The following is a 72,089-nucleotide window of genomic DNA, read 5'->3' as shown; positions in this document are numbered from 1 at the left end:
TTCCCCCCCTTCCACTTTCAAATCTCTTCCTAGCTCCTCTTTCAGTTAGTCCTGACGAAGGGTTTCGGCCCGAAACGTCAACTGTACCTCTTCCTAGAGATGCTGCCTGGCCTGCAGCGTTCACCAGAAACTTTGATGTGTGGTGGTCAATATTTAACTACACTCAAAGGAGATTCTGGTCACTTCTACTTTAATTCACCGAGCACAAATTTGTAAGCTCCATGTTGTAACACTGACTAGTAGCAGTTACACGATTATAAGAAATTCCCAATAGCACTGTCAAGTTCTATCATGGGTTGTTCTGTCATTCTGTACAAATTATCAAAAGAAATCATCGCTGCTCATCTAGAGATGGACCATGATAAAAAATGAAGAACTGCATCCTCTAGTGGAACTGTGACCCAATCTTAATAAAGAGGCAAAAGAACCATATAAAATAATGACACTGATAGTTGAGGATATGGCACAAGGAATATCAGTAAAATTTACCATAACCTGCATCAAGGGAAACCTACCACATTGGTGAAGAATATTACAAAACTCATTTTCCTATTCATTAGGATGTAAATACTCCAAAGAGTCTTAAAACAGCAAGAAAATGCAGCTAAAGCTCCTTGTGTCACGTACTGCAGCTACAATAACTCAACACAAGTACTTGGCAGTCAGCAGTTAAACTGGAATCACAGCTGGTTACATTGACTGTTACAAAACTTGAAGTGAAAGCAGCATTATGACACAATACTTAAAATTCACTCTAGGCATTGTCTTGCAAAGATTCTCTAACCCCTTCCAACTAGTATCAGCTTTTCGCTGCTCCTTCCCCTCCGATAGCCAGAATGACATACTTGAAAATCACAAGCTGCGGCAATATTATCCGGTGTCAGACCAAACCCAGCCCTGCATCAATAGGAATATTTCGAGATGAGAGCTTTGCTGCAGAACAAAGACAAGAGAAAAAGTACCCCCACACCCCTCAAGCAAAATCTTGGTACAGCCTTAGATGGCCACCTCATGGGGCTGGGCAAATTTTATCTGAATGCACATTAATAACTTGGAAAAAGTCAGCCATCAATGTTTAAACAAATTATAGAACTAGCTGCGAGATTAGTAAATTACTCTGGAACTACTCTAAAACTTGAAATCACAGTGACCTACATCCATAGCATCAATAAACAAACAGCCAAGCTGTTGCACAAACCAGCTGTCTGCTTGCCACTCAAGTATTGTTTCAAAGCCCTTAAATAAAAGGATTCGGTTTCACTTTTATGAGCACACAGGAAACCATGGATGATCAAAAGGAGATTTTTTTTCAAATAAATGCAGAGTAAAACAAAAGATCACAGGATTGCATGATTTATTGCAAGTCAACTGTAAAAGGCTTTCAAATTTTGGACCCATTTCTCAAATCTGCTAGCAACACATTTTAAAATGAGTAAAGGACAAACAAGATTTTGCTTATGAGAATAAACACAAAAAGATGGATACATCTTTACGTGGACTAAACCATCAGCTTGGCCTAAAATGCATCATGGAGTGCGATTAGATTTATTGAAACTGCAGAATAATTTAACGCTACTTGTGAAGATCCTGGCTTGTTTACAAGTTTGGACTATTCACTTGTGTGGTTTTCTTCACATTATGCCAAAAACAATTGACATTAATGGATGAATGCCAAGATAAGGAGATGCATTGTGGCCATTTCTATCCTAGTTGCAACTTAAGGGGAAATTTTAACTTTAAATGTCTGACCCATGTTCATCCAGTATTCTCCATTTTCAAACCCTTCAAAAATCAGAAAAGGATACAAACTAAGCAGCACTTTATGCCGCACTCCACCGCTGTATTATGTACAGGTATTTAAAAAAAAACTAGTCACAGTTGCAATATTACATATGGAAATGTCTACTGTGCGACACTTAAAATACCATTATTAGTGCAACACAAGCAGCTTGCTTTCTTTGAATAGGATGCCAGAAGTTGACAAAATAGAAACATCCAGAGGAACAGGAATCTCTACAAATTATGTCAAATAACCTGCACTATGACATTGACAGTGCAGGCTTTGATCCTATTCAGATTATCCGGATTTATCTTCAACGGCCCATTTATATCCCTCATGATCTGGATTTCACACAATGAATGGCTGATGATTCTCAGACAAAAACACAAATCCATACTCAGTTTGTTTAATTATCAGCATTCACGTCTGAGCAACGCATTATATTACCCTATTTGTAGAAATGAAAGACAAAGATTTACTCTACCTTCAATCTCTACCTAGCCAGTCAAAACAATTCATCACAAAAACAGGGCAGGCTTGCCCATTTTTTTTTTGTAATTAGATTTCCAAAAGATAGTGCTTGCAACCAGAAGAAAAATCTTAGTGCCTTCTCCCATGAAGAAAAAAAGTTCTACATTTTATTCCAAGAACCCTGGGCCTCAAACAAGGGCCTAAAATATTTACAACCACTCAGTTTCAGTTTTGAAAAACACTACCACAAGAAGAACTGTCTACAGAGGAATCTGGCTTCTGAGATTGCAAAGTTTAGAAAATGGTTTTGTTTTGTTTTGACTGAGAATATGAACTACTATACTCAATTACACATTTGCACTTAAAAGCTTTTAAAGCAAATCTACAATAGTCAATTCTGAAGGAAAATTTCTTCCAATGAATAATCTGGGGGGGGGGGGGGAAGACTTGCATGATTACTTGGTAACAGTTACTGACTACTTCTGCCCAAGTAGTTTTCCCAGCAGTCTAAACATTAATTTTTAAACAATGAGTCAGATAAATTAGTCAGTACCGATAATTCACATATTCAAAGAGCATATTCTTTAAAGACTTGCTTTACTTTGTCACATGTAACAAAAATGTGTTTTGTGGCAACCTCCAACACGGTCCGAGATGAGCTGGGGGCAGCCAGCAAGTGCACCATGCTGCCAGTGCCATAGTATGCCCACAACTCACTAATCCTAAACTCGTACATATTTGGAATGTGGGAGGAAGCCAGAGCACCCGGAGGAAAACCTAACCCATACGCCTTCAGGATGGGGGAGGAAACATGAGCATCCTGTGTATATCAACACGGTCACAGGGGGAGCATACAAACTCCTTACAGGCAGCTGTGGGAATTGAATCCCACTCTTACGGTTGGTGCTTTAAAGCATTATGGCAACATGAACGCCTGCAGTGTTTCAGCTGGAATGAGCAGGGACATGCACTCAGTGGCCACTTTATTAGGTACAGGTGTGGAATCTGGTGGAGTCTTCTGTTGCTATAGCGCATCCACTTCAAGGTTCAATGTGTCATGTGTTCAGAGATGTTCTTCTGTGCACCACAGTTGTAACACATGGTTATTGGAGTTACTGTCGTTTTCCAGTCAGCTTGAACCAGTCTAGCCATTCTCTGACCTCCTTCATTACGAGAGATTCTCACCCACATAAATGGCATGTGCTGGAATTTTTTTGTGTTTCTCACACCATTCTCTAAACTCTAGAGACTTGGCATAAAGATTCAAGGAGATCAGCAGTTTGGGATAGTCAAATCACACCGTATGACACCAATAACCATCCAACAGTCAAAGTCACTGAGATCACATTTTTTCCCCATTCTGATGGTTGGTCTTGACCATGTCCACATACTTTTATGCATTGAGTTGCTGCAACATGATTGATTCATTAATGAGCAGGTGCGCCTAAAAGTGGCCACTGAATGCAAGTTCAACCAAGAGAATGGTCTGAGCCATACTCGAGATAAATATTCTCTAACAAGTATACTTATTAGCCCTTAAACAAATCCATAACTGTTGTGTTTTGCAACTTCAAAACATTAAACTAATTCAAAGGAAGAAACAGGAGTCTAGAATGCTGGTCTAACTTTGTGTTTACTTTAAGCGAGGTGTACATGTATCACATGGTAGTGTGGTGTTGTGATTCGTGTATTTAAACATATAACCCATAATGAATTATTTGAATGAAGAATGCTCAAATCAACTATACACTCACAAAAATCACTCAAATACAACTGAAATTAATACATAACACTCCTCCTGGCTTAGCTACAAACTCCAACTCAATAGAGAATGCATCTAAACTATATACAGTACAGTATACTATGCTATACAACTACCATATACTGATATCTACAGCATAGCAAATTTAAATTGCCCCATTCAGGCCTAAAGATGTAATGGCTATGGAGGATTTCTCACTCGTGGGATAACATCTTCCCCGACAAGTAGGACTTCTCTGCTTAGCTGCTGTAGTGTTTTCTTTTAAACCCGCCATTGCTCACGCTGCATTTTTTTATTTCGAACATTTCACTGTATGATCCCTTCACGATTGCATCTTTGACCAATGCTCCCTTCAAACAAGTGCCTAAAGCCAGTGGCAAAGCCAGATGAAGGTTAGAGCAGTACCACTGCAGAATTTAAGAACTAACCAATCAACATGATCAGGTTTTCCATGCCAAGGTATAGAGCTTTTTAAGGTTTCTGGTGTTCTGTCAGATTATCAAACCACACACAATGAAAATTTTAGCATCATTTGCACAGATGAGTACTGGATATTGAAATCTTGCAAATACTAAATGATGATTGAACAGGAGGTAGTCTTCATAAGATGGGCTAAGGTCTGCTTCTCTATTAGAGAGACTAGCCTTACTCAGTCCACAGCCAGGGAATCCAAGAGGCTGATTCTCCTTCAGATAGATTTGATCAACAATATTAAAAATGCTAAACAAAAAAAATTGAAACCTTACACAAAATGGCATTAAATGATATAGTACAAAATATTCCTTGCCCTCCAGTATTGTGAATAATCAAAAGGCACAAGGGCACCTTGCATTTGTCCACACAGAATGTTCCTCTGCTCAAGTCCCAGAGCACATCTGACTCAACTTGTAGCACGTTAGGTTAAAAGCCAGAGGACCAGCTACTCTCTAATGCAGTGATGTAACTTCATGTTTGATTTCAGTTAATGAGTGCCAAAAATGCAAATGTCTGCCTTTTAAAAAAAGTGTGTTGCTAAGCTACAAAGTCAGGGAGAGAGTCAAAACTTCCAGCAACAATTTAGAATGCAATCACAGTAAATAATGAAACTACGAAAATAATCATGTCCAAATTGTGGAATCCAAATAAGAGGGCTGTATTGCTTGTTTGGCAAGAGCATTTTGAATGCATGCAAAAACAATTTTTCTTCTCCCCCCAGATCTCCAGATGTTACAGCTGTATACAAAGCACTGGAATCAGAACCAGATCAGTGGGAAGTTTTCCAGTTGCTCAGAAACAGCAATACAAAAATGCCATTTAGATCAGAGAAAAAAAAAATTCATCCCTTAAAGTAAAAATGCCAGCTGCAGAAAAGAATGGATTCTGGCAAATCCCTTCTTTCATTTAAGAACATGCATGGCAAACAATCACAGTGTTGGAATATTTTCTTCCGGCTGTTCAGAACATGCCCATGGACAGAAGGGTTTATGATTAAATTCTTTTACAACAAAAAAACATTTGCCTCTACAAATCTTGGTGGTATTTTAAAATAAGGCACAACCTGAAAAAAAGAAACTTATAAATTTATACAAATTCAAAGATTTGCAACTGAAAAATTATATCCTAATGAATTGGCCTTTCGCCTGTTCTTACTTCCCTTCCTGAATGGAATCCTCAATAACATGTTTAATATTTATTGAATTAATTCAACACATGATTTATGTTCACCTTTGCAGATGAAGAAAATGTCTCACACCATACAATTGGCAAAGAATGTCATAAAAACAGATCATATTACAGTCTTCACCACTCTTGTAGCAACTATAAAGGGATCTGCGAATACAGGTACGTAATTCATTGAAGTGGTTTCACAGGTAGATAAGGTCATAAAGAAAGTTTCTGGCACATTGCCCTGCAAATCAATGTATTGAGCACAGAAGATGGGATGTTATGTTAAGTTGTACAAGATGCTGGTGAGGCCCAATTTGGAGTATTGAGCGCAGTTTTGGTCACCTACCTACAGAAAAGATGTAAGTAAGGTTAAAAGAGTCCAGAGAAAATTTACAAAGGATATTGCTGGGTCTAGAGGACCTGAGCTGTAGGGAAAGATTGATCAAGTTAGGACTATCCTCTTCAGAAGGTAGAAGATTGAGGGGAGATTGATATAGGTAAACAAAATTAAGAGGAGTACAGATAGGGTAAATGCAAGCAGGCTTTTTCCACTGAGGTTGGGTGGGACTACAACCAGAGGTCATGGTTAAGGTTGAAAAGGTGAGAAGTCTAAGGGGAACATGAAGGGGAAACCTCTTCACTCAAAGGGTTGTGAGTGTGAAGTGAGCTGCCAGCACAATTGGTGCGTGCGAGCTTGATTTCAATGTTTAAGAGAAGTTTGGATAGGGTCATGGATAATAGGGATATGGAGAGCTCTGGTCCCTGTGCAGGTTGATGGGAGTAGGCAGTTTAAATGGTTTTAGCATGGACTAGATGGGCCGAAGGGGTGGGCAACAGCATAGCCTCAGCTGCAGTGTGGACTAGGTCTCAAGCTAAGGGCTTGCCTGCTGCTGCAGTCCAGGTGAGACGATGCTGGAGACTGTGTAGCATAGAGTCCGTGCTCTGTTGGAAGCTGAACTCTGTCAGTGCTGCCCTCCAATGTTTGACTGGTGGAATGACAGGCTGAATTGCTAGAAGCTACACCATCAATTTGCATGTCACTCAGGCATTTGGACTGTACGCGTTTCTCAGGCAACACTTTCCTCTCTCAATATTATGAATAATGTTATGTACCTTGGCCCCAGAGGAAAGCTGGCTCAATTGACTGAATCCATGTATGGTTTGAATGATAATTAAACCTGATTTGATTTTCTGTGCTGCACTTCACTATGACTCTACATTTCAGACGAAGATAAATTTGCTGGCAAGCTTCGTCTTTTTGGAGCCAGATACACCTCATTCCACAAATTCATTTTCCATATAACAGATGAGTTTCTTTCACAACATATTGAACTTTTTTTTTTAAAACTTGTACGCCTTTTCCCAAATAAAAATATCTCCACAATAAACTTCCATTCCTCCAAACTCAACTGGACACGTAACAGCAGATGTACCCAATCATAGAAACTGGATAACTCATGCCAGAGTGAGCTAGGGATGGGTAATCAAAAACAATGATTGTGATCTACTGTCACTGGAATTGAAAGATCACAACACAAGTGTCTGATATGATACCATCAATAGTACTTCATTACCATAGGACATAGGAGCAAAATTAAGCCATTTGGTTTATCAAGTCTGCTCTTCTATTTCATTGTAGCTGATCCACTTTTCCTGAGCCCCAGTCCCTTGCCTTCCCCAACATCTCTTCATGCCCTGAAGAATCAAGAATCTATCAACCTCTACCTTAAAAATACAGTGACTTGGCCTCCACAGCTGCCGGTGGCAATGAATTCCACAGAATTACCACTTTCTGGCCAAAGTAGTTCCTAATCATCTCCATTCTAAATGGACATCCTCTATTCTGAGGCTGTGTCCTCTGGTCTTAGACTTACACCATAGGAAGCAACCTCTCCAAATCTACTCCATCGAGGCCTTTCAACATTTAATAGATTTCAATGACATCATTCCCCTCCCCCCATTCTGAATTCCAATGACAGCAGGCTCAGAGCCTTCAAACAATCCTCAAATAAGCCTGTCAAACCCAGAATTACTCATGGACCTCCTTTGAAATCTCTCCAGTTTCAGCACATCCTTTCTTAGAAAAGGGGCTCAAAACTGGTCACAATACTCCAAGTGAGGCCTCACCAGCACCTTACAAAGTCTTAACATTTCATTATTGCTTTTACATTCTAGTCTTTGAAATGAATGCCAACATTGCATTTGCCTTCCTCACCAAACTCAACCTGCAAATTAACCTTTAGGGAATCCTGCACAAGGACTCCCAACTCCCATTGTGCCTCAGTGTTTTTGCATTTTCTCTCTATTTAGAAAGTGCTCTATGCTTTTTTTCTTCTACCAAATTGTATGAGGATACACTTCAACACTATACTCCATCTGCCACTTCTTTGCCCATTATCCTAAAACATCCAAGTCCTCCTGTAGCCTCTCTACTCCCTCAACATTTCCTGTCTCTCCATAAACTTTGCCACAAAGGCATCAATTCCTTACTAATCATTGACATACAATCTAAAGCAGCCCCAACACAGACCCCTGTGGAGCACCTCTAGTCACCAGCAGCCAACAAGAAAAGGCTCCTTTTATTCCCAATCTGCCTCCTGCCAATCAGCCAATGCTCTATCCATACTAGTATCTTTCCCGTAATACCATGGACTCTTAACTTGTTAAGCAGCCTCATGTGTGGCACCTTGTCAAAGACCTTCTGAAAATCCAAGTACACAACATCAACTGATTCTTCCTTGTCTATCCTACTTGTTATTTCAAATTCCAACAGATTTGCCAGACAAAATTTCCCCTTAAGGAAACCATACTGAGTTTAGCCTACACAAGACTACAAATGCTGGAATTCCTAGCAACACAAAATGCTGATGAAGGGTCTCAGAACAAAATGGCGACTATTTAAACTTTTCTCATAGATGCTGCCTGGCCTGCTGAGTTCCTGAGCATTTTGTGTGTTGCTTGACTTTGCCCCATTTTATCATGCACCTCCAAGTATGCCAAAACTACATCCTTAATAATCGACTCCAAATTCTTCCCAACCACTGAGATCATTCTAACTGGCTACAATTTCCTTTCTTCTGCCTCTCTCCCTTCTTGAAGAGTGGAGTGGCATTTGCAATTTTCTAGTCCTCTGGAACCATTCCAGAATCTAGGGATTCTTGAAAGATCATCACCAATGCCTCCACAATTTCTTCAGCTACCTCTTTCAGAACTTTGGTGTGTAGTCCATCTGGCCCAGTTGTCTCATCTCACTTTAGACCTTTCAGTTTCCAAAGAACCTTCTCCTTAGTAACTTCACACACTTCTGGGAAACTTTTAAAAACCAACAGAAGGAAACTGAAAAAAGACAGAAGGAAAAGAGGAAATATGAAGATAAGATAGCTACTAAAACAAAAAGATACCAATTTTTTTTCCAGATAATCAATGTAAATGAGGCAAGAGTACATATCAGATCACTGGAAAATGATGTTGGAGAGGGAGTCATGGTGTACAAGAAAATAGCGGATGAACTAAAAGTATGCTGGAAGCTTAAGAATATCAGGGGTCAGAAGTTAGTGCAGTTGTTGTTACAGGTCCACAATCCCTTATCCGAAATCCTTGGGGCCAGTTGCATTTTGAAATTCAGAATTTTTCGGATTTCAGAACCCCCCCCCACCCCCCGATACCAAAAAACACATATGCTCAAGTCCCTTATTTAACCTGTCTCAGTGCGGTGGACTTTAGGACCTGGCGGCACACTAAACCTGCTCACATCCTCTCGTATACTTTAAATCACTTATAATACCTAATACAATGTAAATGCTACGTAGATAATTGTTATACTGTATTGTTTAGGGAATAAGAAGAAAACTTCCAACAAAAATATACAGTTTCAAACGAACCAAATCAAACACATGGTAAATGACTTATTGGAATAAATGTAGAACGTCACTATCACTATAAAACTTCAGTAACTTGTCTTTCTGTTTATTTAAATCATATACAGTGGTAGTTCTGACACTATTTTCTTCAGTAAGATGCCGCAAAAACACACCACGATCAAGCTTCTGCAATAACTCCAATTTCTGTGTTATTGCTAGAGATGCTTCCTTCTCTTTTTCTCAGCGTTACCCATAGGGGTATGGGCAGCTCTTTTTGACATTTTCACAGTGAAATTAAACACAAAGTCAACAGTGAACACAAAATATCAGCGAACAGCAAATGCATGTGTAACCAGTACTAGCGCTGATCCACAACTGATGTCTGGCGGCCTCTGCTGTTTTGGATAAAGGAATGTGCACCTGTACAAGAGAAAGTGCTTGGGAAGCTGAAAGGTCTGAAGGTAGGCAAGTCCATCTGGTCCAGGAGACTACACCCCAGGACTACACCTCCATTCTTCAAGAGGGAGGGAAGCAGAAGGAAATTATAGAGGCCTGTCAGCCTGACCTCAGTTATTGGGAAGATATTGGAGCTAAGGATGAGGTCTCAGGGTTCTTGAAGGCAAATGATAAGATAGGCTGAAGTCAGCGTGGTTTCCTTGAGGGAAAATTTTGCCTGGCAATTCTGTTGGAAATTTTTTTTTCAGGAAATAACAAGCAGGATAGACAAAGGAGAATTTGTAATGTGCTCTTGGATTTTCAGAAGGTCTTTGTCAAGGTGCCACATATGAAGCTACTTCACAATACAAGAGCCCATGGCATTACAGGTAAGATACCAGCACATATAGAGGATTAGCAGGAGGAAGAAAAAGGGAAGATAGGGGACCTTTTTTGGTTGGCTGCCTATGATGTGGTGTTCTGCAGGGGACAACTTCCATTTACGTTGTATGCCAATGATTTGGTTGATGGAATTGATGGCTTTGTGACCAAGTTTGCAGATAATACGAAGATAGGTAGAGGGGCAGGTAGTGTTGAGGAAGCACCTTCAAAAATACTTGGACTAATAAGGAGAATGGGCAAAGTGGCAGATGGAACATAGTGTAGGGAAGTGTATGGTTATGCACTTTTTCCAGAAGGAAAAAGCGTAGACCATTTTCTGAATGGGGAGAAAATTCAAAAAAAAAATCTGAGTTGCAAAGGGACTCCGGAGTCCTCATGCAAGATTCCCTAAAGTTTAATGAGCTTATTGAGTAAGGTGTAAGGAAGGCAAATCGAGTGTTAGCATCCATTTCAGAGAACTAGAATATAAAAGCAAGGATGTAATGCTGAGGCTTCATAAGGCACTGGTTGGAACAGTTTTGCAACCCTTATCTAAGAAGGGATTTGCTGACTTTGCAGAGGATTCAACGGAGATTCACAAGAATGATTCTGGGAATAAAAGCATTATCACAACGAGCATTTGATGGCTCTGGACCTGTACTCACCGGAACTTAGAATAAAGGGTTAATTCATTGAAACCTATCGAATATTGAAAGGCCTAGATACAGCAAATGTGAAGAGGATGGGGGTGGGGGAAGAGGGTTCTAGGACCAGAGGACACAGCCTCGGAATAGAGGTATGACCATGTAGAATGGAGATTAGGAGGATTTTTCTTTTAAGCCAAAAGTTTGTGAATCCATGGAATTTGTTGCAACAAGCAGCTATGGAGGCCTGGTCACTGGCTGATTTAAGACAGAGGTTGATAGGTTCTTGATTAGTCTGCGAATAAAAGGTTACTGGAAGAAGGCCGGCATATGAGGTTGAGGGGAAAACTGGATCAACCACAATAAAATAGCAGAGCAGACTCAATGGGCTTAATGGCCTAGTTCTGTTCCTAGGTCTCATGGTTTTACAATTATAAATGTTGGTCTCCCTGTCACTGTGGCAGAAGTGCTATCTGTTGCCCTTGTTAGTAAGGCAGAGCACCTGTGGAAATAGAAGTGTTCAGATGAACCGTTTCTTTTTAAATGGACTATAGACCATAGTCTCTTTGGAGGCTTTGCTACTGCTTGTATGGCAAGTGGTGGGGGCGGGGAGGGGGGCTGATGCTTTTGCTCAGGCAGGTTTGGAGAGAAGGGGGCTTTGGAGGGTTATAAGATTTCCTTCATTCATTATTTAGGGTTTTCCTTCTGGTTTCATGAATGCCTGCAAAGAGCAAGAATTTCAGGTTGTATACCATACACATTCTCTGATAGTAAATGGAACCACTGGCAATTATAGGACTGTAGTTTTTGATGGACTCTAGTTCAAGGTCTCTTTGCGGGTCTTCTGCTATTGCTTGTGTGGTGGGGGGAGGAAGAGAGTTGATGTTCCGCGGCTGCTTGTGCATGGGAGGGGAAGGGGGAAGGAGATTTGATGAAATTATCATTCATTCTTTAGGGCTTCTCGTTTCATGAATGACTGCACAGAGCAAGAATCTCAGGTTGTATACATTCTCTGATGTTAAATCGAACCATTTGACATGGACACATGACTGCTTAAAATCACATTTTTCATAAAACCTCAACACTAGGTCAAGTATATTTTTACTACCTTATGAAGATTCTATCAGTAAATGTTACCAATAGCCTAGTAAGCATGATGCTATTGCAGTTCAGGAAAGAATTCAGAATTCAATTCCAGTGCTGTCTGTAAAGCCTGATTTATACTTCCGCGTTAACTGGACGCCGTAACCTACGCAAGTGACTTACACGCGTTGTGAGCATTTATACTTGTGCGTTGGTGCGTCTGCGTCGCTCTGCAATTCGTGCACATTATGCATGCGCACACACCAGCCCGCGCAAGGCTTCATGGTCATGGTAGTCTTTCTCGGGGTAAACAAGAAGCAAGCGTCTTTTTTCGTAAAAGCGAAACGTGTCCTCCATAATTTCGGAGGTCTGTAAAGCTTTATGGAAAACACTGCAGCCAGAGTTCCTTCCCTGCCCTTCAGTCACCCAATGGGAAGCTATTGCAACGTAGGATGAAATGCGATGCTACCAAGCGGACCAATCACAGCTGTTGCGTTCTGCATTGCCACGACACGCGGATACATTTTGGGAGAGGTGCGCGTTACAGCAATGCAGGCTCTCGCGTAGGGTTCCGTGTCAGTTTTGCGTAGGGTTTGCGGCGACGCAGTACTTACGGCGACGTGTTGACGCAGAAGTATAAATCAGGCTTAAGGAGTTTATACGCTTTCTTTCAGTGCTCTGGTTTCCTCCTATTGTCCAAAAGTGTACTGATTAGTGGGTTAATTAGTTATTGCAAATTGATCTGTGATTAGGCTAGTGTTAATTAGGTGGGCTGTTGTGTTGGAAATGGCTGTTGCACTCTGTACCTCTAAATAAAGTGTTTTCCATACACTTTCAAACAAACAACTAAAACCTGAACAGGTATGAGTACACTTAACTTCAACACGGATTAAAAAAAAATCTGATTTGCTTCAAAACCGTATCAAAATTATAACTGCATCCCTAAAACAGAAGTGTGTCATTTTCAAACATTTATTCCAATTTGTAGGCCATGGCAGTGAAAAGTGGTGTACACTGGCAATTACACACATTCCAGAAATAATTCATGAAGTTTTGAATTTATAGATATTTTCCAACGTAGAATAAAGGCACAAAATTTCATTTATGTTAGCAGAACTGGAGTTACAGTCCTCTAGTGCCTCATCTGCCTCAGTTAAAATATGTGGCTGGTTTTTAATCTCAAACATTTCATGTCAAATCTTTATGGACCTCAATCCAGTATTCTAATAATCTGAATTTCATTTTTAACCGCAGATCATTCACAGCTCTTTAGATAGAGCTCCGAATGATTCACGATGCTGCAGAGAAATGTACTGATCACAAATGACCAATTTGATGAGACAATGCCCCCTTGGCTCTAGATTTTCTGGAAGAGGAAACCACCCACCCCCGCCCCCAGCAGAAAAAGAATCTCAGGGTTTTATGGGGCAACGTGCATGTACTCTGATAATAAATTTTACTTTTAACCTCTTAGTATTTATTGCCAAACCTGAAAAATCCATTCTGTTTCAATGAAATCACCTCATATCTCCGAATTCCAGAATTGACCCATCCCAATCCACCTCTCCGCATTCTAGAGTAAATCTGCACTGCATCATACCCCTGAAGGAAAACAAAATGATATTTCAGTCTCTAAACAGTCTCAAGATAGCCCAATGCAGTTGCAAAGGCTGGCATGTTTGTACTGCAACTCTCCATCACGAGGAATTTCACAAATCAATCTTCTAATTGAATTCTTTCTTTGCTGAGTTGAAAGGTCATGGCAGTAAGTAAACAGCAAGGCAGAGAGGGGGACAGGTTTAGCCATTGCACAAGAAAATTGCAGATAATGTTAGACTATTCATTTTGCTAAAATTATGGAAACCATGAGGTGCATTATTCTCTGAAGGAATTGTAGATACAGTATATTCATGATGACACTATGGCTGCTGTAGCCCCTGTGGATTTTAGCAAGGTTTCTGACAAGATCTCCATGTGGAAAATTTTTTAAAGGTCATAGCCCTTGATCCAAGATAAGCTGGAAAACTGGATCCAAAATGAGTTTGGTAATTGGTGGTAGAAGGTGATGGTAGAGGCTTGTTTTGATGATTAGAACGATTGCTATCCCACAGGGATTGCTGCTTTTTGTGGTATACATTTACAAATAGTCAAAGTCAAAAGTTATGATTGGCAAACATGGAAGTGACATGGAAATTGGTGGTGTTGATTGTGAAGGGGATAGTCTTGGGCCGCAGGACACTATTGATCAATTGGCAGGATGGGCAGGTGGGCAAAAGTCAGATGAGATTCCTCATGATGGAGGGTTGCAGTACAAACGTGCCAGCCTTTGCAACTGCATTGGGCTATCTTGAGACCGTTTAGAGACTGAATTATCATTTTGTTTTCCTTCAGGGGTACGAAGCAGTGCAGATTTACTCTAGAATGAGGAGAGATGGAGTGGGATGGGTCAATTCTGGAATTCGGAGATATGAGGTGGTTTCATTGAAACAGAATGGATTTTTCAGGTTTGGCAATAAATACTAAGGATGAGCAAATGGATCCTCCACTTCAACTGGAAGTTCACGATCTGTACAGATTGGAAATAACATCCCCACCTCACAGACGATCAACACTGACGCTGCACAGGGATGAGTGCTTAGACCACTGCTCTACTCTCCTACACTCATGACTAGGCATAGATCAAATGCTACCATTGCTGATAATACAACCAATTTTGGCAGAATTTCAGATGGTGACAAAAGGGTGTACAGGAGTGACATACACCAGTAGTGAGTGCATTCAATGTCAGTAAGACCAAAGAACTAATTATGGACTTCAAAAAGAGCAAGACAAGGGAACACAAACCAATCCTTATAGAGGGTTCAGAAGTGGAGGGAATGAGAAATTTTGAGTTCCTTAAGTATCAATATCTCGGAGGACCTAACATATTGATGCAGCTATAAAGAAGGCATACAGCAACTATATTTCATTTGGAATTTGAGGAGATCTGGTTTGTCACCTAAAACACTTGGAAAACTTCTATAAATGTACCATGGAGAGCACTCTGAACATTTGCATCACCATCTAATATTGGGGTGGGGGTGGGGGGCAATCTACTGCACAAGACTGAAGTTGCAGAAACCTGTAAAATCAGTCAGCACCATTATGGGTACTGGCCTTCATAGTATCCATGGCATTGTCAAGGAGCAGTGCCTCAGAAAACAGGCATTCATTATTTAGGACCCCCACCACCTAGGATAAGCCTTCTTCTCATTGTTACCATTGGGAAAGAGGTACAGAAGCCTACAGACGCACACTCAGAAATTCAGCTTCTTCCCCTCTGCCACTGGATTTCTAAATGGATATTGAAACCATGAACAGTACCTCACTACTTTATTTCTTTTTTTTGCAGCTTATTTTTAATGTAACTATTTAACAGATGTACTTACTGTAATTCTATTATTCCCCTATGCATGTATTTCATTGTACTGCTGCCATAAAGTTCAATTTCACGACATGTGCCAGTGATACTACACTGGATTTTGATTATACTCTTCATCTCATTCCCTTCCATCTTCTCACATTTTATTACTTTTGGAATTAAACCTTGGGGCTGTGTACAGATTAAACCAGCCTCACATCAAGTGCATTGATAGGATTACGGACAAGTATAAATGCCTTTGTACTTCATGAAAATTGCTTGCACACAATGTTTATAGTGAACAACTATAAACCTACCACTTCAAATGGAGACATTATGTTTTTAATACTCTTTGATTCCGATGTTTTTGAATGATTTAACATGGCTCAAGGCTGTGCTCCTTTATTTTGAACTCACCAGCCCTTGGCTGTGCACGGGTTTCAAACCCATCAGTTCTCAAACTCTAAAGCACCTCAGTCAAGCCATCCTTCAAACATCTGGTGCAGAAAACACAAGGTTATACTTACTTCCCTCAAAATTTAACTCTTGTAGTAGGTTACATTTGGATAATGTAACCAAAGACAACCCACCATGACCACAAACAACAATGTAGGCTAGAACTGCAGGAGGAACTGCCCCTGTACTTCCGTGCTGAGTACTATAGCATATTTTGCATCCAGTCAGAGGAAAGAAAGTCTGCATTTAAGTGGCCATTTTACTTTGGAAAATTATTCTTTATTATAGCAATAGGTGTTCCAGTTTGACTGTAACAATCAGCTTTTTACAATATCATTCATGTACCAGTTTACCTATTGTACCTCCTTTAGACATAGATAGATAGATAGATAGACATATTTTATTGATCCCAAGGGAAATTGGGTTTCATTACAGTTGCACCAGCCAAGAATAGAGTATAAATATAGCAATATAAAACCATAAATAATTAAATAATATGTAAATTATGCCAGATGGAAATAAATCCAGGACCAGCCTATTGGCTCAGGGTGTCTGACCCTCCAAGGGAGGAGTTGTAAAGTTTGATGGCCACATCCTTTACCCATTGTAGTTAGACCATAAGACCATAAGACAAAGGAGTAGAAGTCAGCCATTCGGCCCATCGAGTCTGCTCCACCATTTTATCATGAGCTGATCCATTCTCCCATTTAGTCCCACGCCCCCGCCTTCTCACCATAACCTTTGATGCTCTGGCTACTCAGATACCTATCAATCTCTGCCTTAAATACACCCAATGACTTGGCCTCCACTGCCGCCCGTGGCAACAAATTCCATAGATTTACCACCCTCTGACTAAAAAAATTTCTTCGCATTTCTGTTCTGAATGGGCGCCCTTCAATCCTTAAGTCATGCCCTCTCGTACTAGACTCCCCCATCATGGGAAACAACTTTGCCACATCCACTCTGTCCATGCCTTTCAACATTCAAAATGTTTCTGAGGTCTCCCCTCATTCTTCTAAACTCCAAGGAATACAGTCCAAGAGCGGACAAACGTTCCTCATATGTTAACCCTCTCATTCCCAGAATCATTCTAGTGAATCTTCTCTGTACCCTCTCCAATGTCAGCACATCCTTTCTTAAATAAGGAGACCAAAACTGCCCACAGTACTCCAAGTGAGGTCTCACCAGCACCTTATAGAGCCTCAACATCACATCCCTGTTCCTATATTCTATTCCTCTAGAAATGAATGCCAACATTGCATTCGCCTTCTTCACTACTGACTCAACCTGGAGGTTAATTTTAAGGGTATCCTGTACGAGGACTCCCAAGTCCCATTGCATCTCAGAACTTTGAATTCTTTCCCCATTTAAATAATAGTCTGCCCGTTTATTTTTTCTGCCAAAGTGCATAACCATACACTTTCCAACATTGTACTTCATTTGCCAATTCTCTGCCCATTCTTCCAATCTATCCAAGTCTCTCTGCAGACTCTTCGTTTCCTCAGCACTACCAGCCTCTCCACCTATCGGCGTATCGTCAGCAAACTTACCCACAAAGCCATCTATTCCATAATCCAAATCGTTGATGTACAATGTAAAAAGAAGCAGCCCCAACACGGACCGCTGTGGAACACCACTGGTAACCAGCAGCCAACCAGAATAGGATCCCTTTATTCCCACTCTCTGTTTCCTGCCAATCAGCCAACGCTCTATCCACATATGTAACGTTCCCATAATTTCATGGGCTCTTATCTTGTTAAGTAGCCTCATGAGTGGTACCTTGTCAAAGGCCTTCTGAAAATCCAAATATACAACATCCACTGCATCTCCCTTGTCTAGCCTACTGGTAATTTCCTCAAAAAATTGTAATAGGTTTGTCAGGCAGGATTTTCCTTTAAGGAATCCATGCTGAGTTCTGCCTATCTTGTCATATGCCTCCAGGTACTCTGTAACCTCATCCTTGACAATCGATTCCAATAACTTCCCAACCACCGATGTCAAGCTAACAGGTCTATAATTTCCTTTTTGCTTCCTTGCCCCCTTCTTAAATAGCGGAGTGACATTTGCAATCTTCTAGTCCTCCGAGACCATGCCAGAATCTATCAACTTTTGAAAGATCATCGCTAATGCCTCCGCAATCTCCACAGCTACTTCCTTCAGAACACGTGGGTGCATTCCATCTGGTCCAGGAGATTTATCTACCTTTAGACTATTCAGCTTCCTGAGTACTTTCTCTATCGTAATTGTGACTGTGCACACTTCTCTTCCCTGCCACCCTTGAGTATCCGGTATACTGCTGATGTCTTCCTCAGTGAAGACTGATGCAAAATACTCGTTCAGTTCCTCTGCCATCTCCTTATCTCCCATTACAATTTCTCCAGCATCATTTTCTATCAGTCCTATATCTACTCTCACCTGTCTTTTACTCTTTATATACTTGAAAAAGCTTTTAGTATCCTCTTTGATATTATTTGCTTGCTTCCTTTCATAGTTAATCTTTTCCCTCTTAATGACCTTCTTACTTTCCTTTTGTAAGCTTTTAAAAACTTCCCAATCCTCTGTCTTCCCACTAATTTTTGCTTCCTTGTATGCCCTCTCCTTTGCTTTAACTTTGGCTTTGACTTCTCTTGTCAACCACGGTTGCATCCTTTTTCCACTCGAAAATTTCTTCTTTTTTGGAATATACCTGTCTTGCACCTTCCTCATTTCTCGCATAAACTCCAGCCACTGCTGCTCTGCTGTCTTTCCCGCCAGTGTCTCTTTCCAGTCAACTTTGGCCAGTTCCTCTCTCACACCACTGTAATTTCCTTTACTCCACTGAAATACTGACACATCAGATTTCGGCTTCTCTTTTTCAAGTTTCACAGTGAACTCAATCATGTTATGATCACTGCCTCCTAAGGGTTCCTTCACCTCATTCTCTCTAATCACCTCCAGTTCATTACACAATACCCAATCCAGTACAGCCGATCCCCTAGTGGGCTCAACAACAAGCTGTTCTAAAAAGCCATCTCACAGACATTCTGCAAATTTTCTCGAGATCCAGTGCCAACCTGATTTTCCCAATCCACTCGCATGTTAAAATCCCCCACAATTATCATAACACTGCCCTTCCGACAAGCCTTTTCTATTTCCAGTTGTAATTTGTAGTCCACATCCCTGCAGCTGTTTGGGGGCCTGTATATAACTGCCATCAGGGTCCTTTTACCCCTGTGATTTCTTAGCTCAACCCATAAAGATTCTGCACCTTCCAAACATATATCACCTCTTTCTAATGATTTAATATCATTTCTTACCAATAAAGCCACGCCTTCCCCTCTGCCTACCTTCCTATCCTTCCGATACATTGTGTATCCTTGGACATTCAGCTCCCAGAGACATGCATCCTTTAGCCAGGTCTCAGTGATGGCCACAATATCATAGCTGCCAATCTGTAGCTGTACGACAAGATCATCCACCTTATTCCTTATGCTGCGTGCATTTAAGTACAACACCTTAAGGCCAGTATTTGATACTTTTCGCTTTGATTGCACTGCAACTTTTCCCAATGGCTACAAATTTGCCCCATCACCTGCCTGTCTTTCCTGACATCTTTACTGCTCACTATCTTAGATTTATTTCTGTTTTTCCCTTCCTCCACTCTGTCATTCCAGTTCCCATCCCCCTGCCAAATTAGTTTAAACCCTCCCTAACAGCTCTATTAAACTTTCCCGCCAGGATATTGGTTCCCTTTGGGTTCAGATGTAACCTGTCCTTTTTGAACAGGTCATACTTCCCCCAGAAGAGATCCCAATTATCCAAGAATCTGAAGCCCTGCCCCCTACACCAGTCTCTCAGCCACACATTCATCTGCCTGATCCGACTACTCTTGCCCTCGCTAGCACGTGGTACAGGTAGCAATCCCGAGATTACTACCCTGGAGGTCCTGCTTCTCAGCTTCCTTCCTAACTCCTGGAAATCTCTCTTCAGGATCTCCTCCTTTGTCCTATCTATGACATTGGTTCCAACATGTACCAAGACAACTGGCTGCTCACCCTCCCGCTTTAGAATATTCAGGACCCAATCCGAGACATCCTGTACCCTGGCACCTGGGAGGCAACACACCATGTGGGTATCTCTATCAGGCTCACAGAACCTCCTGTCCGTTCCCCTGACTATGGAATCCCCTATGACTACCGCATTTCTCTTCACCCTCCTTCTCTCCTGCACAACAGCGCCAGGCTCAGTGCCAGAGACCCAGTCACCGTGGGTGTCCCCTGTCAGGTCATCCCCCTCAACAGCATCCAGAAAAAGATATTTGTTGCTGAGGGGGACAGCCACAGGTGTGCTCTCCACTATCCGGGCATTTCCCTTCCCTCTCTCGACAGTGACCCAGTTTTCTGACCCCTGTAGCCTAGGGATGACTACCTCCCTGTAGCTCCTGTCTATCACCTCTTCACTTTCCCTAATAAGCTGTAGGTCATCAAACTGCAGCTCCAGATCCCTAACATGGTCTCTGAGGAGCTGCATCTCGGGGCACCTGACACAAATGTGGCCATCAGGGAGGCTGGAAGTCTCCCAGGATTCCCACATCTGACAGCCTGAACAAAGCACTAACCCTGAAGGCATGCTATCTAATTCTACAGGAATGAAACAGGAAAAATAAGTCTACTCACCCACTTACCTCGCCAAACAGACGAACTTTTTAAACCGTTAGCTCGTACCGTTAGCTGTGAGAGCCCTGCTGTTCCTGTCTGTCCGGGCCGATTCGCGGGGGGGGGGGGGGGGGGGGGAGAAGGAGAGGGAAAAAAAGAGTCGGCGCTTCGCTCTCACCTCTTCCCGTTTACCGCCGAAGCCCATTGCAGCCAAAGCCCTACACTCTGCTACCACTCGCTCCGCTGCCCGCTCCATGGGGTGGTCTCCTTTTTAAACTCTCCGCGCGGTCCTGTTGATGTCACGCGCCTGCGCAGTCTCGCCCTTCTCGCACTCGAAAGAGTTTTTTAAAAAACTGCCTTCCTTCAGAATTCAGCTCCCACGACGCTCTGTAGTCCCGATCCAATGTTTCGATGCAATGCAACCCAGCTGGTGGCGTAGTGGCATTAGTGCCTGACTTCAGGACGAAAGGTCCCAAGTTCGAATCCATCCGGCTCCCCTGCACACTTTCCATCCGTGCTGGGTTATGAGCTGGTGATCTCTTTGGAAACTCACCCGGCAGAAGGCAATGGCAAACCACTGCTGTAACTTGCCTCGTACGCGGTTCCCCACTACATCAGAGAGGCGTGGAGGGAAATCGTCCGCTAACCGGAGAAACTCCGGATGCAATGTAAAACAAAAAACAAACTGCATTTCACCAAAAACATTTTAGTTTGCATTTTGTTCCACTTGCCAGTTATGGATTAGTTTTCCTCCCCATGCCTGTGCAGCACAACTCTGATGGTCAGTGTGGACAAAATGAGCTGATGGCCCATTTCCAAGTCCACAATGGCCATCCACCACCCAGTCAGAGTCAACATCGTACAGCATGGATTTGAGCCCTCAGCCCTTGCTGACTTTTTCCACCAATTCCACTGATCCCATCTGCCCACACTGGTTCAGTATCCCTCCATGCCTTGCCTTGCCTGCCAAACCTAATACACAGTGATTGTATTTGATATCACCACTTACACTGGCAGAAAATTTCAGACACTAATCACAAAAAAAATTCCTTTAAATCCCCTCTGAAACTCTTGACTTTAAAGCCATTCCCCCTTGTTTTTGATATCCCCCAAAAGAAATTTTATTTATTTAGCAGTAGAGCAATGTAGGCCCTTCCAGCCTACATGCTAATTAACCCCAACTTAATCACAGGACCATTTACAATGACCAGTTAACCTACCTGATACATTTTGGACTGAGGAAACAGGAGCACTTGGGAAAGACCCAACACATTCCACAGGGAGGAGGTACAGGGACTCCTTACAAAACTCCGGAATGCCCCAAGCTGTATACCTTCATGCTAACCACCACACTGACCCATTTCTGATCATCTATACTTCTAATAATCTTACGTACTTCTCAGATCTCCCCTATCTTCCTTCACTCAAGCACAAGCAGCCTATCTAATCCCTCCCCACATTTTTAACCCATTTTATTCTCCCATCAGCTCTCCCTTAGATTATACCACACATTCACACACTAGACAATTTGCAGCAGCCAGTTACCCTACCAAGCAGCACATTGGAGGAAACCAGAGCACTCACAGAACATACCTGTGAGGCAGATATTCTCTCAACCAAGTCCTTGTGCTTTATTCAAGGTAGTCACCTCATCCACACTGCTACAAACTGAACTGAAGTTTCTCTTTCATATCCCAAATGCTGTCTAAAACAAAAAGCAAAAACATTTCTAAGCACTAAGAAGGATACACAAGTTGTTATATCACGGATCTTACAGGTTCTGGTTGCCAAGTCACTGACAGTAAGAGATCCAACATTGGTACACATTTAATTTTATTATCTAAAATCAAAATATAGGAGTCAGAGGTCAGAAAGAGGCAACTTAAACTGCTCATCAGGAAGGAAGTACAGGAGCCTATGAACCACACACAATGATTTAAGGAACAGCTTCCTCTCCCACCATCAGATTTCTGAATGGTCAATGAACCAAACTTTGTCATTCCTTTCCTTTAGCACTATTTTCTAATCCATAGTAATTTTATGTCTTTGCACGTTTTTCTGCAGCAAAACAAAATCAATTCATGACACACGATTTAATAATGATAAACCTGATTCTGTTTCATGCAGACATCAGTACCTTATTAGATCTATCCAATTAATTTCACCCCTGCTATTCATCATAGCCAAGTACCCATCCAACATGACCACTGAAACCTGCAGCTGCTAGTTTTTTTTTTTGCTAATGTATTCCAGATCATAACATCCCATCTTGTTAAACACCAAGCTCATGTCACCTCTGGGTACTCTTTTGCTAACCCTCATGAATTTTGAAGCCTTCTAGAGTAGAAACAGATTCTCCTTGTTCACTCCACTGAAGTCCTTAGTTTTGTTGGCATATTCATAAAGCACATCCAACTTGGCTGCATGGGAAAAGAGCAAAGCTTGCTTCCCCACATTAACCAAAGTAGTTAAGTCCCTGGAGCCTGACCAGGTGCATTCTCAGACCTTGTGCAAAGGCAGAGAAGAAATTGCAGAGGCCCCTTGCAGAGATTTCTGCTTCATTACTGGAGAAGGACCGGAGAATAGCTAATCTAGTAATATTGTTGAACAAAGGGTGGCAAAATCAATCCAGGAAACTACAGAAGGGCAAGTCTGACAACAGTGGTGGGTAAATTGCTGGAAGGGATTGAGGAATTTGGAGAGACAGGGCTTGATTTGGAACACTCAGCAATGTTTTTGTGGGATGTACTATCTGACAACTGAGTCCTTTGATGAGGGAGGTAAAAGACAGTGAATGTCATCTATTTAGACTTCAGCAAGGCCTTTGACAAAGTCCCTCATGACAGGCTAGACTAGAAAGTTAGACCTTGGTGGTGGTTGGGGGTGGTGGCATGGAAGATAACTGATTAGATTCATAATAGACTCAGTGCTAGGAAGCTAAGTGTGATTCTTGAGGGCCATTTCTCTGCTGCAGGGATTTGTGCTGGAACTTTGATTGCTTGTAATTTCTGCTAACGATTTGGATGTGAATGTACAAGGCATATTAAGCAGATGACACTAAAGTAGGCGGTGTTGTAGGCAGCGTAGAAGGTTATGAAAGATTGCTGGGATATCCTTACCAGCTTGGTATGTGGGCTAATGATTGGCAAGTGCCTTTAAATCCAGATAAGTTTGAGGTATTGCATTTTGAGAGAGCAAACTAGGCTAGGATTTATAAAGAGAATGGTATGGACATTGGGAGTATTAAGGAACAACAGGACATAGGAGTTCAAGTGCATGGATATATAAGGTGAAGCGGAATGATATAATAAAGCTAGCATACCATTAAAGTGACAAAAAAAAACCAGCATCCATCAAGTACCCCCACCACCCTGGCCAACCCATTTCATTTCTGTCATCCGAAAGGAGGTACAGGAACAATTAGTACCCTTCGACCATCAGGGTCCTGAAACAGTGTGGATAACCTCACTCACCTCAAAACTGAACTGATTCCAGAACCTATGGACTCACTTTGAAGGACTTTTTATTTGCAGTTTGTATTTTCCACATTGATTATCTGCCCGTCTTTGCATGTAGATTTTCATTGATTCAGTTGCATTTCTGCTCTGCTGTGAATGCCTGCAAGAAAATTAGCCTCAAAGTAGTAAATGGTGACATGTACATACTTGGATGCTAAATTTACTTTGAACTAGTCCCCATTGGAGAGTTACGTTACCATGCTAAAATAGAGGACTATAACCTTTTAAAAATTCAATTGCATTTACCTAGACAGGAAACAAGATATGCTCTAAAACTAATAAACTGATTTTAAAAAGAATGCATAGATGAAAGAGGAAAAAATCTGGAGAAATACAAATCAAAATCACATTGGGCCAGCTGGTGGTGCAATGACATCAGCGCCGGACTCTGGAGCGGAGGTTCCCGGGTTTGAACCCAGTTGGAGCCACTCCTGAGTACGCTTTCCATCCATGCCAGGTTGAGTGTCGAGATCGCAACTTGACCTCGTAAAATAAAGAGAAAAATACTGCGAAATGTCTGTGTGAGGAGTGGCACACCACACAGTCTCTCTCTCTCTCCGCGCCTTGTAAAAGGCGTCGTCCCGCCAACATCGCACATGCACGGGTGCACGCACGCAGACGCACGCGCCAAAAAAGTACAAATCAAAATCATCATAGCTTGAAGCAATTGTAACTTTAGTCTTATTCACAATAGTAAGAGGAGCTAGTCGATCAAGGTCTGCTGTACAATGAGTGCTTGAGTAAGCTTGGCTTGTTTTCTAGAATTACAAAGAATGAAGAAACCTCATTGAAGCAAATATATGCAGGTTAGATAACTCTGAAACCAGTGTCAAAATGCAAAAGTAGGGGGTTGGCCATTTAAGTGGAAACTTGTTTGGAATTTACCATCTCAGAGGACAGTGAACGTTCATCACTGATACAATTCGTCAACAATGGAATAAAAAGGATGTAAGAGTAGGGTGAGAAAAGTTAAGTCAGGTAAAAAGAAAAAAAATCAATGATTTTAGCGAAGTGTAAGTCAGGCTTAAGGGGCCAAATGACTTCTCCTGCAAACAGTAAAGAGATAAAACACAAAAGTCAAGCAGTTTTCTTTCAACTTTATTTTTCATCAGCTTCAAAATAATGTTTTGCACAAAAAAGTTTTACAGCAAAAAGATTAAACTCACTGCAATGTATTTGCATTGGCCATCTCTCAGCCAAACCAAAATATCCAATAATGCATCAAGAAAAATGTACCACACTAATATTACTTGTATTTTTATATCCTAACAATGTATTGGTTGCTAAATGTTTTACTCTTTGTGTACTAATTCAATAAAAAGATTTAAAAAGAAAAATATACCACACAACTCCTTACACCATTTCCTATAAGCTTCAGTTCACTCCAATCTCACAAGTTACACAGGTATTTCATCTTACAGAAACATCAGAATCTCAAGCTCATCACAACTTAAAGTAGAGAATAAAAATCTATCTGCATAGTTCTGAAGTCAAACCCACCCCCACCCCCCCACCACTACCCACTGATTACACTCAACTCCCACATTTGCTTAGTGAAAGACGCTCTTTGGTCGGCCCGAAACTTGATGATCTTCCAGCACATGGAGATGTCTGTGGCAGAATGCTGCCGACTGGCACATTCTCGGCTGCAGGAGTACGTGCTGAGGGACTCACTGAAACTCGGTGCAGCCACCGCAAGGGCCTGGTGGGGAAGGGCCACAGTTTAGGGTTCTTCTCCGGCGAGAGTGGAAGGGGTCGGGTGGCGGGGAGTATACCCCTCAACAATGGTGTGGGAAGGTGAACCAACGGAGTGCCACATGGGTGGCCAAAAGTATGGATATCTAGAGACCACAAGGGAAACATATGTAAAGGATTGAGATTCATTGATCGGTTTATTGTATAATTTTATTTTTGAATAAAGTATATTTTGAAAAAAAAATCTTGCTTAACAAGTCCTCTTGGTTTAGCCCAAGCTGCATGGTTTTTTGCACAAAGTGTCTCTGCAGTTGTGGATGAATGAAGGAAAAGACTACAGGCAAGAAATCAGAAATCACAAAAAAAGCAAAAGGTTTACAATTAAATAACAATGGATGCATACAAGTGCTCAGAGCATTGACAAAAAGGTAGGGCATAAAAGAAGAACTCTGCAGAAAGAGACAAGGTAAAAATGTCATACAAAAGAGAGAAGGGAACAGTTCACCACAGCCATACATCAGATTCCTCAAAGATAGCTTAGCAAAATAAGAACCCTTGCTTGTGACACTTGCTCCAGCATTACCAAATATCAATTATACACAAAAAAACAACACAATCAAAAGCAAATAAGCTTAAACTGTCCAGCATAATCTTACAAAGGCCCTCCTGCTTTCACAGGTCACTATCATTCTTTTAAAAGTTCCTTTCTACCTTAGCCAAAAAATGTTAATTTGTGAACATCTTACCTTTGAATCAGTATATTCCACAAAAACTATCGCTACTACATAACTTAAATCTCATACAGTATTTTCCTTCAGCATGCTATACCACTGGTCTCCAGGGCACCCTTCAGCTGTGGCCTTTTATCATTTACTAATTGCAATAATATTGTCTCATTACAAGCCTCATATGCTAAACTAAGAAACAATCATTAATTGTGTCAACAATGAGTGTTTCCCATCTGTCATTTGTCCATCTTATGAGCAGTTAATTGAAAACTTTCATCAATATCACCATATCTTCATTAGCAGTCTTGCTTATTTGACTGCACCCAGCAGATTTCCTGACTCTGAGTTTCAGGCCTATGGCACGGTTCTAAGTACTTCCTGTGTAAAAGTATCATTTTATGTTCCCAGAACATCCAGTGGATTAACTTCAATTGTCAAATGAGTAACAGACTTTTCTAACAAGTAAAATCAATTCGTTGCTGTTCAGATAAGGATTGGAAGCAAAATCTGAAAGATGACACAGGCTGTCCCCTGGTAATTTACAGAGAGGTTCATAAATCAGCTTTGTCCTTAAATTGGGAAATACTCTCAATTTGCACTAGTGCTGTTATATTTATTTTGTCCTGCAAATCATATATAAATTATGTAAATTTAAGTTTGCTAACTTGCATTTCTAACATGCTGTGCCACTGCTGCAAAAAAAGCTAATTTTTATGGCATTTATATCCTGTATTATGTATGTCTATGATAATGAACTTGAATTAAACCGTTCCTCCATTGTGTTGAATGCCATCAAAACAAAAAAAAGTCTGATAAGAAAGAATCAATTCCTAAAAGGTGAGAGACGGTGGAGCCAGTTTGACAATTTGTAGGAATGAATGTATGTATATAGGTCAGACTTTTGAATTTAATGATATTATGGGAGCTAGTTTGTATAAGTCATAAGTTGGGTGCCAATAAATCACATGTTCCTAATCCAAGGGTGGTATGTACTCTTTTAAGTCAGAATTTCCTACTTGGTTTCAATTACCTTATTTAATCTCACAAGAGCAATTCAGACTATTTAACAATTCCTGAAACCACCCACCCGCTTTCTGTATCAACATTCTTAGTCCCAGCAAAAACAGTTAAACGCAACACAAAAATATTTTGTTTCATCCTTGAACAAAAATTCTGAGCAACATTTGAAAACAAAGTGGTTCCTCTGGGCAAAGTGGTTCTTGGGCCGTTATTTTGTTTCTGTATCTGACTCAGATGTGTTCTTCTTGTCGTAAAATTTAATGGCAGTTGGCAAACTATCATAAAGTGCATTACTGCCACCTACTGAGTTGGAGTGGGGAGCAAAGAGACACAAAGTATACCCGCTAAATACCCCCCAAAAAATCAAATAATATCAAAAAGTCTAATACTTGTTAGAAAGTCATATATGCACCTATATACATTACAATGGCAGTTATATCCTAACAAATTTTCCATGTTAAGCTGTGTCTGTCCCAAAGATCTCAAATTAGCAATTTGAACTTCATAGGAACTACATTCAAACAATATATGCCGCACCGTTTCTTGGCAAGTGCTCGTATCATGCATATTAATTCTGAACAAGGAATTATTCAACCTAGATGCGAGGAATTCTGCAGACGCTGGAAATTCAAGCAACACACATCAAAGTTGCTGGTGAACGCAGCAGGCCAGGCAGCATCTGTAGGAAGAGGTACAGTCGACGTTTCAGGCCGAGACCCTTCGTCAGGACTAACTGAAGGAAGAGTGAGTAAGGGATTTGAAAGTGGGAGATCTGAAATGATAGGAGAAGACAGGAGGGGGAGGGATGGAGCCAAGAGCTGGACAGGTGATTGGCAAAGGGGATATGAGACGATCATGGGACAGGAGGCCCAGGGAGAAGGAAAAGGGGGAGGGGGGAAAAACCCAGAGGATAGGCAAGGGGTATAGCAACACACATATCTGGCGGACAGAGAAAGCAGGATCTCCCAGTGGCCACACATTTTAATTCCACATCCCATTCCCATTCTGATATATCTATCCACGGCCTCCTCTACAGTAAAGGTGAAGCCACACTCAGGTTGGAGGAACAACACCTTATATTCCATCTGGGTAGCCTCCAACCTGATGGCATGAACATTGACTTCTCTAACTTCTGCTAATGCCCCACCTCCCCCTCATACCCCGTCCATTATTTATTTATATACACACATTCTTTTTCTCTCTCTCTCTCCTTTGTCTCCCTCTGTCCCTCTGACAATACCCCTTGCCCATCCTCTGGGTTTTCCCCCCCTCCCCCTTTTCTTTCTCCCTGGCCCTCCTGTCCCATGATCCTCTCATATCCCTTTTGCCAATCACCTGTCCAGCTCTTGGCTCCATCCCTCCCCCTCCTGTCTTCTCCTATCATTTTGGATCTCCCCCTCCCCCTCCCATTTTCAAATCTCTTACTAGCTCTTCCTTCAGTTAGTCCTGACGAAGGGTCTCAGCCCGAAACGTCGACTGTACCTCTTCCTAGAGATGCTGCCTGGCCTGCTGCGTTCACCAGCAACTTTGATGTGTGTTGCTATTATTCAACCTAGTGTGTCCAATATGTAAACATGTAAGTACAACTCCTTCCTTCCTTTTATACCCATCTTCCTGATGAGTTCCGACTATCCTCTGAATTTTATATAAATGCTGTCCTTTCTTTTCCTTATCCCAACTTCGTTGCCACAGTGATCAAAATAGTCTTTTCAATTACGGTTTTCCCCTTCCCTTTATGCAAAGACACCACTACACTTATATCCTTAATTTTCAGTGATTGTTTGGCTAAAATATCTGCCACTTCATTTCCTTCAACCCCAACATGGATAGGGACTCATTAGAAACGTATACACAAGCCTAGACCCTGCAGCCTCAACAATCTCAAGAAGAATGCTTGTTCTACAGTATGAAATATCTGTTTTAATAGATGTCAAAACAGAGGATGAATCAGGGCACCAGAGTATATTTTAGGATTTTGTGAATAAAGCATGTGAGAATCGTTTTGTGTGTTTAACAAAAGCCGCTGCCCTTTACTTCCATTACAAACAAACCAAAAGTAGTCACCTTACACTGATGTCATTACATCAGACACCATCTCAATAACTCAATAATGGAACTTTCACTAACTCCAATGGGATCCCACCACCAAGCACATCTTTCCCTCCCGCTCTTACTGCTTCCAGCAGGGATCTCTCCCCAAACAACTCCCTTGTCCATTCGTTCCTCCCTACTGATGTCCCTCCTGGAATTTATCCTTGCAAGCAGAACAAGTGCTACACCTGCCCCTACACCTCCTCCCTCGCTACCATTCAGAGCCCCAAACTGTCCTGCCAGATGAGGCAGCACTTCACCTGTGAGTCTGTTGGGGTCATCTACTGTATCTGGTGCTGCTGGTGTGGCCTCCTGTATATCCCTGTCTCCCAACATAGATTGGGAGACCATTTCACCGAGCACCTACACTCCATCCACCAGGAGAAGTGGGATCTCCCAGTGGCCACTCATTTTAATTCCACTTCCCATTCCAATATGTCAATCCATGGCCTCCTCTACTGTTGTGATGAGGCCACACTTAGGTTGGAGGAACAATACCTTGTATTCCATCTGGGTAGCCTCCAACCTGATGGCATGAACATCAATTTCTCGAACTTCCAGTAATACCACCACCACCTTCACCATTCCCCATCCCCTTTTCCCTCTCTCACCTCATCTCCTTGCCTGCCCATTGCCTCCCTCTGTTGCTCCTCCCACCTTTTATTTCCTCCATGGCCTTCTGTTCTCCCTAATCGGACTCCCCCTTTCCCAGCCCTGGATTCTTTCACCAATCAACTCACAGTTCTTTACTTCATCCCTCCCCCTACCAGTTTCACCTATCATCTTGTGTTTCTTTCTCCCTACCCCCCACATTTTAAATCTACCCCTCAGCTTTTTTTTTCTTCCAGTCCTGCCGAAGAGTCTCAGCCCGAAACGTCAGCTGTACTTCCCATAGACGCTGCCTGGCCTGCTGAGTTCCTCCAGCATTTTGGGTGTGCTGCTTGGATTTCCAGCATCTGCAGATTTTCTCATTTGTAACTTAATGACAGTGTTGGTAAATTATTTAGAACAGGTTTTATTATGAACAACATGTTCCATCTGTCACCCATTACACTACCCTGCACAGGCCCCACCCCCCCAACCCAGAATTCACCAAACCCAGCATTGAGAGTCTGTCTGGAGCTCGTACGAGCCGCCTGGCTCGGGTCCTGTCTGCCTTGCTTGGAGAAACAGCGGGTGCCTCTCTGCCTCTGGCTTGTGCAGGGGCATGCTGACATGCACATGGTCATGTTGTGATGCGGGGTGTATGGTGGTGGAAACCATCCAGGACCTGGTGGGCCAATTTAAGGCAATCTACAGAAATACATACAGGTTTACCCTTCCTCTTTACAATAAAAGTATTTTCGCCCCATTCCAAAACGCATCATAAGGTGGTGTAGTGGCATCAGCACTGGACTTCAAGGCAGAAGGTCCTGAGTTCAGACCCAGCCGGGTCCCAACCTGGGCAGCAGCAGCATCTGCGCGGAAGAAAGGCCTGGCAATCTACTTCCGCACCTTGCCATGAAAACCCTGTGGGCCGTATGGTCCATGAGGTCACGAAGAGCCAGACTCGACTAAAGGGGGCTTAAGGAGGTGTTATGTGCATCACGGCGGAGAAAAATGAACCAGTTAGAACATAGGTAACTGGAACTCAAGAGTGCTGTATGCCATGATGGGAGCTATGAGGTGTAAAAGAATTGAGTTTAACGAGAAGGGCAGAATGCTGCCAAGATATCAACCAGATGGCCGTGGCATCAGGAATAAAGTCACCCAGAACCCGTAGTGGCTGCCCGTACACCGACTCAGCTGAGGAAGATTTCAGGTTCTCTTCTGGAGCCATTCTGAGCCCCAGCAAGACCCATGGGAGGTGCTTGTGCCAGTAGGTTCATCTGTCACCCATTACATTATCCTACAATATAATCAGGGCGTACTTCTTCAACCCATTCCAAGGCTGAATTGGTTGTGTTTGCATTGAAATATTTTTATGTTGTACCTTACTGTTTCAGTGGTGTTGACATGATGTCCTCACCCCTTCTCCCAGAGGCACAGTACTTATTGTCTCCACCTGCAGAAGTCTCTGTATAGCTCAGCTGCAAAAGCAAGTTTATTAATTTGATAATAAGCACAGTTTCCTGTTTGGAGAATAAATTCAATAGAGGCAGATCCTTGAGGAAAAAAGGGGCATTATTCTGTGTAAAGAATTATTTCCAGACCCCACAGCTGTCACCTCTCGTATCAGAAGCCATTGAAAATTTTGAAATTTGTTGCCACGGGTGGCAGTGGAGGCCAAGTCATTGGGTGTATTTAAGGCAGAGATTGATAGGTATCTGAGTAGCCAGGGCATCAAAGGTTATGGTGAGAAGGCGGGGGAGTGGGACTAAATGGGAGAATGGATCAGCTCATGATAAAATGGCGGAGCAGACTCGATGGGCCAAATGGCCGACTTCTGCTCCTTTGTCTTATGGTCTTATGGTCTTATAATGGAGACTAATTTAAAATGGTACCATTTTACTTTTTAGCACTATTAATGACTGTACTTTAAGATCTGTTTTCAACCTTAATGTAAATGAACATCGGCAAAGTAAATCCAGAATTCAATACGATTAATAAAGTAGGTACAGGGTAACAAGCATTGGTCTTTTAAAAATATCAGCTGGAAGGGAACCTACCAGTGAAATTTCATTGCTTTTAATTTTGAATGCAGATTAGTTCCATATTTCTTCCAAAATAATAAAAAACAATATATGCTTCCCCAGAGCAAATATTATGCAAGTTACATAATCATTTTCATATAAACTGCGAAAAGAGAGAATGCATCTGGTGTGCATATTGCAGAGTGGAATTTGTTTTCTACCTGGAATTAAACTCAATACATTTACTCCTGGCCAAGTACAACATTCCCAACCATATTTCTGTACATCTTTCGCATTTGTAGCTGTAGATAGAGCCATGATTTAGTACATTTCCATTTACCAAATAGAGAGAATGAATAATATCCACAATCCTTGGTTAAAATGATTTAAGTGTGAGATTAATCAGCCTGTGGCACCTTCAATTTTATGCTTATTGTGTGTGTTCATTTTTTGTTGCATCAGATCCAAAGAAGTGATTATTCCATTCTCCTTTAAGTTCAAAGTACACTGATTATCGAATTATGTACACATTTTACAAGCTTGAGAGTTATCTCCTTACAGGCAGCCACAAAACAAAGAACCCAAAAGCAAGAAACCCGAAAGAACCCAATTTAAAAAAAATAAAGACCAACTCCCAATGCACACAGAGAAAGAGAGAAAAGCACAAATCATGAAAGCAATAGAAGTGAGCAACAACAGCAGTATTCCGAACCAAACTGAGTCCTTAGATCCACATTCCTGGAGCAGTCCAGAGCAGGCCCAAAGCCTCAGTATTCAGTTCATCATGTTGGTGGAGCAAGTCATCGCAAGGTTCACAGACACAAAGCACTGCATCCAGGGGCAGTCTCACAGCCATAGCATTGCAGAGAGAGGAGCTCCCAGTCTATCTGGGCCAACGTTTAAATTGTCCGAACAGCGGATTGTACCATGCTTTAGGACACGGGCTCCTCCGCGGCAAAGGTTTCGACCTAGAACACGCCACCCAGCAACTCACTGCAGACCTAGATTTCACTGCTGTTCCCGACCTCTCCAAATCAGCTCAGTGCTGAGAGCATTTCAGCCTTGCACCCAAGTTAATTGGATGGGCATCAGAGCTCCTCTGCCTCATCTTCTCCCCTCTGAGTCATTCACTCCAACCAGCATGGCTCCAACTCCACGTGCGTCAATCTTGCAGTGCACCAGCAAGGCACAACTCTCTAATTCACTTTGCCCTTGCTCACCTCTTCGTGGTTTGCGGTGATAGTTTACCACAATTTACTTCAAAAAAGTGTAATTGGTAATATTTTTAATCAAATCCTTTGCTTTCGAACAACCAGTAAACTGTTGAATGACTTCGGTAGCAAAATCCTTAACTGGAAGATGATATGATGATTGGTGGTGTTGTGGATAGCGTAGAAGACTGGCAAAGAATACAGCAGGATATAGATCAGTTGCAGATATAGCCAGAGAAATTCCAGATGGAGTTTAACCCAGGCAAATGTGAACTTCTACATCTTAGTAGGTCAAATGTAAAGAGAAAGTACACAGTTAAAGGCAAGACCCTTAACAGTGTTGATGAGCAGAGGGATCTTGGAGTCCAAATTGAAAGCTCTCTGAAAGTGGCTACACGGGGTGATCGGGTGGTTAAGAAGCAAATAGCATTCTTGCCTTTCAGTCGTGGCACTGAGTTCAAAAATCAGGAAGTTATGATGCATCTATATAAAGTTCTGTTTAGGCTGCATCTGAAATATTGGTTATTCTGGTCACCCCATTGTAGGAAGGATGTCAAGGCTTTGGAGAGGGTGCAGCAGAGGTTTACCAGCGTGCAGGCCAGATTAGAGAGCATGTGCTATAATGAAAGGTTGGACAAGCTTGGCTTATTTTCTTTGGTGTAGCGGAGACAGAAGTTTATAAAATTATGAGAGGCATAGAGTAGACAGACAGTATCTTTTCCCCAGGGATTGAAAGATCTAATGGCAGAGGGCATGCACTTAAGGTGGAAGGGGGAAAATTTCAGAGGAGATGTGAGGGGCAAGTTTTTACCCAGAGAGTGGGGAGTGGCTGGAATGAACTGCCTGGGGTGGTGGTAGAGGCAGGAACATTAGAGTCTTTTAAGAGACATTTAGATAGGCACATGACTGTGAGGGAAATGAAAGGATATTGGCATTATGGAGGTAGAAGGGATTTACTTAGTTGGCCATTTGATTGCTAATCCAATTGATCCGGCACGACTGATTTAATTGGGTGGCACAATAACATAGTGGTTACAGTGCCAGCGATCCAGGTTCAATTCCCACCACTGCCTATGAGGAGTCTGTACGTTTTCCCCGTGACTGTGTGGCTTTCCTCTCACAGTCCAAAGACATATCGGTTGGTAGGTTAATTGGTCATTGTAAATTGTCTTGCGATTAGACTAGGGTTAAATCCGGGGTTGCTGGATGGCAAGGCTTGAAAGTCCAGAAGGGATTACTCTGTGCTGTGTCTCAGTTAATAAACAGCCTCAGTTCAGTGCAGAGAGGAGTAGACGTTCTGAAGCAGAGAGCAGAACTGGTCTGATCCTCACCTCTATTCACAACACCCTTCTGTTTCAATCTGGCCCAGTGTTTAAACTGTCCAAACGTCAGGTCGTTCCTCGCTCTAGGACCTGGTCACTGTCACTTCAATGTGCTCTGGGCCTGGAATCTGCCACCACATCTCGGCCCAAACCTGGCCTTTCCAAATCAGCCTGGCAATTAGACCGATCAAACCTCGGGTCTTTCCTTGCTCTTGGATGTGGTGGACACGCCTCGACCTCACCTTGACTCTGCCTTGCACTCACTCACCTCAACCCTTGACTCTTCCTCCCCTACGCTCACCTCTCCATTGTCTGCAGTGATCGCTTACCAGAAAAAGTGTAAGTAATAAGGTATTTAGCAGTATTCTTTGTTTTGTTTGCCACCAATAAGCAGTTGCAGGGCTTCATCAGTGCCGTCTTAAACCAGCCATGACACAATTCTTCCTTCTCTGAAGTTGAATGCTATACAATTTTATGATTCTAAGTACGACTGTCATTTCATAGCTAAGTTATGATCCATACATCTGCAAAGATGCCCACTGATGCTACACATTAAGAACTAACTCACTTTTCCATCGCTTGACATTCAAAATGAGGTAGTAAATTGGGATTAGACATTGGTTTGGTATGAGAAGCCAGAGAATGGTTGTAGATGGTTGCCTCTCCGACTGGAGGCCTGTGGCTAGTGGTGTGCCACAGGGATGGGTGCAGGGTCCATTGCTATTCGTCATCTATATCGATGATCCGAATGATAACGTGGTAAACCGGTGATAGAATGTGGAATGCACCTACCAGTGAAGTGGTAGATGTGGATTTAATTTCAACATTTAAGAGAAATTTGGATAGGTACATGAATGGGAGGGGCACGGACGGCTGTGGTCAAGGTGCAGGTTGATGAGAATAGGCAGATTAATAGTTTGTCATGGACTAGATGGGCTGAAGGGCCTTTCCTGCGCTATAGTGTTCTACGACTCAGACTTGTCATGTAGTGAGACTTGCAATCTTTTGCCTCTGGTTCTTTTGACTGAAAGGCAAAGATAGAAACTCCACACATGCTCTCTATTATGTGGAATTTCCACTCTGAAATTTAATTTCATTTGCAATAAATCTGCTTTTGATACATAATCCTAAACAAAATCTTCCTTGAAGAAATATAATTGCACACTTAAGGGAATGTCATTACTTTTCTGTTGTCTGGTTGTTAAGTAGTACTGCTTGATGTATTTAAGAGCAGCCACCTGGTGCAGTAGTGTTAATCTGGTAAAATAGACATATTCCATACACAAGGAAATCTGCAGATGCTGGAAATTCAAGCAACACACATCAAAGTTGCTGATGAACGCAGCAGGCCAGGCAGCATCTCTAGGAAGAGGTACAGTCGACGTTTCGGGCCGAAACCCTTCGTCAGGACTAACTGAAAGAAGAGTTAGTAAGAGATTTGAAAGTGGGAGGGGGAGGGGGAGATCCAAAATGATAGGAGAAGACAGGAGGGGGAGGGATGGAGCCAAGAGCTGGACAGGTGATTGGCAAAAAGGATACGAGAGGATCATGGGACAGGAGGCCTAGGGAGAAAGAAAAGGGGGAGGGGGGGAAAACTCAGAGGATGAGCAAGGGGTATTGTGAGAGGGACAGAGGGAGAAAAAGGAGAGAGAGAAAAAGAATGTGTGTATATAAATAAATACTGGATGGGGTACGAGGGGATGGTGGGGCATTAGCAGGAGTTTGAGAAGTCAATGTTCATGCCATCAGGTTGGAGGCTACCCAGATGGAATATTAAGTATTGTTCCTCCAGCCTGAGTGTGGCTTCATCTTTACAGTAAACAAGGCCATGGATAGACATATCAGAATGGGAATGGGATGTGGAATTAAAATGTGTGGCCACTGGGAAATCCTGCTTTCTCTGGCGGACAGAGCGTAGGTGTTCAGCAAATTGATCTCCCAGTCTGCGTTGGGTCTCGCCAATATATAGAAGGCCGTATCGGGAGCACCGGACGCAGTATATCACCCCAGCCAACTCACAGGTGAAGTGTCGCCTCACCTGGAAGGACTGTCTGGGGCCCTGAATGGTGGTGAGGGAGGAAGTGTAAGGGCATGTGTAGCACTTGTTCCGCTTACAAGGATAAGTGCCAGGAGGGAGATCGGTGGGGATGGATGGCGAGGGACAAATGGACAAGGGAGTCGCGTAGGGAGCGATCCCTGTGGAAAGCAGAGAGGTGGGGGAGGGAAAGATGTGCTTAGTGGTGGGATCCCGTTGGAGGTGACAGAAGTTACGGAGAATAATATGTTGGACCCGGAGGCTGGTCGGGTGGTAGGTGAGGACAAAGGGAACCCTATCCCTAGTGGGGTGGCGGGAGGATGGAGTGAGAGCAGATGTGCGTGAAATGGGGGAGATGCGTTTAAGAGCAGAGTTGATGGTGGAGGAAGGGAAGCCCCTTTCTTTAAAAAAAGGAGTACATCTCCCTCGTCCTGGAATGAAAAGCGTCATCCTGAGAGCAGATGCGGCGGAGCCGGAGGAATTGCGAGAAGGGGTGGCACTTTTGCAAGAGACAGGATGAGAAGAGGAATAGTCCAAATAGCTGTGAGAGTCAGTAGGCTTATAGTAGACATCAGTAGATAAGCTGTCTCCAGAGATAGAGACCGAAAGATCTAGAAAGGGGAGGGAGGTAGCGGAAATGGACCAGGTAAACTTGAGGGCAGGGTGAAAGTTGGAGGCAAAGTTAATAAAGTCAACGAGTTCTGCATGCGTGCAGGAAGCAGCGCCAATGCAGTCGTCGATGTAGCGAAGGAAAAGTGGAGGACAGATACCAGAATAGGTTTGGAACATAGATTGTTCCACAAAGCCAACAAAAAGGCAGGCATAGCTAGGACCCATATGGGTGCCCATAGCTACACCTTTAGTTTAGAGGAAGTGGGAGGAACCAAAGGAGAAATTATTAAGAGTAAGGACTAATTCCGCTAGACGGAGCAGAGTGGTGGTAGAGGGGAACTGGTTAGGTCTGGAATCCAAAAAGAAGCGGAGAGCTTTGAGACCTTCCTGATGGGGGATGGAAGTAGATAGGGACTGGACATCCATGGTGAAAATAAAGCGGTGGGGGCCAGGGAACTTAAAATCATCGAAAAGTTTAAGAGCGTGAGAAGTATCACGAACATAGGTAGGAAAGGATTGAACAAGGGGGGATAAAACCATGACGAGGTATGCAGAAATGAGTTCGGTGGGGCAGGAGCAAGCTGAGACAATAGGTCTGCCAGGACAGGCAGGTTTGTGGATCTTGGGATCTCCTTTTTCTCCCTCTGTCCCCCTCACTGTACCCCTTGCCCATCCCCTGGGTTCCTCCCCCCTTTTCTTTCTTTCTCCCTAGGCCTCCTGTCCCATGATCCTCTCATATCTCTTTTGCCAATCACCTGTCCAGCTCTTGTCTCCCTCCTGTCTTCTCCTATCATTTTGGATCTCCCCCTCCCCCTTCCACTTTCAAATCTCTTACTAGCTCTTCCTTCAGTTAGTCCTGACGAAGGGTCTCAGCCCGAAACGTTGACTGTATCTCTTCCTAGAGATGCTGCCTGGCCTGCTGCGCTCACCAGCAACTTTGATGTGTGCTGCTAGACATATTCCATATTCTATTAGTGACTTTTGAGTAAAATGATCACTGATAATTGCTGAGAAAGAAAACTGCAGATCCCATGAAACTACTGCACTCATTTCGGCTTCCTAGTTTACAAAGTAGCATTTGTATTCCAATGTCTTCTGCCTGCATTGTTCTTGAACAAGAAAAATCGTTAGCTAAGAGAATAATTTCATTTCATTTGAGATGCACAATGCATAATGTTCTATCGAGAAATCCCAGTATGACCTGATTAGTGGTGACTACCTGAGAAGTGTATACTGTTGGATTTAGTCATGAAATAGATGAAAGGAAATTTTGCCCCTTTACATTTGCTCTACCATTCAGTCTGACGGTCAGAAGAATAGATATGCATTTGTCATGAACGTCCTGTGTGATCTATAACTGCCAATGGAAACACATCGCCTGATCATTAGACTGCATTCATGAAAATCTCAATGATTCACTCAACTATGTCAATACCTCATTTTATGAATAAGGTCACGATCTGAGCGGAGCATTTTTCAGCTGGAGCTTTCCCTGCCACCAAGTGAAATTTTTGCAGCATTTTAGCTCAGTCACCAATCCAACATTACTTGCTTCCAGAAGATGCATGTCAAACCTGTCACAGCAAGTAATTTCAAGGCTATAGGATTTGATCTCCTAAGCCACTCACTTCAAGGTAATTCTTTTTAAAAACTGCTGGAGGAACTCAGCAGGTCAAGCAGCACCTGCAGAGGGAAAGGCATAGCTGATGCTTTGAGCTGAGATGCTGCATCAGGACTGAAAGTGTAGAGGGAAGACAGGCAGTATAAAGAGGTGACGGGGAGGGGCATTGTGACAGACTAGAAGTGAGTCACACAGAAGCTGTAACTGGGAAATATGAAAGACTTTATTCACACAGCAAACCTAGGAAAGAGGGAGTACAGGAGGATCCAAGAGAATCTCACTCTCCTGACACGATATTTTATACTGCTTCAACACAAAGATAATAATAAACAATTAACTATACTTCTAATCACAATAATTGTCTACCTTACTTTAACATTTTGAATATATTCGGGCAAATTAGCATAGTTACAATGGTAGCACATCCCAACAAGCAGTTCCGCTTTGAATATTCAATACTAGTGTTTGTTCCAAAAGCTTCTGAATACAAATTCCAGACACCCAAAACTGAACCCCTTTTGTCACATGTTGAAGTATGGCTCCATGAATATACAATTAACCAGAAGATTAGGTAACAAAGCAGATCCTGAGCAACACACACAAAATGCTGCAGGACCTCAGCAAACCAGGGAGCATCTATGGGAGAGAGTAAACAGTCAACGTTTCGGGCTGAGACACTACATCCACACTACACCGGATAAATCCATAACCGAAGCTTTTTCTCTTCGTTTTGACCCTCCGCCCACATTGAAATGGCATTTTCCTCCCCCGAAAACAGAACTTTTCTACAACGCTCTCCAGAGTGTGTAAATCTGAAACCGCCAGTTGGGTGGTGTAGTGTGTACGGGGTAACCGGAGCTTTTTAAAAACGCTGTCATGACGTGCCGGAACAGATGGTGGCGGTAGCACGGGATTTCATTGTTTTCTTGAACGCAACCCCCCACACCACAACAATATCCGACAATAGATGTGTAACAGCCTAATGTAACATTGTATGGAAATACAAGATAACACTGATGCAGACATGTTTTATACATTTAACAAGGTGCTTTATTAATGTATTGCTTGTGCAAACAGTCAATAGATGCAATTGTCACTACTTCCAAAATGTCATTTTTAAGTAGTAACTTATGGTTGGCATAGACGTGAAAATGTTAAGGCTAAAAAAGGAAAATTGTAAGCTTCACTTTTACTTGGGTAAAAATAAAATCACTTTTGCCCAGTAACTCGTTTTATTGCACATGTTAAATACAGCAAAATAATACTGAAAGACATGGCAAAAGTAAAGGCAAACAAATAAGGTAACAGCAAATTTCACTTTTGCCCAGTAACAAGCCTTATTGCATTTAGTTGTAGCTGTTGTCCCTTTCATTGATGAAGAGACTGTGGCTGTAGGAAATGTTTCCAGGGTGACCCCTCTGTGGGAGTGGGGATGATGTTGGTGGGGCCACCTGGGGGTCTGTGTGTCCGTATGTGTAGTTATTGTAGTGGCTGTGAGGCTGGTATTGTGGCGGTGAAAAGTACTGGGGGAGCCATCATATTCCTCATCATTGCAAATCCCTCTGCAACAGAGTTAGTCAGTTTTTCAATGTTCGTCGTCAGCTGGGTCATACTGTCCGTGACCTCCCTGTCGGTTGCCTCCATACGCTCCAGTATTTGTTTTTTAAGTTTCAAATTCTCCTGTGCAAGAGCCAACAGCTGTCCATCGTTTGGCGATTTCCTTTTAAATTTTTCTAGTCTGTAACTGGACAAACGCGCACCAAGTATACCGTTTGCTCTTCGCTTGTTTTCTGTAGATGTGTCCTGTGCGTGCCCAGTAGGAGGAGATTCGCCCAAATACCCATTTTAATGTGGTCAGAGGTATTTTCAAAAATGCCTGGTGTGGACACCTATGGTTTTTACGCAAAACTGGCGTTTTCAAAATTATCCAATCTAGTGTGGATTTAGCCTAGTGGCAGAGCTACAGCTATAATGATGTGCTAAATCCAAGAACAATCATTTATTGTCTTCTCCTAAATAGCTTCAATAGGATAGGATTAGGATGTCCCACACTCAATGATTGGTTTCACTAGCCACAAAGTATCATTTGAAGTTAATTGATACTTTCCTAGTAACTCACTCAAAAAAAAATTGGTTAGACATGACTATTCACACACAAAGCCACGTTGACCATCCCTAACCAGTCCCTCACTATCCAAATACTTGCATATTCAATCCCTTAGAACACTTTCCAATAACTTTCCCACTACTGATGTCAGGCTCAACAGCCAATAGTTTTCTGGTTTATTCTTAGAGATGAAGTTAGATTAGGTACAGGTTTTATTTCCTGAAGACTGGCTCTCATTTTAGTTAAACCATAATTGGGCTATCCATAATTTCATAACTTCAGAATGATCTCTAACAGAGGGGAGGCAAGCGATGGCAGGCAGGTGACAGACGGAACTTGGTGAGGCAGTATTGATGAGAGGGGAAGGGGAGAGGTTGGAGTTGGTAGACAGTGGCTGGTGGGTAGAGATGAGTAAAGAGAAAAAAAAGGAGCAGATGGAGCCAGGTGAGGGGAGGAGATGCCAGAGGTAGAAAATGAGGTTGAAGGTGATAAGTGGAAGCTGCAGATTCTATAAAATGATTAGTAAGGAAGCTGATGTGGGACCAGATACAGGAGGGATGACAGACAGGTGGGAACAGAAGTAGGTGGATGGAATTAGGTAAATTAGGGAATAACAATAGGTGATTATCTAACTCCTGACCAAATTGGTTAAGTGTGTGAGGGATTGGCAGATGGAAACAGACAGAACCGGGTGTGGGGGAGGGGGGAGGAAGATGGAATGAAACTTGGTAACAGGGTGTGTAATTGGGAGAGCTGGTGGAGATGGTAGGGGTTTGGAGAACAAGGATGGATTAGAACAAGAGAGAAAGGACAGAGGAGAAAACTGGAAAATTCAATATTCATCACATTGGGCTGCAGACCACCCACACAAAGTATGAAATACTGCTCTTCTAGTTTGTGTTCGATCTCACCCTGGCAGGGGTGAAGCACCAGGACAGACAGTTCAATATGGGAATGGGAAGAGGTATTCAAGAGGATTGTGACTGGGAGCTCAAAATGGCCATTGTGTACAGAGCATGGGTGCTCTTCAAAATGGTCTTCTAGCCTATGCTTGATCTCATTGATGTAGTTGGGGTTATACCAAGAGCAGCAAATGGAGAAGACAAGGTTGGAGCTGGTGCATAGGAATCTCTGCCTGATCTGAAAGAGCTGTTTCAGTCGCTGGTTGGTGGTGAGGGAGAACGTGTAGGAACAAGTGCTGAACTTCCTGCAGTTGAGAAGGAATTGTCAGAAATGGGGAGAAACCTGTGAGGAGAAATGAGAGAACCAAGGAGTCTTGGGAAGAGAGGCCCCTGCAGGAAAGGGTTGGGAGGGGAAGATGTGACTGGTAGTGGAATTACTTTGAATCTGGTGGAAATAATGAAGAATGATTTTCTGGATGAGGAAGCTGGTAGGGTGAAAGGGAAATCCATCATTGCTCTATCTGAGGCAGAAGTCCACAAAAAATTGATGTGCTGTGGCGACCCACTTTCTGGCACACACGAACCGGCTCACAACAGCGTGCGTAGGCAGAGGGCCGGCCCCAAGAAGGGCACCAGGCCATCTTCACCAGCAGGGGGAAAATCCCGCGCACGGAAAGGGTCTGGGAATATGCATTCCCCACAGCAGTCCCGCCCCAGGGAGGGCGGGAACGGGAAGGCTTTAAAGCAGGCCGCGAAGTCTGAATAAATCTCTTTCATCACAACTCTAACTCACCGACTCCGTGTGGTTATTCTAGCGCTGTGCTACACACAGCGCTACAATTGGTGACCCCGACGGCCCAAACAATATTTGGACCAGAGATGACTGACGCTGCATCTGTTCACGCAGTTTCGTTAAAACTGCCAAGCTTCTGGACGCTGTGACCCCAATTATGGTTCGAACAAGCAGAAGCACAATTCCACATTCGGAGTCCACTCGCTACTATTACATGCAGATCAATTCAGTACAAAAGTGCACTGAGGTGGTACAAGGTAAATCTATAAAAGTGCAGGATGAAGTATTACAGTTACAAAGAAAGTGCAGTTCGGGTAAACAATAAAATTCAGGGTCACAACAAGGTAGATTGCGAAGCCACAAGTCCATTTTATTGTACTAAGGGACAATTCAATAGTTTTCTTACAGCGAGTTAAAGCTATCCTTGAGAATACTAATATGTTTTTTTCACATTTTTTTTAAATCTTCTGCTTGATGGGAGAGAGAGAAAAGAGAGTATGCTCGGGGGGGGGGGGCGTTGGGCATTGATTATATTGGCTGCTTTACCTAGACAGAGTTGATGGAGAGGAGGCTGGTTCTATGGTACGTTCAGCTGCGTCCTCAACATTCTGCAGTTTCTCACAGTGTGGGCAGAGCACTCTCCATGCAAAGTTGAGGGTCAAAGGGAATATAATAAATTACTTTATCTGATTTATCTATGCAGTTTGTCTAGGACAGGCTATTGGTGATGTTCAATTCAAGGAATGTAAAGTTCTGAACTTCAACTCTGTTGATATAAACAGAAGCATGTGCACTACCCTCCTTGCCTGAATTCAATGACAAGCTGTTTTGTTTTGCTGGCACTAAGAGAAAGGTTGTCATCATAATGCCATGTCACTCGGCTCTCTACCCCTTTCCTGTACTCTGTGGTATACAGTGGTATCATTTGCAAACTTGGAGATAGAGTTTGACACAGGGAGTAGAGTAGGGTACGGAGAATGCAAGTTTATGGCTAAGAATTATCATGCAGAGGAAGTTGTTTAAATATGTAACTTATTTAAAAATATTTAAATACAATAAACAAAAGTAATGACAAACTTAGGAAAAAAGTATGAAATGCAGTAGATTCTGGTTAATTGGGCATCTATTAATCAGGGCAGCTGCTTATTTGGGACAAATCTTAAAGAACAAACTCTAATTGAGAAAATTGCTGGGATACCCTTCATTTATTCGGGACATTATGCTAATTAATTAGGGAAGGGAACTATTGCTGAACCGGTTCTTACTAGCGTCAATCATGCACACACGTGTAGCCATTACACGCTACACCGTCCTTCGAGCGATCAGTTTTTAAATAGCATCAGTTGCATGCATTTGTGTTCAAATAGCAGTGATTTTTGTCACTGATAGTTGGTGAGGAATAACTGGAAGACAATTCAGAATGGTTTCGCTCACTGTGGCTGTGGTTTCAAGTAATCAGGCTTGGATATGCCAGAAACAGCTGAGAGTGAAAATGAAACAATTTCACTGCTTCAACAAGTTAGGAGCACTGAAGAAGTTAAAGGTATTGATAATCATCTTGAAAATTACGACGAAGTTGAAGAGTTTGAGGAGGCAATCACTGATAGTATTGTATGAAAGCAATCCATTATCTGCACTAAGTATCTTCACTGCTTTTGTTCATTGAATTCCTCTGACAATAACTAATACACTGTTTTATAATACTGTTGTACTATCGGTAGTGTTATAATTTGTTCTGTATTTCATTTAAATACATATTGTACTACTTAGTTTGTCTTTTTATACCTTTTTAAACTATTTCCACGCAACTTCAGCTAATTGGGGCAGTTGCTTAATTGAGCCAAAATGTGCTGGTCCTGATGAGTGCCAGATAAACAGAGTCCAATGTAATTAAATTATGGGTTATTATATTGACTAAGCTGCTAAGTGCACCGAGAGTGTTTGAAATTTCTGAAATTAAATTTTCATTATCATTTCAGAATTATCTAAGCAAGCTTTTTATGTGGTTGTATAGCTATACTTGCATTTGCTCATCAAACTTTACAACTGCTCCCTTGGAGGGTCAGACACCCTGAGCCAATAGGCTGGTCCTGGACTTATTTCCTGGCATAATTTACATATTACTATTTAACTATTTATGGTTTTATTACTATTTATTATTTATGGTGCAACTGTAATGAAAACCAATTTCCCCCGGGATCAATAAAGTATGACTATGACTATAGGATTATTTCAGATTCCTTTGGATCAGTCATATTCTCCTGCATAATACAAGAGATTGCAGATCAAATTAATACGTGTGCGATTATGTATCTTTATGTGTGCAAATGTATTGGATGGCAAGTAAACACTCTAAGCCTCAATTCAATAATTTCGGTGACAGACACGGTCAAGATGGCACCAACGTACAATGCTCTCTCGGTTTGGGAGTTGATGTTCTGTTTGTGTTCTGTTAGTTTTTTGTGTGGGAGTGGGATTATTTGGGAGTTGAATTTCCTGTTATGCTTGTGTGGGGGGAGGGAGGTTTCGGGGGGGCTGATGATCAGGATGCCATTCTTTCTTGTACGGGGGTGGGGGGAGAGTCTGACGTTTGCACTGAATGATTTGTTTGATGGCTACCTGGGCAAATACAAATTTCAGAGTTGTGTATGGATACATGTTTTGATAATAAATGACCTTTGCATCTTTTTGAACCTTTGACCTTTGCAGCTCAATCAGAGATTAAGGGAGCTAGGGCTTTACTCTTTGGAGAGAAGGAGGATGAGAGGAGACATGAGAGAGGTGTACAAGATAATAAGAGGAATAGACAGAGTGGATAGCCAGCGCCTCTTCCCCAGGGCACCACTGCTCAATACAAGAGGACATGGCTTTAAGGTAAGGGGTGGGAAGTTCAAGGGGGATATTAGAGGAAGGTTTTTTACTCAGAGAGTGGTTGGTGTGTGGAATGCACTGTCTGAGTCAGTGGTGGAGGCAGATACACTAGTGAAGTTTAAGAGACTACTAGACAGATATATGGAGGAATCTAAGGTGGGGGCTTATATGGGAGGCAGGGTTTGAGGGTCGGCACAACATTGTGGGCCGAAGGGCCTGTACTGTGCTGTACTATTCTATGTTTAACTGGTGCAGTGGAAGGTACAGAGCTGTATGAAACCCAGCAACTGAGCTGAGCTGGAGAAGGGATCCAAAATTGTGCAAAGATGAGAAGGCTGGCTGAGAGAAAGAGGTGAAGGACGTCAGTTGGGAAATGCTTTATAAAAAATAATGTTTGTGGATCTTAGAATATTTCACCCAGGGTTATGTCCTTTTTGCATTTAACTTAGCTGCTCAATTTTCCAAAGCCAATAGTTTGTCTGCCTACAACATCTATGCAGTAAGAACCTGGTACCCACTCAGCTATAAATTTTATAAATTTCAGTAAAATATTGATAACATAAGTTATTAAAATAGATTGGAGCTGTTTATAATGCTTGTGTTACGTTATTGCATTGGGCTGACCAACAACAAATTAAAAAGCAGTGATTTTTGACACTGCTTCATGCAGGAAGGCAATGAAAGTGGTTCGTTGTCTGCACTGGTTTTATTCATTTACAGTCAATGAAAAGAACATGGCAGAGTACACCACATGAATTCTCTGTCAATAACTACTAGAAAATAATACACAACTTGTAGTAATGAAGTGATATTCGTAGCGTTCTAATTTGACTTTTTTGAACTATTTCCACGAAACTTTGGCTAATTAGGGCAGCCACTTTATTGGGCCAAATTGTACTGGTCCTGATATGTCCCAATAGCTGGAATCCACTGAAATAGCAATACTGAATTATCTTTTTTTCCCATTTCCTTGATCCTTGCAGTGTGTCAATTTCAAAATCGAATATTATTCTAGTTGCCCATTTTACTTTGCTGATACAATGTAATTTCCTTTCATTTCTTTCCAATTGAATATTTACAACTTCCTGCTGTACATAGAACACCAACATATTACATAGGTCAAGTGCAAATCTGATTTTAGTTAATATCTAATTAATATCTAATTAATTAATTTTAGCACATTCAAAATATCCCCATTTGAGTGAAGGTCCTTAATTTTTGACTTGCAAATTTGGAGTTGGATGTTAAACACGTTGCGGACTTGCTGTTATCATTTAAAAAGTATCAGATAAATTCTAAGTAGACTTGAAGTCTTTGTTCTCTGTCCATTCCCAAAGCTTATTTAAGATTTAATACCATGCATGATCCTTGCTCTCTGCAAAGCTGTCACTTTGAAGGATTTTTAAAGGGAGAATAGCAGGAAACATTAGAACAGAGAAACATCACAGACTTCTTTCAGTGTCAATGAAACAGACCACATTTGAGTTATTGCTGATTGTCATGTTACAGATATGGTTAAAATTGTAATACCGGATATCTTATCAAGAGACAGACAATGATTAGATTTCCAAGTTTGTATGTCTTATTCTACAGATGAAAAATTATGCTAATCATTTTACTGTCTTCAAATGTATTGATTAGTAAATTGCTATAGATTAATTAAATGTAAATATATCTAGATTGCAGAAATTATCCCAATATATAATATAGCCACAGGAAGCAATACTTTCACCAAATGAAGTTTTTTATACTGACTTGGTTTGCCATAATTTGAGTCATTTGTTTTGTTCGTAAAACATTTTTATTTGTGCTGATTTCTGAATTCATTCAAAAGACACTGCAAGTACTGTGAACTCACTCCATTGAAAATGTATGGTAAATTCATTTAACACGAAAATACAGAATTAGGAACATAGCAAAGGAATACTGATTAATTAATCAGCAACATAAAAGATATGCTTCCTTCTGCACAACAACCACATGAATTACTGAAACTTTCATTTTGTTAAAATGCACATGAAATAACTTAGGTCTACCTGAATCAGCAGAACTTGTGACTTTTCAGTAGCAGCATTTTTTTTTTTTGCCTTGCTGTATCCACAGTAGGCAATTCCCTGATATAAAGTACAAATTTTAAGACTTGCATATAAACCTGTACAATAATGTTTTACTGTCAGAATGACTCGGGAAAGCCAATTGATGTCTGGGGAAATTATGGCATTAGATGAATCTTAGATCCAATAAGCAAGGTTCAAAGTTTTTAAATAGGTAACTGTTGTTTGAGTGTAACTCCTACATGCTCACTTCAATTAACTTGTGCAATGATTAATTGATTAAGGATGATTGCTATAATTATTGATGCAGTTAGTTAGATAAGAAAATCAATAGCTGAATTTTAGAGATGAGTCATTAGTATTGAGAAATTAACTAGGGAAAGGAGTCCATCAGGAATATGTCAGGGTACTCTCTTGGAACTAAATGCCAATAGTTCAATATATTTTGGTACACTGCCAGAGGTATTTTGTTCCTATGCTAAATAAAATTATGTTATGATCTTAAAGGTTAATGGGAGGCACCTGTTAACAGCAAAAGCAAAATGTGCTTTCAAATAATTCCAGCAATACACTTCAAAATCAGGACTAAAAATTCCTTTATAAACCCTTGAAAGTGCAAAGCATTCTTGCAAGTTTAAAGATTCAGACACTTGAAGTTGACCTGAGATTTGTTGGTTCTGGATCTTCTGGGTGGGAGATCTGCTGAATGTGAAGATGTGCCTTTTTCATTACTTGAGTATTACCATCACTGTGGACTATGTTCATGTCACTGCCAGTGTTCCTTAGATTTTGTCCTTGCTTAAGGCACAATCTTCAAAATATCATATTCATTTAATGAATTTACTGAAGGTCATTAAAATGCAGGTGTTAAGTTGTGTTCTATATTAAACAAAAGCAACAGGGAGTCTTTAAATAGGCAGTGCTGATTTATGCAATCCATGTATTTTTTTCAGTTCTACTTATATAAACTTTGGCAGTATATGCAGAGAGTGGGCAAAGAAGTGGCAAATGAGACACAATGTTGGAAAGTGTATGGTTATGCACTTTGGCAGAAGAAATAAATGGGCAGACTATTATTTAAATGGGGAAAGAATTCAAAGTTCTGAGATGCAACGGGACTTGGGAGTCCTCGGGCAGGATATCCTTAAGGTTAACCTCCAGGTTGAGTTGGTGGTGAAGAAGGCGAATGCAATGTTGGCATTCATTTCTAGAGGAATGGAATATAGGAGCAGGGATGTGATGTTGAGGCTCTATAAGGCGCTGATGAGACCTCACTTGGAGTACTGTGGGCAGTTTTGGTCTCCTTATTTAAGAAAGGATATGCTGATGTTGGAGAGGGTACAGAGAAGATTCACTAGAATGATTCCAAGAATGAGAGGGTTAACATATGAGGAACGTTTGTCTGCTCTTGGACTGTATTCCTTGGAGTTTAGAAGAATGAGGGGGGACCTCATAGAAACATTTCGAATGTTGAAAGGCATGGACAGAGTGGCTATGGCAAAGTTGTTTCCCAGGATGGGGGAGTTTAGTATGAGAGGGCATGACTTGAGGATTGAAGGGCGCCCATTCAGAATAGAGATACAAAGAAATTTTTTTAGCCAGAGGGTGGTGAATCTATGGAATCTGTTGCCACGGGCGGCAGTGGAGGCCAAGTCATTGGGTGTATTTAAGGCAGAGATTGATAGGTATCTGAGTAGCCAGGGCAAAAAAGGTTATGGTGAGAAGGCAGGGGAGTGGGACTAAATGGGAGAATGGATCAGCTCATGATAAAATGGCGGAGCAGACTCAATGGGCCGAATGGCCAACTTCTGCTCCTTTGTCTTATGGTCTTATGGGCTTTATTGCCTCAACTCTGAACTCACAACTTAAATATAATTGTAGTAGCTTTTGCTGTGTCACATATCATGTCAGTGACAAGTATATTTTTATGCTTGTTTAAAAAATATGGCCATACAGTGCACATTAATTTTATATCTTGAAACATGCTGTCCATTGAAAAATCAAAGATGTTTGTTTGACTTATTACTGGAATTATTTTGATTTTCTATTGTAACAAACAGTGGAAAATGACTTTTTGTGAATCTGAAAATGAGATTATTGAAATTGTATTTTATTGTTCATATTTGTAATTCTCCAAATATGACTTAGAATCTGCATAAATACTAAATGTGTAATACATGAATGATAATGATATAAACTAATGTGTGAGCATTCAAACGTTAATGCAGCTATGTGTTATCAAAATCAGTAGCAAATGTAACACTGCAGCAAAACAAGAGATAGCTATACTCTGATATGATGGCTTTACAGCCATAAATGAAATTACAGTTTGATGAGAAATGTTCTGAACTCATTGATGGCATGCTCTCTTGTGAAATCATCAAGAATCTTGTGGTTATTGGGTATAGTGATGGAAGGAGTAATAATTCTAGAACTGCCATTGACTTACCAGCAACAGAGCTGTTGTCTGGGGGTTCCTCATCATTTAGTAGCAGTTGGATGCCCGTTTGGTTGCTGATGTGTTCACAGCAGTTGAGGGTACCCCAGTCTGTGTCTGCCAAGCAAGCAGGGGCTCCATTGCTATGACAGCACTCAGTCATCATTGGGCTAAGCTCGTCTAGACAGCTGGGGTCACTTTCAGAGTAATCCTGCTTCAGTTGCTCCTGTTTCTGAAGATGGTACTCCACCAGCAACTGAAGTTCTGCTTCAACTAGAGCACTCGGTTTAATAATTAGTTCACGCTAGCCAACTACTTGCTTTACCTGTGCAATAAATTAGTTGATATTTCAAGTCTCTGGTAAAAACAAAAACGTGGAGAAGCCTACTGAACAGCTTGGATTCTTAGACCATAAGACGTAGAAGCAAAATTAGGCCATTCAGCCCATTGAGTCTGCTCCACCATTCCATCATGACTGATCCCATGTCCCGCTCAACCGCATACACCTGCCTTCTCGCCATATCCTTTGATGCCCTAACTGATCAGGAAATGGTGCCTTCTTGTAAAATGTGGTTTAAATAAAAAACCTGCAACTTCTGATAAACTGGATAGTTACTTTTTTCATCAACTCACTTCCATAACCTCTACCTATGAATAACACAGGAACTCGGTTACCTACGTTTGTCCTCTGAAGGTAACGGTACCAACAAAAAATAATTGATCACTTCAAAGGCTATTTATTTAATCCTATACCCAGATTTATTGATAATAGTGGGCAAGGACTTTACTTAACACGAGTTTGTTATTTGTGCCATGGGAGAGAAAAATGCAGCCAAATAGCAGCCCTCAGTAAGAAAACATACTACCTTGTCTAAAGCAAATACAATGTCAATACTCCAAGTACTTACTACAAATGTTGGAAAAGCTCTTGCTCTGATAGTGTCATTTAACTACTCATGGGAAAAGCCCTAGAAGTCTTCATTGTCCAAAAGCTATTCCCATAGCATTGCGTCTTAAAAGCCCAATGCTTCCGTGGTCAACTGGTCCTTCTTTTCATAGCTTGTGCTAATTTCTGAATAAAACATTAGCATTACTTCACTGCTCCAGGATGATACTATTTAATGGCTTCAAACAGTAAAGTTACAAAAAGAACTAAAGAACTATTTATGTTTATGCTCCCAAATATTCATTACCTTCCTTCAGTGGAAACAAATTCTTTCTTCCACTTAAAATCCTATTGAAAATTATCCTCCTGTAAGCCCAGCTCCAAAATTATGCCCTTCTTCAGATAAAATATGTAAATACACATTTTTGCACTTGAGCATGTTAATGCATTATGTCTCAATAACATGTGAGATATTTGATTCTGCATCTTCAACAGATGAAGGAATGCAAAAACTACCTAAAAGCAAATGTGTTATGGCCAGGTCACTAGGCCTTCAGGTCAATGAGCACCAATTCTAGTTCACCTGTGGTGTCTTAAAGATACTTGGGCTGCGTTAAACTTGCTATAAATAGAAATGTTGCAATTGAGAAATTGCAACTGAGAATTGAGTTGCATGCCATCTTGGACAATGTCTCCCATCCACTACATAATGTACCGGGTGGGCGCAGGAGTACATTCAGCCAGAGACTCATTCCACCGAGATGCAGCACAGAGTGTCATAGGAAGTCATTCCTGCCTGTGGCCATCAAATTTTACAACTCCTCCCTTGGAGGGTCAGACACTCTGAGCCAATAGGTTGGTCCTGGACTTACTTCCTGGCATAATTTATATATTACTATTTAATTATTTATGGTTTTATTACTATTTAATTATTTATGGTGCAACTGTAACGAAAACCAATTTCCCCCAGGATCAGTAATGACTATGACTATGATCATGAGAAATTAATCAGTTCCAAAGATTCTTATTCAATTAGCTCTGAGCATGTTGACTGATGTGCACTTGTATTATGTACTCAACAAATTGTTACTTAATGATTTGTAAGTCCACATTTAATTTTGAGCAGAAACGCAATCATCTCTTATTTCTTTAATATGTGTCAGTAAGCGATCACGTAAGATCAACTCAAATATTTAATTCTGGCTGATCATGTGCTCCTAAAATAATCAGCAGTTGTTTGAGAGATGGAGTGTCAGAAGGAAGGAGTTGAGGTACTGAATTAACAAGACTAATGACATGAATCAAAACTTGGCATGTTCATTAACTAAGATTCACTCCGAAAATGATCTTACATGGCACGGAACTGGTTACAAAAATTAGGAAGATCAACAGATTAGCCATGAGTTGGAGTTGAATTTCCAGCCACAAATGCTTCTTCTCAGTACTAGTTATCCCTATCACCTGATTGTCATAGGTCATAGTTTTAAAGAATAGTACAGTGTAGATCCAGGCCATAGAATTTGGTCCATACAACGGCAGGTGCACAACTCATTCAGCCATTATTTCATCATGTGCTGCTCTGTGGAAAAGTAAGAAAATTTGCTACCATGTTTTCTATTCCAGTTAATTGGGACCAATACATTTTGGCCCAATTAAGCAGCTGCCCCAATTAGCCAAAGTTTCATGGAAATAGTTAAAAGAGTATAAAAAAGACAAACTGAGCATCAAATTATGTAGTTAAATAAAATACAGAAACAATTAGAACACTACCAGTAGTACAACAGCACTATAAAACAATGTATTATTTCCTAATAGTCATCAATGCAGGAATTCATCCGGTGTATGCAATGAACAAAATCAGCACAGGTGCCTAGTGCAGATAATGGGCCGCCTTCATACAATGCTGTCAATGATTGCATCCTCTAAATCTTCAATTTCGTTGTAATCTTCAAGATGATTATCAATATCCTCAAATTCTTCATACAGTAGTTCCTAACTCTTCGAAGTATTATAATCCTTTTATTTTCATTCCTGGTAGTTTCTGGCACCTCCAAGCCTGAATGCTTGAAACTGCGGTGAGAAAAACTGTTCTGAATTGTCTAGCTGCTTATTTCTCGACAATTATCAGTGATAATGACTGCTTTTTGAACACAAACACACTGAACTGACACTATCTAAAAACCTGTAACACACATCAAAGTTGCTGGTGAACGCAGAAGGCCAGGCAGCATCTCTAGGAAGAGGTACAGTCGACGTTTCAGGCCGAGACCCTTTGTCAGGACTCACGGAAGGAAGAGTTAGTAAGAGATCTGAAAGTGGGAGGGGGAGGGGGAGATCCAAAATGATAAGAGAAGACAGGAGGGGGAGAGATGGAGCTGAACAGTTGATTGGGAAAAGGGATATGAGAGGATCATGGGACAGGAGGCCTAGGGAGAAAGAAAAGGGGAGGGGGGTAAAAAACCCAGAGGATGGGCAAGGGGTATAGTGAGAGGGACAGAGGGAGAAAAAGGAGTGATGTGGCGACCCACTTTCTGGCACACACGAACCGGCTCACAACAGCGCGCGCAGGCAGAGGGCCGGCCCCAAAAAGGGCGCCAGGCCATCTTCACCAGCAGGGGGAGAATCCCGCGTGCGGAAAGGGTCTGGGAATATGCATTCCCCACAGCAGTCCCGCCCCAGGGAGGGCAGGAACGGGAAGGCTTTAAAGCAGGCCGCGAAGTTTGAATAAATCTCTTTCATCGCAACTCTAACTCACCGACTCCGTGTGGTTATTCTAGCGCTATGTGTAGCACACCACTACAATTGGTGATCCCGACGGCCCAGACGATACTTGGACCAGAGATGACCGACGCTGCATCTGTTCACGCAGTTTCGTTAAAACTGCCAAGCTTCTGGACGAAGCGACCCCATTTATGGTTCGAACAAGAAGAAGCTCAATTCCACATTCGGCAGATAACCTCGGAGTCCACTCGCTACTACTACGTGCTGAGCTCCCTCGACCAAGAGACTGCTGCACAAGTTGAGGAGTTTATACAGTCGCCCCCGGAGGACGGCAAATACACAGCATTCAAAGCCCTGCTCATAAGGACTTTCGGACTCTCACGGCGCGAACGAGCACACCGCTTAATGCACCTGGATGGTTTGGGAGACAGGCCGCCGTCAGCATTAATGAACGAGATGCTGGCCCTGGCTGAAGAACACAAACCCTGCCTCATGTTTGAGCAGGCGTTCCTAGAGCAACTGCCCGAGGACATATGCCTGCTGCTGTCCGACGCAGATTTCAGCAACCCCCGGGAGGTGGCAGCCCGAGCAGATGTGCTGTGGAATGCCAGGAAAGAGAGAGGGGCATCCGTTGCACAGATCACCAAACCGCGTGCCCAACGACAGACCAGACCAGGCCCGGCAGCAGAGCCTACAAAACCCGGCGACGGGAGTGAGGAGCCCAACGAACAATGGTGTTTCTACCACCAGCAGTGGGGCACAGAGGCCCGCCGCTGCAGACCACCCTGCAAATTCCTGGGAAACGCCAGGGCCAGCCGCCGCTGATGGCTACGGCAGCTGGCCATCAGGACAGCCTCCTGTACGTCTGGGACAAGCAGTCAAGACGCCGCTTTTTGGTCGACACCGGAGCGGAGATCAGCGTCTTACCTCCAACGAGTTACGACACCCACAACAGAGAACCGGGACCCACCCTAAGGGCCGCTAATGGCAGCACAATACGAACCTACGGCACCCGCACGGTGCGGCTACAGTTCAGCTCCAGCCGGTTCATGTGGGACTTCACACTGGCCGCCGTGGCCCAACCACTCCTGGGGGCGGATTTTCTACGAGCCCACAGCCTGCTGGTCGACCTGCAAGGGAAGCGATTAGTCCACGCCACGACTTTTCAAACGTTCTCCCTGGGTGAAGCACAGTTGCCAGCCCCACACCTGGACTCCATCACGCTGTCCGACGACGAATTCACCAGGGTCCTGGCGGATTTCCCATCAGTACTGACACCGCAGTTCATGGCAGCCATGCCCAGACATGGAGTACAGCACCACATCCCGACCCAGGGACCACCCCTCCACGCCCGTGCTTGAAGGCTTCCCCCGGACAAGCTCCGACTGGCGAAGGAGGAGTTCAAGAAGATGGAGGAATTGGGGATCATACAACGGTCCGACAGCCCATGGGCCTCCCCCCTTCACATGGTGCCCAAGGCAACGGGGGGCTGGAGACCATGCGGTGACAACCGCAGACTGAACGAGGCTACAATGCCAGACCGCTACCTTGTGCCACACATTCAAGACTTCGCAGCAAACCTACACGGCGCAAGGATCTTTTCCAAGGTAGACCTCGTCCGGGGATACCATCAAATCCCTGTACATCCGGACGACATGCCCAAAACAGCACATCACCCCGTTCGGACTTTTCAAATTCCTCCGAATGCCGATCGGCCTAAAGAATGCCGCACAGACGTTCCAGCGGCTAATGGACGCGGTGGGACGTGACCTGGTCTTTGCATTCATCTATTTGGATGACATCCTCATAGCCAGCAGTAGTCAGCAGGAGCATCTGTCCCACCTCCGCCAGCTCTACTCCCGCCTGAGCGAATTCGGCCTTACAATCAACCCAGCCAAATGCCAGTTCGGACTCGACACCTTCGACTTCCTGGGCCACAGGATTACTAAAGACGGGGCAACCCCGCTGCCCACCAAGGTAGACACGGTCCGCAACTTCCCCCGACCCAACACAATCAAAGGCCTGCAGGAATTCGTGGGTATGGTGAATTTCTACCACCGTTTCCTCCCCTCAGCAGCCCGAACCATGCGCCCCCTGTTCACTCTAATGTCGGGTAAGGGCAAGGACATTACCTGGGCCGAAGAGGCCGCAACCGCTTTCGTTAAAACCAAAGAGGCCTTGGCAAACACCGCGATGCTAGTGCACCCCAGAACGGACGTTCCTACTGCCCTCACGGTGGACGCATCCAACACAGCGGTTGGTGGAGTGCTGGAACAACTCATCGAGGGCCGCTGGCAACCCCTGGCATTCTTCAGCAAACGCCTACGACCACCTGAACTCAAATACAGTGCTTTCGACCGGGAGCTATTGGCACTATACCTGGCAATCCGCTATTTCAGGTACTTCTTAGAAGGTAGGCCCTTCACCGCGTTCACAGACCACAAACCGCTTACCTTTGCGTTCATGAAGGTGTCCGACCCCTGGTCGTCCCGCCAGCAGCAACATCTGTCCTACATCTCTGAGTACACGACGGACATCCGGCATGTCTCGGGAAAGGACAACGTCGTGACGGACGTACTTTCCAGACCGACCATACAGGCCCTGTCCCAGGGGGTGGACTATGCAGCGCTGGCAGAGGCACAGCAGGCAGACGCTGAGATCCCCAGTTACAGGACTGCAGTCTCCGGTTTGCAGCTCCAAGACCTCCCCGTAGGCCCAGGTGAGAGGACCCTACTATGTGACATAGCTACCGGCCAACCCCGCCCCGTCGTCCCAGCAGCCTGGCGCCGGCGGGTTTTCGAGTCCATTCACAACTTAGCGCACCCCTCCATCAGGACAACCGTCCGGCTGGTCGCCAACAAGTTCATGTGGCATGGACTGCGTAAACAGGTCAGTGAGTGGGCCAAAACGTGCATGTAGTGCCAAACGGCCAAGGTGCAGCGGCACACCAATGCTCCGCCGCAGCGGTTCAAACCCACCCGCCGGAGGTTCGACCACATCCATGTGGATATCGTGGGGCCCCTGCCAGTGTCACGAGGAGCGCGGTACCTCCTAACTATGATAGACCGGTTCACCAGATGGCCAGAGGCAGTCCCGCTCACCGACACCACCTCCAAATCCTGCGCCCGAGCACTGATCGCAACCTGGGTAGCCCGCTTCAGGGTACCGGCCCACATTACCTCCGACAGGGGCGCCCAGTTCACCTCCAGCCTGTGGTCAGGTATGGCCAACCTTTTAGGATCTCAGCTACACCACACAACTGCCTACCACCCACAGTCGAACGGACTAGTGGAGCGTTTCCACCGTCACCTGAAATCGGCTCTCACGGCCTGCCTGGAGGGGCCTAACTGGGTGGACGAATTTCCCTGGGTCCTGCTCGGAATCCGCACGGCACCCAAAGAGGATCTGCACACCTCGTCGGCCGAGCTGGTGTACGGCGCACCCCTGGTAGTCCCAGGAGATTTCATACCAGCCCCAAGGGGGCAAGAGGAAGAACCCACGGCAGTCCTGGACAGACTATGGGAGAGGCTCGGTAACCTGGCCCCCATCCCCACTTCACAGCACAGACAGAGCCCGACCTGCGTACCCAAAGACCGGCAGAACTGTAAGTTTCTTTTTGTACGACGGGGTGGACACCGGGCACCGCTACAGCGGCCCTACGAGGGGCCGTTTAAGGAGATCAGGAACAACGGGTCCACGTTCGTGCTGGACATTGGGGGGAGAGAGGAGGTTTTCACAGTGGACCGACTCAAAGCGGCCCATGTGGACTTGGCGCAGCCGGTCCAGGCTCAGGCACCGCGGCGCAGGGGCAGACCTCCCAAACAGAGGCTGATCCAGACTGTGGACATTGGGGGAGGTATCGCCGGTTCTGGGGGGGGGGTAGTTATGTGGCGACCCACTTTCTGGCACCCACGAACCGGCTCACAACAGCGTGCGCAGGCAGAGGTCCGGCCCCAAAAAGAGCACCAGGCCATCTTTACCAGCAGGGGGAAAATCCCGCACGCAGAAAGGGTCTGGGAATATGCATTCCCCACAGTAGTCCCGCCCAGGGAGGGCGGGAACGGGAAGGCTTTAAAGCAGGCCGCGAAGTCTGAATAAATCTCTTTCATCGCAACTCTAACTCACCGACTCCGTGTGGTTATTCTAGCGCTATGTGTAGCACACCGCTACAGTGCCACCTACTTTCTTATCAATAGCTGATGCTGTTTGCATTGTATCTTCTCCATGCTGTGATGCCAACAGTGCTGAAGGTTTACATGGTATCCTTATCTGCAAGTCTTGAAAACAGGAAGAAACTGATATTGCCAATGTTAACAAGCATTACTCCACAATCTGTTTGAGAATCAACCACTGCTGTACCATCATCAACATTACCAACCGTTCCATCCCCACCTGCGCTTTGGTAAATCTGACCATCTTGCTGTGTTTCACCTACTTGCATACAGACAGAGACTGTAGCATGTGACGCCAGTGAAGACAAACACGAAGAGCAGAATGGCAGAACTGGAGGAATGAATTTTCAATTGCTTCAGGTTGGTGGACTGGACCATGTTCAAGGATTCATCAGCAGACTTAAAGGCCACGGTCATCACCAACTTCACAGAGATATGCATGAATGAGTATTTACCCACAAAATCATTCCAAAGCTTCCACAACCAGCATCCCTGGATGTACCAAGGCATTCATCCCAGCCAGAAATGACATCAGCTCCATATCCACCCTATCAAGATCCAGAAAAGTTTTGACTATTCAGCAAGTCACCTCTTGCTCTTCTGAACTCAAAAGTTGTCTGCTAACTTCATCCTCGATAGTCAGAAGGAATCAAAATGGTGAATATTCAATGCATTGCCTCTATTGCAATACATCTTTTCCTTCAGTTGGGATTCCAGCCCTGTTCACAACAAATGTAATTTGGACAGACAATTCAAATTTTTAAATCATATCCTCTTGAAATACAGTTTGCTTTCCTAACTGCCTTCCAAAAACTTGTGTTGAAGGACAGGTAGGTCAATAGACAATAGGTGCATGAGTAGGCCATTCGGCCCTTCAAGCCAGCACCGCCATTCACTGTGATCATGGCTGATCATCCACTATCAGTATCCAGTTCCTGCCTTATCCCCATAAACTTTGATTCCACTATCTTTAAGAGCTCTATCCAACAGGAATTCTGCAGATGCTGGAAATTCAAGCAACACACACCAAAGTTGCTGGTGAACGCAGCAGGCCAGGCAGCATCTCTAGGAAGAGATACAGTTGACGTTTCAGGCCAAGACCCTTCGTCAGGACTCACGAAGGGTCTCGGCCTGAAACATCTACAGAGCTCTATCCATCTCTTTTTTGAAAGCATCCAGAGGCTTGGCCTCCACAGCCTTCTGGGGCAGAGCATTCCATATATCCACCACTCTCTGGGTGAAAAAGTTTTTCCTCAACTCCGTTCTAAATGGCCTACCCCTAATTCTTAAACTGTGGCCTCTGGTTCTGGACTCACCCATCAGCAAGAACATGCTTCCTGCCTTCAGCGTGTCCAATCCCTTAATAATCTTATATGTTTCAATAAGATCCCCTCTCAGCCTTCTAAATTCCAGAGTATACAAGCCCAGTCGCTCCAATCTTTCGACATATGACAGTCCCACCATCCCAGAAATTAACCTTGCGAACCTACGCTGCACTCCCACAACACTCAATCCAGAATTGACTCTCCCCTAGTAGGCTCAACCACAATCTGCTCTAAAAAGTAATTTCATTGGCATTTTACAAATTCCCTCTCTTGGGATCCAGCACTAACCTGAATTTCCCAATCTACCTGCATATTGAAATCTCCCATGACTGTCATAACATTGCCTTTTTTACATGCCTTTTATATCTCCCATTGTAATTTGTATCTCACATTCTGGCTACATTTGGAGGCCTGTATATAACTCCCATTAGGGTCTTTTTACGCTTGTATTTTCTTAAGTCTACCCACAGGGATTCTATATCTTTTGATCCTATGTCACTTTGCTATGGTTTGATTTCATGTTTTACCAACAGAGCCACCCTGCCCCCTCAGCTTACTTGCCTGTCCTTTTGCTATAATGTGTATCCTTGGATGATAAGCTCCCAATCATGTTCTTCTTTTAGCCACATCTCAGTGATGCTCTCAACGTCACACCTGCCAATTTCTAACTGAGTAACAAGATCATTCATATAATGTATGCATTCAAATATAATACCTTCAGTCCTGTATTCATCACCCTTTTCAATTTTGCCCTCATGTTAAACTTCAATTCATCCCACAGATTAAAGTTTTGCCCTATTATCTTCCTACCCTTCCTCACAGTCTCCCTCCACACTGCATCTACTTGTACACCTACAGCCCTATCCTCAGTCCTATGACTCTGGTTCCCACTCCTCTGCCAAATTAGTTTCATCCATCTCCAACACCTGTAAGAAAGATGCCAGCAAGGATATTGGTCCCCTTCGTGTCACCCAGCATTTTCTCTTTTGAAAAAAGGAAGCCGAAATCTGATGTGTCGGTATTTCAGTGGAGTAAAGGAAATTACAGTGGCATGAGAGCCAAAGTTGACTGGAAAGGGACACTGGCGGGAAAGACAGCAGAGAAGCAGTGGCTGGAGTTTATGTGAGAAGTGAGGAAGGTGCAAGACAGGTATATTCCAAAAAAGAGGAAATTTTTGAATGGAAGAAGGATGCAACCGTGGTTGACAAGAGAAGTCAAAGCCAAAGTTAAAGCAAAGGAGAGGGCATACAAGGAAGCAAAAATTAGTGGGAAGACAGAGGATTGGGAAGTTTTTAAAAGCTTACAAAAGGAAACTAAGAAGGTCATTAAGAGGGAAAAGTTTAACTATTAAAGGAAGCTAGCAAATAATATCAAAGAGGATACTAAAAGCTTTTTCAAGTATATAAAGAGTAAAAGTCAGGAGAGAGTAGATATAGGACTGGTAGAAAATGATGCTGGAGAAATTGTAATGGGAGATAAGGAGATGGCGGAGGAACTGAATGAGTATTTTGCATCAGTCTTCACTGAGGAAGACACCAGCAGTATACCGGACACTCAAGGGTGGCAGGGAAGAGAAGCGTGCACAGTCACAATTACGACAGAGAAAGTACTCAGGAAGCTGAATAGTCTAAAGGTAGATAAATCTCCCGGACCAGATGGAATGCACCCTCGTGTTCTGAAGGAAGTAGCTGTGGAGATTGCGGAGGCATTAGCGATGATCTTTCAAAAGTTGATAGATTCTGGCTTGGTTCCAGAGGACTGGAAGATTGCAAATGTCGCTCCGCGATTTAAGAAGGGGGCAAGGAAGCAAAAAGGAAATTATAGACGTGTTAGCTTGACATTGGTGGTTGGGAAGTTGTTGGAGTCGATTGTCAAGGATGAGGTTACAGAGTACCTGGAGGCATATGACAAGATAGGCAGAACTCAGCATGGATTCCTTAAAGTAAAATCCTGCCTGACAAACCTATTACAATTTTTTGAGGAAATTACCAGTAGGCTAGACAAGGGAGATGTAGTGGATGTTGTATATTTAGATTTTCAGAAGGCCTTTGACAAGGTGCCACACATGAGGCTACTTAACAAGATAAGAGCCCATGAAATTATGGGAAAGTTACATATGTGGATAGAGTGTTGGCTGATTGGCAGGAAACAGAGAGTGGGAATAAAGGGATCCTATTCTGGTTACCAGTGGTGTTCCACAGGGATCAGTGTTGGGGCCACTACTTTTTACATTGTACATCAACGATTTGGATTATGGAATAGATGTCTTTGTGGCTAAGTTCGCTGACGATACGAAGATAGGTGGAGGGGCCGGTAGTGCTGAGGAAACAGAGAGTCTGCAGAGAGGCTTAGATAGATTGGAAGAATGGGCAAAGAAGTGGCAAATGAAATACAATGTTAGAAAGTGTACGGTTATGCACTTTGGCAGAAGAAATAAACGGGCAGACTATTATTTAAATGGGGAAAAAATTCAAAGTTCTGAGATGCAACGGGACTTGGGAGTTCTCGTATAGGATACCCTTAAGGTTAACCTCCAGGTTGAGTCGGTGGTGAAGAAGGCGAATGCAATGTTGGCATTCATTTCTAGAGGAATGGAATATAGGAGCAGGGATGTGATGTTGAGGCTCTATAAGGCGCTGGTGAGACCTCACTTGGAGTACTGTGGGCAGTTTTGGTCTCCTTATTTAAGAAAGGATATGCTGATGTTGGAGAGGGTACAGAGAAGATTCACTAGAATGATTCCGGGAATGAGAGGGTTAACATATGAGGAACGTTTATCCGCTTTTGGACTGTATTCCTTGGAGTTTCGAAGAATGAGGGGAGACCTCATAGAAACATTTTGAATGTTGAAAGGTATGGACAGAGTGGATGTGGCAAAGTTGTTTCCCATGATGGGGGAGTCTAGTCAGAACAGAAATGTGAAGAATTTTTTAGTCAGAGGGTGGTGAATCTATGGAATTTGTTGCCACGGGCAGCAGTGGAGGCCAAGTCATTGGGTGTATTTAAGGCAGAGGTTGATAGGTATCTGAGTAGCCAGGGCATCAAAGGTTATAGTGAGAAGGCGGGGGAGTGGGACTAAATGGGAGAATGGATCAGCTCATGATAAAATGGTGGAGCAGACTCGATGGGCTGAATGGCTGACTTCTGCTCCCTTGTCTTATGGTCTTATGGTCTAATATAAGAGCACGGATGTAAAGTTGAGGCTTTAATGGAGTATTGCAAGCAGTTTTGGGCCTCTTATCTAAGAAAAGATGTGCTAGGATTGGAGAGGGTCCAGAGGAGGTTCATGAAAATTATTCCAAGAATGAAGGGATTAAAGTATGAGGAGTATTTGATAGCTCTGGGCCTGTACTCTATGTTGATTAGAAGAAAGAGAGGGGATATCATTGAAACCAATTGAATATTGAAAGGCCTAGATAAGATGGATATAGAGAGGATATTTCCTATAGTTGGGGAGTCTAGGACCAGAGGACACAGCCTCAGAATATAGGGATGTCCACTTAGTGCAGACTGTGGATGCCAAGTCATAGGGTGCACTTAAAGTAGACATTGATAGGTTCTTGATTAGTAAGGACATCAAAAGTTATGGAGAGAAGGCAGGAAAATGGGGTTGAGAAGGATAGTAAATCCACCATTATGTATTGGTAGAGCAGATTAAATAGGCTGAATGGCCTAATTCTGCTCCTACACTATGTCTTATGCTCCAGCAATGAGACCTTTAAAGACAATGCATTGCCTTTTAACAGCATCAAACAGGTCCTCAGCATCTATGGCCTAGTTACAACAAACAGGCCCCAAGATTAATAATACAGCAGAGTCACAAAAAGGATGAAAATCTAAATGAAAAGCATAGTCAGAAAGCGCCATGCACCTTTTATCCACAAACCATGACTTCCATCTCCTAATCCGTGCCAACGTTAATGCCAAGTTAGTTGAGCACCTAATCGCTTCAATAAATGTTTAATCATGCTGAAGGAGGTTTCAAAACAGCATAGCCTGTGGCATGGGCCAAACCACTGTCAACAAACAAGATTTCTGAAAAATCTAAGAACTGTTATTTCAACTGCAAAATCAAGGGCAATATGTGGGTCAGCCAAAAACTAATATCATTTTATGTTAGATGTCTGCCATGGCGCAGTTGTAGCACTCCTGTCTTCCAAATTCTAAGGCTATACATTCCAAATCCCTGAGATCTGGCCACAAAATCTAGTCTGTCATGATATTGCAGAAGTGAAGTGGTGTAACATCTCTAAAGGTGATACCTCTCGGAGATGTTAATCTCCTCAATCAAGTGGACACCCAAAGCACTATTTTGAGGAAAAACAAGGTTATTCTCCTTGATGTCTTCAACTCTCACCATTAAACCAGATTAGCCATACATTATTTAGTCTCTGTGGGATCTTGTTCTGCACAAATTGAGATCATTGTTTCCCAGACAACAATTTCAGAGTTGGCAAAACTCTGAAAGACATATAAAAAATATAAATGCAAGGAAATTCCACCTCCACAGTAAATAATCAAAGGTACACCACAACGTGTGTGCTTTCAAGGACTGTATTGTTTCATTATGGTTTTCCTTACAATAAGTAATGAGATGAGGCATTGCTAAAAGCAAAACATATGCCTGTATGGCGGAGTCTAAAGTCCAGACAATAAATGTAAGAACCAGTAAAAATAAATGGAACATATACTCAAGAATAATTTTCATAAACATTCTTTGCCTTTAACAGCTCTTTTGACTGTCAGAATAAACGAGTTGCAATTGATTTTGTTTTTAAAAGAGGGTTGGCCGTAACTGTACAGTTCAGTTGGCCCCTTCTAAAATACTTGCAGAAAGATTTCAACTTTAAGAATGCAAATATGTACCAACTTGTATTGATACAAAATCCTTTACTTAACGCAGGTAGGCAATGGGAGCAGGGCCTAACAATTATTTGCTTTCGTTCACATTATTGTCAATACTATCAGAATCAGAATCACATTTAATATCACCGGCACATGTTATGAAATTTGTCGTCTTTATGGCAGCAGTATAATGCAATACATAATAATAGAAAAAATTGTGAATTACGCTGAGTATATATAAAAGTAAAATTAAAATAATTAGTGCAAAAATAGAATTTTTTTTAAATTGTGAGGTAGTATTCATGGGTTCATTGTCCATTCAGAAATTGGATGGCAGAGGAGAAGAAACTGCTCCTGAATCATTGAGTGTGTGCCTTCAGGCTTCTGTATGTCCTTCCTGATGGTAGCAATGAGAACAAGGCATGACCTGGATGATGGGGGTCCTTAATGATGAATGCAGCCTTTTTGAGGCATCCCTCCTTGAAATGTCCTGGATACTGCGGAGGCTAGTGCCCATGATGGAGCTAAGTAAGTTCATCTCAAGACCATAAGAGAAAGGAGCAGAATTAGGCCATTTGGCCCATCGAGTCTGCTCTGCCATTTCATCATGGCTGATCCAATTCTCCTCTCAGCTTCAATCTTCTGCATTCTCCCCACATTCCTTTGTGCCCTGACCAATCAAGAATCTATCAACCTCTGCCATAAATATACATATAGAGATTTGGCCTCCACAGCTGCCTGTGGCAATGAATTCCACACATTCATCACTCTTTGGCTAAAGAAATTCCTCTTCATCTCTGTTCTAAAAGGATATCCCTCTATTCTGAGGCTGTGTCCTCTGATCTTAGACTCCCACCACAGGAAATCTTCTGAATTCCAGGAAATACAGGCCCAGAGGCATCAAATGTTCTGCATATGACAAACCATTCAATTCTGGAATCATTTTGATGACCTCCTTTGAACACTCTCCAGTTTCAGCACATCTGTTCAAAGATAAGTGGCCCAGAAGTGTTCACAATATTCCAAATGAGGCCCCACCCGTGTTTTATAAATTCTCAACATTACATCCTTGCTTTTATATTCTAGTCCTTTTGAAATGAATGCTAACATTGCATTTGCCTTCCTCACCACAACTCAACCTGCAAACTAACCTATAGGGAAATCTGCACAAGGACTCCCAAGTCCCTTTGCGCCTCTCCACATCCACTCTATCAAGGCCTTTCACTATTCGGACGGATTTCAATGAGGTCACCCCTCATTCTTCTGAATTCTAGTGAATACAGGCCCAGAGCCATGATATGCTCTTCATACAAGAAGCACTTCAATGGTGAAATCATTTTCGTAAACCTCCTTTGAACCCTCTCTAGTTTCCTCACATCCTTTCTTCAATAAGTGATCCAGAACTGCTCACAGTACTCCAAGTGAGACCACAGCAGTGATTATATAGTCGCAACATTACATCCTTGCTTTTATATTCTAGTCCTCATGAAATGAATCCTAACATTGTAGTTGTCTTCCTCACGACAGACTCAACCTGTAAATTAATCTTTAGGGAATCCTGCACAAGGACTCCAAGTCCCTTTGTGCCTCAGTTTTTTTTTTGTGTTTTCTCTCAGATTAGAAAAAAGTAAACCCTTTCATTTCTTCTACCAAAGTGCATGACCATGCAATTCCTGACACTGTATTCCATCTGCCGTATCTTTGCCCTTTCTCCTAATCTGTCTAAGTCCTCTGTCACCTCTCTACTTCCTCAAAACTACCTGCCCATCCACTTACCTTCATACCATCTGCTAACTTTGTAGTGAAGCCATCAATTCTATCATCCAAATCATTGACATATAACGTAAAAAGAATCGGTACCAACACAGACCCCTGCGGAACATTACTAGTCACTGGCAACCAACCAGAAAAGGCTGCCTTTATTCCCACTCTTCGCCTCCTGCCAATCAGCCTCTGCTTTATCCATGCTAGAATCTTTCCTGTAATACCATGGGCTCATGGCTTGTTAAGCAGCCTCATGTGTGACACCTTGTCAAAGATCTTCTGAACATCCATGTACATATCTACGGATTCCATTGTCTATCCTGCTTGCTATTTTTTCAAAGAATTCCAAAAGATTTGTCAAGCAATATTTTCCCTGAGGAAACCATGGCCTAAAATAGACTATGGCCTATTTTATCATGTGACTCCAAGCACCTTGAGACTTCTTCCTTAATAATCGACTCCCAGCCACTGAGGTCAGACTAACTGACCTATGGTTTCCTTTCTTCAGCCTCTCTCCCTTCTTGAAGAGTGGAGTGACATTTGCAATTTTCCAGTCTTCTGGAACCATTCCAGAATTTAGTGATTCTTGAAAGATCATTACAAATGCCTCCATAATCTCTTCAGCCACCTCTTTCAGAACCCTGGGGTGTACACCATCTGGTCCAGGTGACTTATCTACCTTCAGACGTCTTAGTTTCTCAAGAAGCTTCTCTCTATTAATGGTAACTTCACACACTTCATGATTCCTGACACCTGGAATTTTTACCTTAAGCTCTCTAAGCACTTTTGGTTCATTGCACAACACCCAATCCAGAATAGCTGATCCCCTAGTGGGCTCAACCATGAGCTGCTCTAAAAAACCATCTCATAGGCATTATAAGAAATACCACCCTCCTAGAATCCAGCACCAACTTGATTTTCCCAATCTACCTGCATATTGAAATCTCCCATAATTATTGTAGCATTGCCCTTTTAGCATGCATTTTCTATCTCCCATTGTAATTTGTAGACCACATCCTTACTACTGTTTGGGGATCTGCATACAACTCCCATCAAGGTCTTTTTGCCCTTGCAGTTCCTCAGCTCAATCCACAACAATTCAACACCATCCAACCCTATGTCACCTCTTTCTAGTGATTTGACTTTCGAAGCAATGTGTATCCTTGGACATTAAGCTCTCAGCTATAATCTTCTTTCAACCATGATTCAGTGATGCCTACAACATCTTACCTGCCAATCTGCAACTGTGCTGCAAGTTTGTCTACTGTACTCCAAACACTCTGTGCATTCAATTATAACACCTTCAGTCCTGATTTCACCCTTTTCAATCTTGTCCGCCTTTATGTTGCAACTCATCCCGTTGACTGCAATATTGATCTATAACCAGCCTCTCCTTACTGTACATTTCCTGTGTTTGTTACCCAGCTATCTCATCTTCAGCACTACCATCGGCCTTTCCTACGACACTTCTTGCATTGAAATATACACAGCTCAGGACACTAGTTGCACCATGCTCAACTTTTTGGCTCCTAACTTTTTCTGAGTCCACAACCTCTCCACTAGCTGTTCTGGCACTCTGGTTCGCATTGTCTTGCAACTCTAATCTAAACCCCAACAGCATTAACAAACTTTCCCACTAAGATATTAGACCCCCTCCAGTTCAGGTGAAAACTGTCCCTTCTGTACACGTCCACCTTCCCTGGAAGAGAGCCCAATGATCCAAAAATCTTATGCCCTCCCTCCTACACCAACTCCTTAGCCACATATTAAACTGTATAATCTTCCTAGTTCTGGCCTCACTAGCACGTGGCACAGGTAGCAATCATGAGATCACAACCCTGGAAGTCCTGTCCTTTAACTTAGCATCTAACTCCCTGAACTCCCCATGCAGAACCTCGTCACTCATCCTACCAATGTCATTGGTACTTACATGAACTACGACTTCTAGCCCTACATCTTCCAACTTAAGAATGCTGAGGAATTGATCTGGTATTTCCCATACCCTGGCATCCGGCAGGCAACATCCCATCTGGGAATCTTGTTGTCGCCCCTAGAACCTCCTGTCCGTTCCCCTAACTATCACCTCTGTGTGCCTCTCCTCCTCCCTTTCCTGCTGAGTCACAGAGGCAGAATCAGTGCCAGAGACCCAACCACTGTGACTTTCCTCTAACAGGTCATCTGTCTTGACAGTATCCAAAATGATACACCTAGTGTTGAAGGTGAAGGCCACAGGGGTACTCTGCACTGGCTCCTTAACCCCTTTCCCTTTCCTGAATGTCACCCAGTTTCTTGTGTCCTGCATCTTGGGTGGAACTACCTCTCGATATGCCCAATCTATCACACCCTCAGCCTCCTGAACAATTTGGAGCTTCTCCAGTTCCAGCTCCAATTCCTTAACAGAGATTGTTAGAAGCTACAGCTGGATGCACTTCTCACAGTTGCAGTTGTCAGGAACACTGGAGGTCTCCCTGCCTTCCCACATCCTGCAAGAGGAGCATTTCACTATCCTCAACTGTCACAGCTCCTGTAACTTATCTGAATCAAGTATAGCTGCTGCTGTGTCTTCTTTGTGGCTGCGTTGGTATGTTGAGTCCAGGATAGATCCTCAGAGATCACCTCTTATAAAGTTAAATCGAGACATAGGCAACAACAGGCCTTTGTTTCCAGATGGGCTCAATACCTTCTATGCTTGTCTTGACCATCAAAATTGGAGGAACCATGACGAACTTCCACAGCCCCCAACAGTCATGTGATTTCAGTCTCTGAAGCCGACATGTGAGCAGCTTCAGAAGGGTGAACCCACGACAAGCATCCAGCCCAGAAGGGGTACCAGGCCAATTACTAAAAACATACACTGATAAACTAGCTGGAGTGTTCACTGATATCTTTAATCCCTCGTTTCAACAGTCTAAAGTACTCTCCTGCTTCAAACAGGCTTCAATTATACTGGTGCCTAAGAAGAACATGGTAACCTGCCTCATTGACTATCGTCCAGTGGCACATACATCCACTGTGATGAAGTGCTTTGACAGGTTGGTGATGAAACATACCAAATCTTGTCTGAGAAGTGACTTGGATCTGCTCCAATTTACCTACGGAGCAATGGGTCCTCAGTCGATGCCATCTCACCGGCTTTTCACTCAACCCTGGAAGATCTGGACAACAAAGAGGCATACAGCACCATGTGCTTTATCGACTACAGTTCCGCATTCAGTACTATCATCCCCTCAGTACTAATCAATAAGCTTCAAATCTTTGGCTTCAATTGCAATTGGATCCTCGATTCCTCATTTACAGACTCCAGTCAGTTCGGATTGGCAACAATATCTCCTCCATCGTCTCCATCAGCATAGGTGCACTGCAGGTCTATTTGCTTATTCCCCTACTCTACTTGCTTTGAACTTACAACTGTGTGGCCAAGCACAGCTCCAATGCCATATTGAAGTTTGCTAATGTCACCACTGTTGTTGGCTGAAACAAAGATGGTGACAAGTCAGCATAAAGGAGGGAGATTGAAAATCTGGCTGAGAGGTGCCGTAACAACAACCACTTGCTCAATGTCAGAAAGACCAAGGAGCCGGTTATTGACTTCAGGGAAAGTAAACCAGAGGTTAATGGGCCAGTCCCTATCAGAGGATTAGGCATGGAGAGGTCAACCCCTTTAAATTCCTCAGTGTTATTATTTCAGAGGACCTGTCCTGGACCCAGCACGTAAGTGCAATTATGAAGAAAGCACAGCAGTGCTTCTACTTCCTTTGGAGTTTGCAAAGATTTGGCATGACATCTAAAACTTTGACAAGCTTCTATAGATGTGTAATGGAGAGTATATCGACTGGCAGCATCACATCCTGGTATGGAAACGCCAATGCCTCTGAATGGAAAATCCTACAAAAAGTAGTGGATACGTCCCAGTCCATCACAGGTAAAGTCCTCCCCCATTAAGGACATCCACATGAAACACTGCCACAGGAAAGCAGCATCCGTTATCAGGAGCTCTCACTATTTTCTTGCTGCTACCATCAGGAAGAAGATACAGGAGCCTCAGGACTCACACCACCAAGGTTCAGGAACAGTTATTACTTCGGAGCCATAAGGTTCTTGAAGCAAAGGGGATAACTTTACTCAACTTCATCAGTCACATCATTCAAATGTTCCCATAACCTATAGACTCACTCTCAAGGACTCTTCATCTCAAGTTCTTGATATTTATTGCTTATTTATTCATTTTTTTTTCTTTTACACAGTTGTCTTTTGCACATTGGTTGTTTGTCCGTCCTGTTGGGTGAGGTCTTTCTTTGGCTGTATTATAGTTCTTGCTGTGAATGCCCACAAGAAAATGAATCATAGTTTTGTATATGGTGACATGTATGTACTTTGATAATAAATTTACTTTGAACCTTGTTCATGGATTAAGGAGCCTGGTGTTTTTACCAACATTTTCATTCAAAATGTAATTCCTAACCAACAAAAAAACTGAAATCACTAGTTATTGTCTGATAAAAATTTTCATTTCTTATGCTTTTGTATAGGCTGTCAATGCAGAATGAGCCCCATTTTCCTGTGAGATTTTAGGGATAGATTTATTCAAATAAAGATAGTACAGTTTATCTCAAAGGATGGAGACTGACTGCTATTTTTCATCACAGTCTCCAGCAGCTTTATTACCATAATCATTCTGTTCTTAACCAATTGGTCTACTTACAGCTGCATATACTAGACTACTGAAATTAATTTTCTGAATAGAAGAAATAGATTCATTGTTTCCTGTAACTGTCAATTTTTGTCTGGTTTAAACAATGTCAAAGTCTCAGCAGGAATATTCAATTCCAGATTTGTGAAAAACAGTGGTTGTGCTGGGAAGTCAGATTTGTCTGATTACTGTCTGCAGGGAATTGTATAGCTCTGAATCACAAAGCAAATCTTACAGAAGAAAATACTGAGTGTCATAGAAATATATTGAAGCCACTCATAATATAATTTTCTTCTCTAGGTATGCCTATTATTCATTGCTCAGATGGGCTGATACTTCACAAGTGCAGTAAATCTAAAAAGGCATTCAGAGTACCAGTGACTTTACAAAAGGAGCACATATTTATCAAACAGTGATCCTTTTGAGGCTTTTATTACTTAAACCAGTTTATGAACAAGCTTTTAATTGTGCAATTGGTCCATTTTTGGATACTGAAACTTGTATATCAAATGTAATGAAGCTAAGCTTTTCAGCAGAGCATCTTGGTCTTGACAACTTTATGCATATTTGCTTCATTGAGAAACTCTTAAACAGTATTGTGTGTGTGCCCCAAAGATTAATTCCTTATTCACAGAACTAAAAACAACTACTGTTTGGTATTAATTCAGGCTGGTGATTCACCCTAACACTGTTAGTCAAAATCAAATAAAGAGCAAGAGATTCACAGAACAACCTTGTTATTTCCCCTGTATTAAAACTGTTGCTAGTTACAGCACAGTGTTCACTATTGATATTCTGCAAATTCTCAAACATGCCAATATGTGGCATAATGTGAGATCTTTCCAGTCAAACAACAAACCACAACATCCAGTTCCAAGGGAACGTTGCAACTGAATGAATAGATTCTGCAACAATGGGAGAGGATGGAAGAGTGCTCCCGAGATGTCAAAGAATAGATTGGTGAGGAACAGTGCCCAGAGGTGTAAAAGATCCACAGAGATGCTCCAGGGCCATGTCCAGATACTCCTGGCAGGAAGTTACCTGCAAGGTCTTTGATGGAACGTTACAGTGTTGGAAAATGCATAGTCATGCACTTTGGTAGTAGAAATAAATGTGCAGACTATTTTCTAAATGGGGAGAAAATCCAAATATCTGAGATGCAAAGGGACTTGGGAGTTCTTATGGAGAACATCATAAAGATTAACTTGCAGGTTGAGTTGGTAGTAAGGAAGGCAAATGCAATGTTAGCATTAATTTCAAGAGTTCTAGAATACAAAAGCAGGGATGTGATGTTGAGGCTTTATAAGGCACTGGTGAGACCTCACCTTGAGTATTGTGAACAGTTTTGGGCTCCTCATAGTCATAGTCATAGTCATAGTCATAGTCATACTTTATTGATCCCAGGGGGAAATTGGTTAAATCTCATCTATGAAAAGATGTGCTGGCATTGGAGAGGGTTCAGAGGAGGTTAGCAAGGTTGATTCCAGGAATGAAAGGATTATCA

The sequence above is a fragment of the Mobula birostris genome, chromosome 6 (genome assembly GCF_030028105.1).
Source record: "Mobula birostris isolate sMobBir1 chromosome 6, sMobBir1.hap1, whole genome shotgun sequence".
Taxonomy (NCBI): domain Eukaryota; kingdom Metazoa; phylum Chordata; class Chondrichthyes; order Myliobatiformes; family Myliobatidae; genus Mobula; species Mobula birostris.
This window is presented reverse-complemented; position numbering follows the sequence as displayed.